Raw genomic sequence first — 70904 nt, 5'->3', positions numbered from 1 at the left:
AAGGAAAGAAGCCATCTCCATAACACACAAGTACAAGGTGAAGCAGCAAGTGCTGATGTAGAAGCTGCAGCGAGTTCTCCAGCAGATCTAGCTAAGGTCATTCATGAAGGTGGCTACGCTCAACAACAGACTTTCAATGTAGACAAAAAGTCTTCTGTTGGAAGAAGATGCCATCTAAGATTTTCATAGCTAGAGAGAAATCAATGCCTGGCTTCCAAGCTTAAAAGAACAGGCTGACTTTCTTATTAGGGACTAATGCATCTGGTGACTTTATGTTGAAGCCAGTGCTCACCATCATTCCGAAATTCATGGGGCTCTTTAGAATTATGCTACATCTCTTCTGCCTGTGCTCTATCAATGGAACAACAAAGCCTGGATGGCAGCACATCTGTTTATAGCATGGTTGACTAAATATTTCAAGCCCATTGCTGAGGCCTATTGCTCAGAAAAAAAAAAAAAAAAAAGATTCCTTTCAAAATATTACTTCTCATTGACAATGCACCTGGTCACCCAAGAGCTCTGATGGAGAGATACCAGATTAATGTTGTTTATGTGCCTGCTAACACAACATCCATTCTATAGCTCATTGGTCAAGGAGTAATTTTGACTTTCTTTTTCTTTTTCTTTTTCTTTTTTCAGACGGAGTCTTGCTCTGTCGCCCAGGCTGGAGTGCAGTGCCGTGATCTCAGCTCACTGCAACCTCTGCCACCCGGGTTCAAGTGATTCTCCTGACTCAGCCTCCCTTGTAGCTGGTATTACAGGCGCCCACCACTATGCCCAGCTAATTTTTGTATGTTTAGTAGAGACGGGGTTTCAGCATCTTGGCCAGGCTGGTTTTGAACTCCTGACCTCATGATCCACCTGCCTCAGCCTCCCAAAGTGCTGGGATTACTGGCCTGAACCACCGTGCCAGGCCTTAATTTTGACTTTCAAGTCTTGTTATTTAAGAAATGTATTTTGTAAGGCTATAGCTGTCATACATAGTGATTCCTCTCATGGACCTGGGCAAAGTAAATTGAAAACCTAATGGAAAGGAGTCACCATTCTAGATGCTATTAAGAGCATTTGTGATTCATGGGAGGAGGTCAAAATATCAACATTAACAGGTGTTTTGAAGAAATTGATTCCAATCCTTATGGATAAACGTGAGAGGTTCAAGACTTCAGTAGAGGAAGTCACTGCCAATGTGGTAGAAACAGCAAGAGAACAAGAATTACAAGTGGAGTCTGAAGATGTGACTGAGTTGCCGCCATCTCATAATGAAACTTGAATCGATGAGAAGTTGCTTCTTAAAAATGGGCGAAGAAAGTGGCAAAGAAAAATGGGCAAAGAAAGTAGTTTCTTGAGATGGAATCTATTCCTGGTGTGAATACTGTGAACATGGTTGACGTGACAGCAAAGGATTTAGAATATTCCATAAACTTAGTCGATAAAGCAGCAGCAGGGTTTAAGATTGACTCCAATTGTGAAAGAAGTTCTACCGTGGATAAAATGGTAAACAGCACCGCATGCTGCAGAGAAATATTTTATGAAAGGAAGAGTCCATTGATGTAGCAAACTTCATTGTTGTCTTATTTTAAGAAATTGCCACAGTCACCCCAGCCTTCAGCAACCACCACCCTGATCTGTCAGCAGCCGTCGACATCAAGGCAAGACTCTCCACGAGCAAAAAGATGAAGACTCACTAAAAACTCAGACGATTGTTAACATTTTTTAGCCATAAAGTATTATTTAATTGACATGGGTACATTGTTTTTTAGACAGAAGAGTGTGCACGTCACTGGGAGGCCAAAAAGTTTGTGTGACTCAAGTGTACTGTGATATTCACTTCATTGCAGTGTCTCCGAGGTATGCCTGTACTTTAACTCATCTCTAGATTACTTATAATACCTAACGCAATATGAATGTTGTGTAATTAGTTGCCATTGTGTATTGTTTAGGGACTAATCACAAGGAAAAAAGTCTGTACGTGTTCAGTACAGATGCAACCACCCATCTTTTTTTCGGAATATTTTCGGCCCATAGTCTGTTGAACCCACAGATGCAGCACCCATGGATATGGAAGACTGACTCTATGTTTGTTAACAGGCAAGCACGCAAACAATGAAAAAGTAGAGGCGAGTTGTGCAAAATTCTATTCCCCAGGAAAAACCACTGGTAATAGTGTATGGTGGCCAGGCATGTGGCTCACACCTGTAATCCCAGCATTTTGGGAGGCCGAGGTGGGTGGACACTTGAGGCCAGGCGTTTGAGGCCTGCCTGGCCAACATGACAAAGCCCCGTCTCTATTAAAAATACAAAAATTAGCCAGGCGTGGTGACACACACCTGTAATCCCAGCTACTCAGGAGGCTGAGGTATGAGAATCACTTGAACCGGGAGGCAGAGGTTGCAGTGAGCCGAGATGGTGCCACTGCACTCCAGCCTGGGCGACAGAGTGAGACCCTGTCTTAAAATAAATAAATAAATAAATAAAAGCTTTCCCAATAGGCTGTTGCATGTGTGTGAAGCCATCCTTCTAGATAATGGTGAAATTGTTTCGAGTGCTTCCCCGATCCCTCTAGGTCAGGATCTGAACCAGCTGCTCACCCTGGGGAAGATGGTTTCTGTAAGGAATCTTCTGGCCAAAGTCCTCCGCCTCCACAGTAGTTAACAGAGTGAGGACAGCTCCAAGTCCTGTCCTTCGAGATTCTGCCTCTTTGGGGGGCCCCTCACTGATCCCTGCTGTCTTGGGGAGGGGAGCACAGAGCTCCCTTTGGTGGTCCGCTTAAAGCACAGCCTCGGAGCTCTTGCCTTCATTCCCCATAGCACAGCTGAGCTTCTTTAAACAAAAGGTTGGCTGGGAACGGGGGCTCACACCTGTAATCCCAACCCTTTGGGAGGCTAATGCGGGAGTATTGCTTGAGCCCAGGAGTTTAAGACCAGCCTGGGCAACATAGCGAGACTCCGTCTCTACCAAAAATACAAAAAATACAGCCAGTGTGGTGGTACGCATCTGTAGTCTTGGCTACTGGGAGGCTGAGGTGAGAGGATCGCTGGAGCCCAGGAGATCAAGGTTGCAGTGAGCTATAATCACACCACTGCACTCCAGCCTGAGTGACAGAGTTGTCTCAAAAAAATAAAAATAAACAAGAAGTCACCAAGTCCCTGGGTGGAGGAAGGGAGATAGGAAGGAAATAAACACAGACGGTAGCACGAGACAAAGTTACCTGTATCACCTGCCACACCCGTCGGCCTCGGTTCAGCAGCCTCAGCAAGCGCTCAGCTCCCTGTCTACATCCATGTGCAGGAGGCCTCTCTCCATCCCCCAGAGCATCCCCCACCAGGACACCCAAGCTCCTCCAGGCCCAGATTACAGTGAGTGAGGCCCAGAAGGATGCAGAGGCACTTTCCTCTGCCGAAGCCCTGCCTTCCTGACTCAGGACCTGCCAGAGGATCAACTCCCTCTAGCCCCAAGGCGGGGATGGAAACAGCCTGCCGTACTCCTCTCGCACCCAGGCCAGGTGGCCCTGCTCATCACTGAGCCCACTTACAGCCTGGGAATCTTCAACACGGGCCTCGCTGAATTTACTGGGGTCCTTGGGTTCCATTAACCCTAACTGTTGTCCTTGACTTAAGGCCTGAGTAGGGCAACCAGCTCAGATGGTAGCCCCATAAACCCACATAGGAGAGGTATTATTTCTTCCCAAAATTCACCCTTTAAAGACACCAGTTGCCTAACAAAAATGGGATACCAAGGCCCCAGATATGGCCCTTCATTTCTGCTTCCACGTCGTGAGAAGGAAACCTCTATGGAAATGCAGGAGAGGAGAGAGTCAGGGAGACCAAGGATACAGTTCAGGGGAATTTGTCCCCAAGTGTAAAGGTCATCCCCAACGAGCCTAGGTCAGCCTCTGATGGCTTCAGAACAGCCACTTATGACTTCTATTCTGGGAGATGATCCCATCGCAGCCTCCCTGCAATCTCTCTGGAGGAACTTATGCACAACTTCCAGGGCTTCAGAGCTTGTGCTCTGTCTGGCACCTGTGGACCTGGGTGTAAATCCCAGCTCAGCCACTTGCAAGCTGTGTGACCTTGGACAACTCTCACCCTCTCTGAGCCTCAGTTCCCACATTTCTAACATTTTCTCAGCCGGGGCCAATTCTGTGCCAGAGGCATCTGGCAATTTTGGTTGTCATGACTGGGAGGTGGGGAATGCTACTGGCATCTGGTGGGCAGAGGTCAGGGATGCTGCTGAATTTCCTACAACACAAGGGACAGCCCCTCAAACAAGTCAACAGTGCCAAGGATTAGAAGCCATGCTCTATATTAAGAGGATAACAGTACCCATCTCATAGGGTGATTGTAAGATTAAGTGAAGACATGTACATAAAACATCTGGAATATATGAAGTCCTCAATAAATGAGAAATATTGCCAGAGTAGAAACCCCACCAGAACATTAAAAATGGGGCCCACAAACTCCAATCGTTTCAAATGCAATCTTGCATTAGCTTATGTATAGCCACCTGCGTAGCTAGCTGGTCTTGACTTCCAGGGACCTGGAGCCAAATTGCCAATGGCAGTTTACCGGATTTACACTATCATGGGGTTTTCTTGAATTTTTGTTATTCCTATTTTATGGCTATGAAGCCCAACTTCCTGCTGGAATTGGTTTTTTTTTTGTTTGTTTTGTCTTTTTGTTGTTGTTTTTGTTGTTGTTGTTGTTGTTTTGAGACAATGTCATGCTCTGTCGCCCAGACTGGAGTACAGTGGCACAATCATGGCTCACTGCATCGTTGACCTCCTGAGCTCAAACCATCCTCTCACCTCAGCCTCCCGAGTAGCTGGGACTACAGGCGATGCCACCACACCTGGCTAATTTTTGCATATTTTGTGGAGACAGGGTTTTGCCATGTTGCTCAGGCTGGTCTCGAATTCCTGGGCTCGAGCAGTCCTCCACCTCAGCCTCTCAAAGTGCTGGGATTTCAGGCGTGAGCAACCGTGCCCAACCTGGAATTGTTTCTGTACAAGTACTTCTCCAACTTGCTTCTTCTAGTCTAAGGTGGGCTTGAAAACCTTAATGAAAGTTGTTTGTAAGCCAAGAGTAACTAGGTTACAAATGAGAGTCAGAGGGTATTTCTAGGAAAGAAGTCATAGGTATTGGCACATGAACTTTATACTTTCGTGTGTTCAGAGGTCTTTTCTGCTTGCTTCCTGGTTCACAGATGAGGCTTCCTGATACTGGGTCTGAAGACTTGAGGTATTATCACCACCTGAATAAATTCTATCTACTTTGGAATGCAGTGTATGACTTTTGTGTGTGTGTGCCTGAAAACTTCCTTAAGTTGGACTTAGAAGAATTTTTTTCAGCAAATATATATTAGGTGACTACTCTGTTCCAGGCATAGTGAGTGCACAGAGCCAGCCAAACCAGCATGGGATTCAGATCTGCGTATACGGCTCAGAACGGTCAACAGTTATTCTTGTTCATTCATTCATTCATTCATTCATTCATAAGAAAAGTTTAGTAAGTACCAATGTGCGCTAAGCACTGTTCAAAGAACTTCACTTAATTAAATCCTCTATCTTAAAAATTGCCAAGCAAGGTAGGTCTAATTATCCCCACTTGAATTAGATGAAAAGACTGAGAGTAGGAACAGCGAAATCGCTTATTCAAGATCACACCTCCAGGAAGGGGTAGAGCTGGGCCTGAGCTGTCAACCCTGCTCCTCCCTCTTCCCACTCCCTGCCACCCCCACCCCCACCACAAGCCTTCTGACTCCCCTAAGAAAGGCTTTCTTAATTGCTCTCTAAGAACCTTGCATAGAGCACTTAGTTTTGCCTGGCTCTGAGAGCTGTGAAACGGGTATTTCATTAAGCTCTTTATAAACTTGCCTGGTTCCACCTTGAGAGATACCTAAGCGCCAGCCTCCCATGACAGAGGGGAAACCCAGCAGCTCGGTGGAGCTGGCGACGCTGGCCTGGTGCCAGCTGTCCCAGTCCCTGAGTAGAGCCAGACCTGGTCACAAGGACTGAGGGCTGGTGAAGACGGAAGGCATGGGGAGGGGTCCGTGATCAATGAGGACAGAGGGGGTCTGTGAACCTGCCAAGGAGAACAGTTTTGCCTCTGGGGAACACCTGTGTTCTTACCTGGTTTCGTGGGAAAAGTGGGGACTTTGGGGCCACAGACCCTACTCTGCCTACCTTTAGCTGAGGGACCTTCTAGCTGGAATGTGCTACATAATCTCTCTGTTTCTCAGTCTCTTCACTTATAAAATGAAGATGATAAGTCCGACCCATGAAGATTAAATAAAATCGGCCAGGCACATTGGCTCATGCCTGTAATCCCAGTACTTTGGGGGGCCAAGGTGGGTGGATCACTTGAGGTCAGAAGTTCGAGACCAGCCTGGCCAACATGGCGAAATCCTGTCTGTACTAAAAATACAAAATTTAGCCGGGTGTGGTAGTGTGCACCTGTAATCCCAGCTACTTGGGAGGCTGAGGCACAAGAACATCTTGAACCCAGGAGGCAGAGGTTGCAGTGAATTGAGATTATGCCACTGCACTCCAGCCTGGATGACAAAGCAAGACTCTGTCTTAAAAAAAAAAAATAAATTAAATTATGCCCTACTGTACTCGACATAGAATTTGCCAGGAATATGAAATGTGCAGCACAGCTAACTCCCCATCTCCCCTCCTCTGCTAATGGCAGACATCACTAACAGATCACAGAACCCTTCTTCACCAAAACAAACCCATCTCAGCTTCAGATGCCTGCCCGAGGGAGTGTCCCAGGCAGCCACCTCCCACAGATCAGAGTTGACATGTGTCCCAATAACCTATTACAGTTGTTGGTTTAAGACAGCATTTTATTATATCTTGTGATTTTGTGGGTTAGGAATTCAAGCAATTCTTTGGCTTCATGTAGCGTTGACTGAGGTTACTTGGAAATACTCAACTGAGCTCATCTGAAGGGTCCACCAGCTTTTCTCACAACCCGGACAGCTCGGTGGGGGCTGCTGCGAGGCTGGGCTCACCTGGGCCCCTCTTCATGTGCAGCAAGGTGGTCAGCCTTCTCACCTGGCCACTCAAGGCTCCAAATGACAGGGAGTGAAGTTGCAGTCTTTCAGGGTCTGAGCCAGGACCTGGCCCAGCATCACTTCTGCTGTTTTCTGTTGGTCAAAGCAGTTATAGGCCCCTTAGGTCCATGGGAGGCGTGTCAGAGAATTTGCAGCCATCTTTAATCCCTGCGGCATGAGAGATGAAGTGCGTTTCCCCCAAAACAAACAGCAAATGCTGGGGCTCTTTGCACTTCTTCCTGGGTACCCACTGCCCCTATCTGTATTTACTCCAAGCCTTCTCTATGGGTGTGAGCAAGTGCCATGTTCGGTGGGGATACAGGAATCAGCAGGACCTGGCCCTGCCCTCCAGGAGCTGACTGTGGGTCTGAGAAAATGGACCACATTCCGTAAGGAACTGACAACAGGGCCACAGGGCTTAGCCTAGGGAGAGAGAGACAGAGGCTTTGGTGGCTTCCATCTGGGGAGAGGCTGGGGGCAGGTGGCATCTGAGCTGCATTTCCAAAATGGTCAATACTTTACAGCTGGAGTCTTGCATTCCACTGAGCACTTATGAAGTGCCTGCTGTGTGCCAGGTACAGTTTTTGGCTCTGAGGGAGCAGCAGTAGACAGGATAGAGTCCCCTGCATGAGAAGCTGACCATTCTGGTTGGGGAAGACTATGAAGAGGCAAGGAAGTGAGTAAACAGAGAGCATAGTTTCTGATCACGATAAAGGCTGCGAAGAAAATAAAGTGAGATAAAGGAACGGAGCAACTTGCTGGGGGAGAAGGTCATAGGTGGGAAGTCTGGGGAGGCCCCTGAAAGGTGGTGCCTGTAATCCCAGCACTTTGGGAGGCCCAGGCGGGTGGATCACCTGAGGTCAGGAGTTCGAGGCCAGCCTGCCTAACATGGTGAAACCCCCTCTCTACTAAAAATACAAAAACTAGCTCGGCGTGGTGGCGGGCGCCTGTAATCCCAGCTACTCCAGAAGCTGAGGCAGGAGAATCGCTTGAACCCAGGAGGCTGAGGTTGCAGTGAGATGAGATGGCGCCACTGCACTCCAGCCTGGGTGACTGAGCAAGACTCCGTCTCAAAAAAAAAATAAAGTAAAATAAAAAATTATCCCTCCCCAAATGTCAGGAGTGCACTGAGATTGAGAATCTCTGACACAGAGCTTCCAAGAGAGGCAAAGAACCGCATGGTGGGGGCGGGGGGGATGGGAAGGAATTTTGCTGGCGGGGCTTGAATAAGCAAAGGCACCAGGGCCAGAAAGCCCAAGTGAGTGGAAAGGAGAAATCCAGGCTGGCCCTGGGAGTATGTGTGCCTGTTGAGAATGCACGCAAGAGGCACGTGGGGACCAGATCCCATATGGGCTGCAGGCCAGGCTGGGGAGCCTGGACTCCCCTCAGCAGGCGGCAGAAGTCCTGAGGGTCTAAGCAGAGGAGGGCAGGGCCTGGAGGGAGGGCATGCTTGCCCTTCCCATACCTGCTCTCAGAAAAACAGCTAACAAACTCCTTTACACTAGGGATAAATGACAGAAGACTGGATGGGTGACCCTTTTCTGGGCTCTCTGTATTTTAACCAGGACGAAGTCTTAAGCCAAAGAAGTGAAGCAATAATGGGGAATTTCAGGCACCGTCATGATGAATGTGGACTAAGCCTGACAGTCCCTCTCAGGCTGGACTGAGGTTGGAGGCCTGGACTGGATTTAGGGAGCCCAGGTAAGGAAGCACCACTGTTTTTCCATCAGCAACATCTACTGTGTACTCAGGCCTCTGTTCCAGGTACAGACCCGGTAGGCCCCACAATCCTGGGCGGGGGGTTCTGCTAGAGAGGACCTCCCCAACGCACTCAGGGATTGAGTGGTACGGGGTGGAGCTGGTCCTAGAACTCAGGCAGCACCCCTCTGGGACTGTGTTCTTTATCTTGTCCAAGCCCAGGGCAACCCTAAGAACTGCCAGAATTTATGGAGACCTCACTACTTGTCAGGTATTTTAAGCTTTGCATATAGCAGTTCATGCATTCCTCAGGCAAACCTATCAGGGAGAACCACTATCATCCCCATTTTACAGGATAGCAAACTGAGGCACAGAGCGGGAAGTAACTCGCCTGGGGTCACATGGCTTGTAGGTGTAGGAGGCAGCCAAGCCAGGACTCAGAGCTAGGCAGTCCCACTCGAGAGCCACCCTCTTTGCCCTCCCGAGCAGCTGGAAGCCCTGGGCTTTGTGGGAGGAAAGAGGAGGACCCGCCATTCCGGGCTTTCCCAGCACAGCCGCTCCGCTCTCACGCTGGCAGATGAGTGCCCTGGGGATCTCAGACACCAGGGATGGGGTGGGCGCTGGGGAGGGACCGAGGAAGAAAATACAGGACACATTCTTGGCTTGAGGCCAGTGCTGAAAGTTAAAGAAAAGGCCAAGAAAATTCTCCTTCGGGGGCCTGGAGCTGTTTTGCAAGGTGTTGCTTTTCTCCTGGACTGTGTTTACTTTGCCAAACTGGAACGCTTTTCTGACATCCAGCAGCCCAGGAGGCTCGGGGCTGTTTGCCAAGGGACCAGAGCCAGGGCAGAAGGGGAAAGCAGAAGGCAGGGCGCTGCATCTCCTCAGGGGCCCACCTGGCTGCCTGCTCCCGGGAGGATCTGCCTGGAGGGCTGCAGGAGTGAGAGAGAGGGAAGGAGCATCTGGCGGGGAGTCAGGAGGCGGGTGGCCTCCCTGTCCTGTTTCTATGTCAATGCCTCTCAAATGTGTGTCTCTCTGGACCTCTGCCCCAGCTGAGATTTACAGATCCGCCTGTCCACTCAGCTGGGCCGCTTGAGTGTCTCATTCACATCTCACCCTTAACAAGTCCCCAGGCAAAATCTGAGCCCCACCCCCTCGTACCTGCTCATCACCCCTCCCACCCCTCCACCCCCGCTCAGCTGTCCCCTCCCTCCAAGTGCTCAGATCAAAACCCCAGCAGGCACCCTGGATTCCTCTTCTTTCCCTCACGCCCCACATCCTGTCCATCAGCAATTCTCATGGGTCCACAGTTTATTTATGTATTTTGAGACAGTTTCGCTCTTGTTGCCCAGGCTGGAGTGCAGTGGCACGATCTCAGCTCACTGCAACCTCTGCCTCCCAAGTTCAAGCAATTCTCCTGCCTCAGCCTCCCAAGTAGCTGGGACTACAGGCATGCGACATCACACCTGGCTGATTTTGTATTTTTAGTAGAGATGGGGTTTCACATGTTGGTCAGGCTTGTGTCGAACTCCTGACCTTAAGTGATCCACCAACCTCAGCCTCCCAAAGTGTCGGGATTACAGGCGTGAGCCACCGTGCCCAGCCAGGTCCACTGTTAAAATACGTCCCGCATTGAACTCATCACTTCTACCACCTCCATCAGCCTGGTCCGTGCCACCAACCACTTCTAACTTGCCATTTTGTCCACCCTTGCCCCTCTACAGCCCTTCTGCACACAGCAGCCAGAGTGGTATTTTAGGCCTGGCACAGTGGCTCACGCTTTTAATCCCAGCACTTTGGGAGGCCGAGGCGGGCGAATCACAAGGTCAGGAGATCGAGACCATGGTGAAACCCCATCTCTACTAAAAATGCAAAAAATTAGCCGTCGTGGTGGCGGGCGCCTGTAGTCCCAGCTACTCGGAGAGGCTGAGGCAGGAGAATGGCGTGAACCCGGGAGGCGGAGCTTGCAGTGAGCCGAGATAGCGCCACTGCACTCCAGCCTGGGTGACAGAGCGAGACTCTGTCTCAGAAAAAAAAAAAAAAGAATGCAAATCAGATTGTATGACTCCCCTGCTCAGAACTGTCCACTGGCTTCATGTTACACTAGAGGAAAAGCCACTGTTCTCACCACGGCCTTGTCTGCTCTGGCCCCTGCCCTGCCCTCCTCTCCTTCTGCTTCAGCCCCCACTGTTAGCTTTGTTCACTCTGCACGAGGCACCTGGGGCTTCTGGCTGTGCCCCCTGCATTAATATTCTCTTTTCCCTAGAATGCTCTTCCTCCAGAACTTCCTGTGGCTCCCTCCTTCCCATCATTCATGTCTCATCTCAAATGTCAGCTTCTCAGAGAGGCCCCTTTGACCACTATGGTCAGTCACTCTGTATCCCTTTTTCCTTAAAAAAATAATTCTCCATAACACACGTTATATTCCGGAATTACTGAGTTTACGTGTTGTCTTTCCCCTGTGGAATGTCAGCTCCTTGAGATCAAGGACCGAGTGTCTCTTGTTTGTTGCTGTGTCCTCAGCGCTGAGAGCAGGGACCCGCACACAGTAGGTGCGCGGCATATTTTGTTCACTAGGTGCATGAACATGCTTTATGGGGGTCCCCATAAGCAGGTGATGGGCACTCTCTGCACCCTGGTTCTGTCGTGTGTAAGATGAGGCAGCTGAGCCTCATCTGCAAGGGGCCAACCCCCTCTAACACCTCTGTGAGTCTCTTATTGTTCAGAACCACAAAAGGCCAGATCGAAGACGTAGCAACAGAAGCAAAAGAAAAACTGAGAGAGGTGAGAATTTTCTGAAGATAGTAAAGGAGGGATTCGGAGCCCCACGTGAGTTCAGGTGTGAAAAGTGTCGGTGGAAGAGCTGGAATCAGGAGAGCTCTGTTTGAGTCCCGCGCCCTGGCCATTTACCTGCTGAATGATTTCAGATGAAGAAGTTTGCCTGTCAATGCCTCAGTTTCCCCCTCTATAAAATGGCAATGATACTCCAAGCCCTGCTTCCTTTGCAAGGTTGCAGAGAGGGTCAAACAAAAACTGATTTCATGGGTCAAAATTTAATGAACAATTATATGATAAAAAAAATTGTTCTGGAGAAATCTTTACTGAGTGTCTGGGAGCTAGACACTGCTCTGGGGCCTGGGGGTACTGTGGGGAGTGACCCTTTCCTTCAAGGAGGAGGATAATCATACAGACAAACGTATGCTCACCAATAGTGAAAGGTGTGTTGAAGGAGGGATGGATCCCCTGAGAGACTAGTCTGAGCTGCAGGTCAGGGAGGGCTTCCCTGAGGAGGTGCCCTTTGGACTAAGAGGTGAAGGATAAGCAGAAGTCAAATAGCAAAGGGCAGGATGAGGGCTGGAAAGGGTGTTCCAGGCAGCAGATACAGCTCAGGCAAAGGCCTTGAGGTGGGAAAGAACAGAGTGCAGGAGACTCGATAACTGGCATGGCTGCAGAGGTGGAGAAGAAGCCTGCATCAGAGAAGCTGGCCAGGTTAGCAGAGGCCAGGTCCCGTGGGGCCTCACAGGGCATGGGAAAGCTCCATTGTCATAAAGGCAGTGTGGCCCCCAAAGGTTTGGGTGGGGGGAAGTGGGAGGAAATGATGTAGTCAGGTTTGTATTTCAAAAAAGCAACTCTGACTGTTGTAAGGACAGAAGATGGAGGGGAGCAAGGTGAATGTGGGAAGGCTGTTCACAGGCTACTGCACCTGTCCTAGCAAAAGTGGATGAAGCTAAAATAGGATAAAGTAGGAACTTGCACATAGCATGTTCAAGAGGGCAATTTCTGAGGGACCAATTTGCAATCTGAGGCAAAATGGCAAATGTGTAGACACTTTAGTCAAGTAATTCTGCTTCTACAACTCAATCCTACAGAAATGCTGGCACAAAAGTTCAAAGACCTCTGTACAAGATGTTCATTATACCACTGGTTATAATAGTAAAAACTAGGAACAACTTGAGTGGGCATCAATTGACTTTGACAGAATTATGCAGGGGAATACTATGCAGCTGGTAAAAAGAATAAAACAAATCCATGTATACTGATGAGAAAAATAGACACGACATATGACCAGGTGAGAAAACAGTTTACAGACTGCATAAATATTATTAAACCATTGATTTTTAAGTATATATCTTCCTCATGTTTCTGTATACATAAAAAGGCCAGAAGGCTGGATGCAGTGGCTCAAGCCTGTAATCCCAACACTTTGGGAGGCCGAGGTGGGTGGATCACTTGAGGTCAGGAGTTCAAGACTAGCCTGGCCAACATGGTGAAACTCTGTCTCTACTAAAAACACAAAAATTAGCTGGGCATGGTGGCGGGCGCCTGTAATCCCAGCTACTCGGGAAGCTGACGCAGGAGGATCGCTTGAACCCAGGAGGGAGGTTGCAGTGAACTGAGATCACGCCACTGCACTCCAGCCTGGGCCACAGAGCAAGACTCTATCTCAAACAAACAAACAAGGCTGGAAGACTGCACTCCCTTGTAACTAGTGGCAAATGCCTGAAGTAAAAGAATAAAATAATACAGAGAAACTTTCACTTTCTCTGTATTGTTTGCATTTTTTTTACAGTAGACATGTATTTTTCAGCAAAACGTATTTCTTTTAAAATATTAGCTGCTATAATGAGATGTTTTAGTCTGTTCAGGATGCTATTACAAAATGCCAATAAACTGGGGGGCTTATAAACAACAGCAATTTGTACTTGACAGTTCTGGAGGCTAGAAGTCGAAGACCAAGGTGCCAGCAGATTCGGCATCTGGTGAGGACCTGTTTTCTGGTTCATAGATGATGGCTTTTCACAGCATCCCCACCTGAATGAAGGGGCAAGGGAATTCTCTGGGGCCTCTTTTATAAGGGCACTAATCCCATTCATGAGGGCCATGCCTTCTAATCACCCCCCAAGGCCCTCCTCCTAATATCCTCATATCCTCACACTGGTGTTCAGGTTTCAACATATAAATTTTGGGGGCACACAAACATTCAGACCATAGCAAGATGGCTTCATCTATCATCCATCCCCACTACCACTAACATCCCATCAACCTCACCACTATCACCACCTCTACCATCTCCTCCATCATCACCTGCATCACCATCACCACCTCTATCACCATCACCACCTCCATCACCATCACCAACTCCATCACCATCAACACTTCCATCACCACCTCCATCACCATCACCACCTCCATCACTACCTCCATCACCCTCACCACCTCCATCATCATCTCCATCACCCTCACCACCTCCATCACCACCTCTATCATTATCTCCGTCACCCTCACCACCATCATCATCACCACCACCATCACCACCTCCATCACCACCTCTATCACTACCTCCATCACCCTCACCACCTCCATCACCACCTCCTTCACCACCTTCATCACCAACCTCCATCACCCTCACCACCTCCATCACTACTTCTGTCACCCTCATCACCTCCATCACCACCTCCATCATCACCTCCATCACCACTTCCATCACTCTCACCACCTCCATCATCACCTCCATCACCACCTCTGTCACCCTCACCACTTCCATCACCACCTCTATCACCACCTCCATCACCCTCACTACAGCCATCACCACCTCCATCACCCTGACCACCTCCATCACCACCTCCATCACCACCTCTATCACCATCACCACCTCCACCACCACCTCCATCACCACCTCCATCACCACCTCTATCACCACCTCCATCACCACCTCCATCACCACCTCTATCACCCTCACCATCTCCATCACCACCTCCATCACCACCTCCATTACCACCTCTATCACCACCTCCATCACCACCTCTATCACCCTCACCACCTCCATCACCACCTCTATCACCCTCACCACCTCCATCACCACCTCCATCACCCTCACCACCTCCATCACCACCTCTATCACCCTCACCACCTCCATCACCACCTCTATCACCACCTCCATCACCCTCACTACAGCCATCACCACCTCCATCACCCTGACCACCTCCATCACCACCTCCATCACCACCTCTATCACCATCACCACCTCCACCACCACCTCCATCACCACCTCAATCACCACCTCTATCACCACCTCCATCACCACCTCTATCACCCTCACCATCTCCATCACCACCTCCATCACCACCTCCATTACCACCTCTAGCACCACCTCCATCACCACCTCTATCACCCTCACCACCTCCATCACCACCTCTATCACCCTCACCACCTCCATCACCACCTCCATCACCCTCACCACCTCCATCACCACCTCTATCACCCTCACCACCTCCATCATCACCTCTATCACCCTCACCACCTCCATCACCACCTCCATCACCACCTCTATCACCACCTCCATCACCCTCACCACCTCCATCACCACCTCTATCACCCTCATCATCTTCATCACCACCTCCATCACTACCTCTATCACCGTCACCACCCCCATCACCACTACCACCACCTTTACTCAAGAGACAGGCAGAGTGCTTATGAACACAGATTTTAGAACAGCACTGTCTATGTAATTATAACTACATAATTCTAACTATAATTTTTAACCAAATGATTTTAAATTTTCTTGTAGCCATATCAAAAAGTAAAGATAGGAGTGAAATTAGTGTTAACGATATATTTTATTTAACTCAATATATGGAAAATATGTCACCATGAAATCAATATAAAAATCTCAATGTGATATAGTACATTCTTTTTGTCACACCAACCATTCAAAACCTGGTGTCCATTACACACTCCCAGCATGTCTCAATTCACACCAGCCACATCTCTAGTGCTCAATGGTCACTCAGGGCTGGAGGCTGCCCTCCTGGGCAGCACAGTTCTGAAGCCAACTGCAGCCACCACATACTGGCTGTGTGTCTGCGGGCAAGTTGCTTAACCCCTCCGGACTCACTTTCTTCATTTGTAAATCGGGCATAAGAGCAGAGCTGTGAGGATGACATGCATTAACATGTGCCCGGTGTTTGCTCCAGTGCCTGGCACACAGGCAGTGCTATCTAGTATTGGCTGTTATTCTTCCAGAAACCTGGAAGAAGTTCAGAGATTCTGGCTTTGCATGTGGAACCACCCAGAGAGAGGGAGATTCATGAGCATTGGTGTAGCCAGAGGTGGCTTCAGACTTCCTGGAGAAGCGATTTAGTCAGATCTTGCAGCTTGGACAGAGCTTGCACAGGAGGAGGAAAGTGGAGAGGGCTTTGTGGAGGAGAGGAGGGGAGTAGGGTCAGGAGGATGCCTGTCTGATTAAGAAAGAGGGTGTAGGTTGAGGAGCAGAGGGAGAATTGGGCATGGGCAGACAAGGGGGATGAGGCAAGGACTGAGGGACCCTCGAAATCATGTCCTCCAGCGTCCCCATCTGACACATAGGAACACCGAGCCCAGGCATGGAGGTTACTTGCCCACAGAGCCGGCCACACATGCTGCCCTTTGTTCACTGACCAAACACCCCATCCGTCGGCGCTCTGCCCCTGAAGCTGGATCCTGCTGAGCTGAGCAGGCAAGTTTCTCTGCTGTGAAGAAGAAACTCTGTGGCTCCCGAGGCCCCATCCCAGGGTCTGGACACCCCTGGAGAATTGTAAGCCTTCCTTGAACTGAACGCAAATCCTTCTTTCTGTGGTTAATGGTGAATGTACCTCTTTGCAGGGTGGGCAAAAAAACTGGCCCCCAGGCTGCAAGGACCCCCTGGACTGTTTAGAGGCAACAGCTTATGGCCGGGGATTCAGTCGCCGCCGTTCTCTGGTCAGTAATTAACCAGGCCTCATCTGGGCACCGATAAGAATGCTGGGGCCGTTAGCTGGGAGTATGCTGTGTGTACATCTCCTCTGGGGATCACCCCCAACTGTTTGCTCCAGGAAGCGGGTGGCAAGTCTGCACAGCCTGGTCCCCATCTCCAGGTGACTGGCTTTGAGGTCGGTGCCACCCTGGACAGAGGACCCAAGCCACCCACGGACTGACCCATGGGCAATGGACAGGCAGCTCACTCACAAATAGCCAAGGCCGTTCCCACTGAAAAGGGCCTGATCGAGGCCACCCAGGGGTCAGAGGAAGTTCCTGGCTGTGAGGCCCTCTGCAAAGATCATCCATGAGGACTGTGGGCTGCTTTTGTTGTTTGAAATCAACTGTTCCCAATTTTCTATCCAGTGCGTGTCCTTTCCAGAGACCTTCTCACAATGGGCATAGGTCATTTTAAAAAGTGTTTTTGTCAAGGAAATAATAAAACAAATAATATTTGTTATAAACAACTCAAGTAATTTTATTATTAAGTATTAATATTAATTTGCTTTTTTTTAAGACAGGGTCTCACTCTGTTGCCCAGGCTGAGTGCAGTGATGCAATCACAGCTCACTGCAGCCTCGAACTCTAGGCTCAAGAGATCCTCCTACCTCAGCCTTCCGAGTAGCTGGTACTACAGGTGTGTCCCACCGCCCTCAGCTAATTTTTTTTTTTTTTTTTTTGAGACGGAGTCTCACTCTGTCAGCCAGGCTGGAGTACAGTGGTGCAATCTCGGCTCACAGCAACCCCCACCTCCCAAGTTCAAGCAATTCTCCTGCCTCAGCCACCCGAGTAGCTGGGACTACAGGCGCACACCACCATGCCTGGCTAATTTTTCGTATTATTAGTAGAGACGGGGTTTCACCATATTGGCCAGGCTGGTTTCGAACTCCTGACCTCGTGATCCACCCGCCTCAGCTTCCCAAACTGCTGAGATTACAGGCGTGAGCCACCACGCCCGGCCGGCTAATTTTTTTTTATTTTTTGTAGAGACAGGAGTCTCACTATGTTGCCCAGGCTGGTTTTGAACTCCTGGCCTCAAGCTATCCTCCTGCTTTGCCCTCCCAAAATGCTGGAATTACAGGTGTGAACCACGGACCCCGGCCTTAAAGAGCTCTCTTAACTCATGATGATAACTCAGCTCTGGCAGAGATCAAACCAGCAGCTCTGTGTGTGTGATTGACCAGCACACAACAGATCCAAGTGCTTATTGGGCAGCCTGCACAGGATCAGAACATGGCCAAGTTCTAATTGGATAAACAGCCGGGGACATTGCTGTACTTTAATTGGATGACCTATACAGGAACACTCCATTGCTAAATTCAGATTGGCTAAATGAACTTCTGTCCAAGTTCATGAGGTACCTGCGCAGGATGGCATGTTGCAGAAGCCAATCTAACAGCAACTTGAAGCTGCTCATGGTCGTATTTCTCGTGTTGCCTTCCAGTTTCATTGCTCAATCTACAGTCTGACAGTGTCTGGAAAGAAGGATTTGGCAGATGAAAAGTCCCAAACCTATGCTCTCTTCCCTAAAGAAAGGCTGAGCTGGGCGCAGTGGCTCATGCCTGTAATCCCAGCCCTTTGGGAGGCTGAGGGGGGTGGATCCTTTGAGGTCAAGAGTTCGAGACCAGCCTGGCCAACATGGTGAAACCCCGTCTCTACTAAAAATACAAAAAAATTAGTTGGGCATGGTGGCAGGCACCTGTAATCCCAGCAACCCGGGAGGCTGAGGCGGGAGAATTGCTTGAACCCAGGAGACAGAAGCTGCGGTGAGCCGGGATTGTGCCACTGCACTACAGACTGGGCAACAGAGCGAGGCTCCGTTTCGAAAAAACAAAACAACAACAACAAAAGGCTGAAACAGCTCACAATTTTGTTGACAATTAACGTCAACAGTCCTTATCGGTGAGAGCTCTCACTTGCAGGGCAATTAACATACGTCAGGTGCTGGGCTTCACAGGCAACACCTCATTTAATCCTCACAACAACCCAATGAGGTGAGCAACATGTTTCCCCACTTTACAGATAAAGAAACTGAGATTCAGAAAGGGCCAGAAGTTGTCCAAAGCAAAGCCATGTGCCTAGAAAGAATCTGAGTTGGGATTCACACACATATCTGCCTAATCTTTACCCTGGGCTGTTTCTCAGTTTGCAAATGAAACCAAAATGTGCTGCTGGACAGAAACCAGCATTCCGCTTCCTCCCAGTGGGCAGGAAGGGTGTTTATGGTGGTCCAGTCCAGGCCTACACTCAGCACCAGTACATCCACAAAATTGGCAAAATATTGAAACGCTTCCAAACTGGTTCATAAGCAGCTGCTATCCTGAGTCCCCCAAGGGTCTCTCAGCCTTCTTGATTCTCCGGGGACACCATCCCCTACCCTGAAGCCTTCCAGACCTCCCCACGATCCAGTGACTGAAGGGCTAATGCCCAACCCACCGGGGGATCCCAGTACATTCCCACCTCCAGTACATGGATCGGTGCCTGTGCTATATGGGTCAATAAATATTTGAAATATCACTCGGGTAATGCAAGATCCATAGCTTGGCAGCTTATGCTAAATTACCTCACCCAAATGACCTAGATATTCTTCCCTTCTTCCAGAATAATGCACGTCTCACCATCTGTTTTGAGAATGGGCTGATATCTAGCACATAAAGTCTGACATAGAGTAAGCCTCCAGTCCATGGAAGTATGTTGTGTTATCATAATTATTGCTAAGGTGGGTCTGCACTTTCTAGCATTTCTCAAAAGGTGCTCAATAGCATTCTAGACCCAAGAGATGCTCTACTATATTAAAATAAATAAATAAATAAATAGCCAGGTGCAGCGGCTCATGCCTGTAATCCCAGCACTTTGGGAGACCAAGGTGGGCGGATCACATGAGGTCAGGAGTTTGAGACCAGCCTGACCAACATGGAGAAACCCTGTCTCTAGTAAAAATACAAAATTAGCCGGGCATGGTGTCGCATGCCTGTAATCCCAGCTACTCAGGAGGCTGAGGCAGAAGAATCGATTGAACTTGAGAGGTGGAGGTTGCAGTGAGCCGGGATCACATCATTGCACTCCAGCCTGGACAACAAGGGCGAAACTCCGTATCAAAAAAAAATTAAAAAAATTATGAGGTCAAGCAAATTTGGGAAACTGCAGATGCTCACAGATTCACAATGTTCACTAAAGGATATAAAGGATCTGAGAAGGACTGCATTAGATAAATCGGATTTGTATCATTTAATCCTTAAATCGTGTGGTCCCAAATCTATCTGACTGCAGGACTCCCTTGTTCAGGTAGGACAGATAGGTGGGTGGGTAAAAATTTACGGACATCCTCTACAATTTAATTTGGAAACATCTGTTTCTAGGCAAAACCAACACAGGATTCCCAAGTAATGATAGGGGCGTGTGTGCATGGGCGTGTGTGCATGTGTGTGTGCGTGCTTGCGTGTGTGCATGTGTGTGTGCGTGTGTGTGCATGTGTGTGTGCGTGCTTGCGTGTGTGCGTGTGTGTGTGCATGTGCATGTGTGTGTGCACGTGTGTGTGCGTGCGTTTGCATGCCTGCGTGTGTGTGTGCGTGTGTGTGTGTATTTCATCTGCAAACTGAGACCATTTCCAGAAAGGTATCCAGCATTTTGAGCCTGGGCAGGAAGAAGGCATCTACGACGGGGAGGCTCACACCTGTGAGTTCTCACTGGGCTTGGTCTCAGCCTCACCTCCCTCCCTCCCAAGGGATGCAAAGTGATGCCAGGCAGTGTGGGGTGGGGTCCACCTGAGAAGGCTTCCTGCAGGGAGGGAGTGTGGAGCCAGCTAAAGGGGAGGGGTGGGGTCCAGATGAGCAGAGAGGAGGGTGGAGGTGAAAATGCCACTCCCCTGGGACACATGGCACCTTCTAAATCACACAATGCCCTGTCCAAGCCAGCTGTTGGCTTTCTGCCCTGGCCTCTAGCTCTCCTTCCTTCCCCTCCTCCCCTCCCAGGTCTAGAACCATCTCCTGAGTCAGCTCTGGGCTTCCTGCTAGGAGCTCAGACCCCTTCCTGCTCAGGGAAGGTAGGGCTACCTGAGGGACTGTACCTTGGGGGTGGGGACTGGACACTCGCCGACAGTGCACAGCCCAAAAAGAACACAGAGTGCAAGGCCAAGTCTGTTTGCTGAGCCCTGGGGTTAACCCTGAGACTCAACCCTCTCACCCACAACCACTTCTCTTATGGGGAAGGGGTAGGAACTGCCTGTGCCTGGGGCTGGGGAAGGGAGAGGGAGGCCCAGGGGTGGGAATCAAACTCAGGCTGGAGGTAGGACCGGCCTTTCTCTGGCCCCACGGGAGACCCAGAGCCAGCCTGGGAGTGAGAGGTGAGCCGGGAGGGGCAGGGGAGTGGGAGGGGCCGCATGAGCCCAGGCACCAGGCGGGTTCCTCCACCCCAGCCCAGGGGAGCGGTCTAGATCCCTCCCTCCCTCCCTCTCAGCTGACAGGGCAGGGCCAGGCAAGCATGCAGGGACCTGGAACCGAAACTCAGCAAAGAGTGTCACTCCAGGGACCCTCGCCCAGCAAGGCTCCAACCACCCTGGCGCCTGCCCTGCCCCAAGGTCATGCCTCCCAGAAAGGGGGCTAGTGGGAACCTCAGAGCAATGGCAGAAAGAGAAGCCTTTGGGGTCAGACAGACAGACAGACATGTTTCCTGAGCACCTGTCATGTTTCAGGCCCTGAGCTTGATTCTAGAAACACAGTGGGGACCAAAACCAGACATGGCTTCCTGCACCCTGTGTGGCCTTGGCCCGGTCACTCCACCTCTCTGAGCTTTAGCTGCCGCAGCTATACCACGGGGCTCCTAACTCTCTGTTGCCTGGGTTGCTTTGAAGATTAACTGAGCTAAGCCTAGCATGTGACACCCTGCAAACGGTAGGTGCTCAATAAGGAGTAATTACCAACGTGACAGGGGCTGTGTTGAATAAAGCTCCCTGCACAGAAGGCCAGCTTTGCCCAGGTTTGCCCTCTGCCTGTTTCTAGATCTTAATTCCAGTCCTCTCTGCGTGACCTCGGCAGGACCTGCCCTACCCTTCTCTGGTCCTCACTTCCCTCCCCTCTGAAATGGGGTCGCAGTCCCTATGCCAGCTGCTTCCTAGGATCAAGTGAAAGCCTTTGGCCCCAATAAGGAGGGTTCCCCTAGGGCACAGAGGGACAGGCTTAGCAATGATTTTCAAGCTACATGTCACAATCCATTATGAGTCTTGCAAGACATGTAGTGGCTGTCGCCAGAATTTTCTTTTAATTGATTAGAGGGCATCTTGCATAGTAAGGATATGTTTTCACTTTGGGAAATTTTTATTTCAGTTAAACATCGATATATATGTTTCCTAAGTCATAGGAACACACAGATCAAAATGTTTTTCTTCCTGTGGGGAGAGCAACGCTGCAAAGCAACTGGTTATGGTTAAGAACACAAGCTCAGAAAAGTTTGAGTTTGGGTCCTCACTCTGCCCCTATTAATGGAGTGACGCTGGGCAAGTTCCTTTAGCTCCTTGTGCCTCAGTTTCCTCTTGTGTACAAAGGGGATAGAAATAACACCTACCGGCCAGGTGCAGTGGCTCATGCCTGTAATCCCAGTGTTTTGGGAGGCCAAGGTGAGAGACTTGCTTGAGGCCAGGAGTTCAAGACCAACCTGGGCAACATAGCAAGACCCTGTTTCTACAAAAATAAAAAAAACTTAGCTGGGGCCAGGCGCAGTGGCTCACATCTGTAATCCCAGCACTTTGGGAGGCCAAGGAAGGCAGATCATTTGAGGTCAGGAGTTCAAGACTAGCCTGGCCAACATGGTAAAACCCCGCCTCTACTAAAAATACAAAAAGTAGCCAGGTGTGGTGGTGCTGGCCTGTCATCCCAGCTACTCGGGAGGCAGGAGAATCCCTTAAACTGGGAGGTGGAGGTTGCAGTGAGCAGAGACCATGCCACCACACTCCAGCCTGGGTGGCAGAGCAAGGTTCCATCTCAAAAAAAATCAGCTGAGCATGGTGCAGTCTGCATGTATTTTGAGCTACTCAGGAGGCCGAGGTGGAAGGATTACTTGAGCCCAGGAGGCTGAGCCTGCAGTGAGCTGTGACTGCACCACTGCACTCTAGCCTGGGCAACAGAGCAAGACCCACTCTCTAAAAAAATAAAAAAGAAAGAAAGAATACGTACCTCGTTAGTACTCAGAACAGTGCTTGGCATGAGGCTTAGTGAGAGTCAGACTCAGAATGAGGAGGAAGGCAGGCCTCAGAGGGGGTGGCCTCTGTAAGTGGGAGTGGGGTCTGCTGCCCCCTCCCCAGTGCAGAAGTCTGTTCTGGCCCAGCCGCAGCCCCCCTTACTTTACAGATGAGAAGCCCGAGGCCCTGAACCAGAGAGCGACTTGTCAGTCACTGAGAAGCTGGAGCCTTCAGCCTCCCAGGCCAGGGATTCCCATCTCTTACTGCCTCTTGGGCTCAACAGAGTACTTGACCCTTTGATGTCCTCTCTGTAAAATGGAGACAGTAAATAGTTGACCTCTTAGGGTTGACTAAATGACATCCTTGATGTACCAGCAAAGTGCTTGGCACAGGGTAGGCCCACAGTAAGTCTAATGAAATGTTAGCAGTTTTTACTCACAATGTATTGTTCAACAAAAAAGGCAGGTTATAAAACAGTATGTACAGTATGAGCTCATTCTGTGTAAGTGAAAAAAAAAAAAAAGGCGTGTGGTCTGCGTGTACCTGCGAAGCAACTCACAGTGATCATTTGTAGGTGCGTGAGTGGATGGGGGCCGGGGTCAGGGGGCGCGTTACAGGTACGCCTTTGGTTTTTGTTTGTTGTAGCTAAAGTTTCTAGTTCTAATTATTCTACAGCTAATGTGTATTGTTTTTATGTAAAGGAAAAAGAGAGGTATTTTTAATCACCATAAATAAGAAAGACTATCCACCTCAGCTGACTCATGGGACGTCCCCAGGCCAACACGTGGGCTGAACCCAGGCCGCCTTCCACCGAAAACCACCAGGTGTGCCATTGTGGTTTGGGGCACCGTCGCGCTGAGCAGCGGCCTGCTTTGCATTCTCTTTTTCTTGTTTGTTCACAGTGACAGCTGATGACCCACTGGTGGCATTCTGTATAACAAACACATGCCAAAGATTGCAGATTTCGTATGCAGGAGGGAGGGAAGGAGGGAGGAAGGAAGGGAGGGAGGGAGGGAGGCAAAGGCACGCTGGAGTTTATCAAGCAATAAGTCCTGGCATCTTCCTTACGCGAAACCCAGGCTGGGAGTGGACAGTGATAAGGGTTAGGGACAGATATTCTGTGGGCTGTGGATGCCACGCCAAGAGGAAGAATGAAGGGAGGGGTACATGGAAGGAGATGGTGGCTGAGGCAGGAGGGCACGGGGAAGAAAGGGAGATGGTTCAGAGGCTGCTCCCCCACCTGCTGGGCCCTTTCCAGGGCCTTCCCAGAAGTTCACCTGATGCTAAGCAGCAGGGGTGTGTGGGCAGCAGGGGTGTGTGGGCAGCAGGGGTGTGTGGGAGGTGGGGATGCATGCCCTGGGGGGATGGAGGAATCAGGAAGGAGATTCTATTTGGCCAAGAAAGGGATATCGAGGCCATAGAGGGCTGGGGAATCATGTTCGACAGTGAATGTGGGGAAAGATGGATCCAAGATGGACCCTTTTAAAAAGACACATGCTTTAGGGAGCCTATGGTTTCATGGGTCTCCACAAGCATCCAGAAATCTGTTCTCTGACAGCACCCTGGTTGCCCATTCCCTGTCGCAGGGTAGGTAGAACTGTCTATCTCCTATGATCCACAGCAGCCATCCCCAGCCGAGCCCCATCTCAGCCTCCTGAGGCTCAGCCCCCATCTCCCCCTCTCGAGGCCCAGCCCCCGTCTCAGCCTCCCGAGGCCCAGCACAGTCTCAGCCTCCCGAGGCTCAGCACACTCTCCCTCCATCTTGGTCAAGCCCTGTACCCAGCACAGCGCCGAAAGACAGAAGATGCCCAGTGAGCCCCCAGTGAACACCTGAGTCTGAAGATGAGTGTGGTCTGAGTGGCGAGTGACTCACCTGTGCCTGAGGCTTAGGAGACCCACCTCCCTGGTTCCCCTTTAGCTCGCTGTGATCTGAGCTTGGGAGCATTGTGGAACAGGTCCCTGCCTTTTATTCCACCTGCACAGCAGGGTTAGTCCTGCGCGGCTCCGTCTCTGAAGAGGAGGAATCGGAAAAAGGGATTTTACAGAGTTGAGGGGGAAGAGAGAGGGCACAGGAAGCCTGTTCCAAGCAGGCATGTCCTGCACGTGCCTGTTGGCTTTGGGGAAGTTGGCGGCCGCTGGGGGGCTGGACAAGAAGGAAAGGTTGGCCAGGGCCTGGGTTGCCAGATTCAGCAGCTTAGCTGGAGCCTGTAAGCAGGAGGAGGTGAGGAACTGGATCTGAGAAGAGAGGACCAGACCCAGGAAGAAAGCTGAGACACTGCTGTCTGGGAGGAGCCAAGAGCTTGGTTTATTGAACCAGGAAGAAAAGTCTAGGCCTCTACCAGGGCAATCATCAGAGGACACTGCTCCAGGGAAAACTGCCTCCCACTTCCTGGAACTCTGTGGGCAATAGAGAAGTACATGTCAGCAGTGCCTCCTGCTGGGCAGCCCCAACATTACACTATTTGTCTAATGTCAGAAACAGAATGTAAGACGGATGTATCTGGAATGTTCAAGCTGGAGTAACACCATCCAACAACTATTACTGCTGCTGCTGCCACTTTTATTGATAGCTGACTGTGTCCCAGGCACTATGCTAAATAATTTTATTGGATGATCTCATTCAATGTTAAGAACAGCCCTATGAGATAGGAACTAGTATTAATCCAATTTTTCAGATGAAGAAACTGAGAATCAGTTTTTTTCTGAGGTTTCAAGTTAGCTGGTAGCAAGATTAGCTGTGCAGCCCAGGCCTCTCTAGCCCAAAATCCATGCATGGTTTTTTTTTGTTTTTTTTTTTTTGAGACGGAGTCCTGCTCTGTTGCCCAGGCTGGATTGCAGTGCTGTGATCTAGGCTCACTGCAAGCTCCACCTCCCGGGTTCACACCATTCTCCTGCCTCAGCCTCCCAAGTAGCTGGGACTACAGGCACCCGCCACCACGCCAGGCTAATTTTTGGTATTTTTAGTAGAGACGGGGTTCTACCATGTTAGCCAGGATGGTCTCGATCTTCTGACCTTGTGATCTGCCCGCCTCAGCCTCCCAAAGTGCTGGGATTACAGGCGTGAGCCACCGCGCCTGGCCCAAGCCCATGGTTTTAACCGCATTCTTGGGTCCCTCAAGCAGTTCAGGATGATGGAGGGTTTTCATTTTTGTATCATCTCCACTTGGTTGGTAGAGGCTGCCTAGAGCTCTGGGTTGAGAGGATTCCTGAGTGCTGTGATGAATTTGTGGTATCTGCCAGTGGCACTGGAAGGGATGTGGCCGCATGTGTGTGAGTTATGTTTTCATCTCTGATCTAGTCCAATTTATTGTATACTGTGATCCTTATAGGACCCTGAGAAAAGGAATCAAGGCTAAATCTTTTTTTTTTGAGACAGGGTCTTGCCCTGTTGCCCAGGGTAGACTGCAGTGGTGTGATCACAGCTCACTGCAGCCTCAACCTCCCAGGCCCAAGTGATCCTCCTACCTCAGCCTCCCAAGTAGCTGGGACCACAGATGTGTGCCACCACACTTCATTAACTTTTTTTGTTTTTTGTAGAGATGGGGTCTCCCTATGCTGCCCAGGCTGGTCTTAAACTCCCGGGTGATCCTCCCACCTCGGTCTCCTAAGGTGTTAGGATTACAGGCGTGAGCCACCGAGCCCAGCCTAAGGCTCAGTTTTCGGACCTCTGTCTTTACTCAATCACTCGGTGACCTAAAAGGCATCTCAAATGAATCACGTCTAAATATGGAACTCTTGATTTGCACCTCCAAACCATCCCTCCACCATCTTCCCCACTAAGTAAAAGGCATCGCTAGTCTTTGTTGGCTCAAGACAAAAAGCCTTAGTATCACCCTTGACCCCCTTTTTCTCTCACTCCTGACATCAAATCTTTCAATACATCTCACTGGTTCTCCCCTTGAAATATATCCAGAATCCAACCACGTCTCACCACCTTCACAGCTGCCACCACCATTGTCTTCCCTGGACTAATGTAGTAACCAATCTTGCTCCACGTGTCCTTACCCCCGTATTAGTCTGTTTTCATGCTGCTAATAAAGACCAGAGACTGGGTAATTTACAAAGAAAAAGAGGTTTACTGGACTCACAGTTCCACGTGGCTGGGGAGGCCTCACAATCATGGCAGAAGGCAAAAGGCACATCTTACGTAGCAGCAGACAAGAGGGAATGAATGAGAGCCAAGCAAAAGGGGAAACCCCTTACAAAATCATCAGATCTTGTAAGACGTATTCACTACCATGAGAACAGTATGGGGGAAACTGCTCCCATGATTCAACTGGCTCCCACCAGGTCCCTCCCACAACACGTGGGAATTATGGGAGCTACAATTCAAGATGAGATTTGGGTGGAGACACAGCCAAACATATCACCCCTACACCTTAGTCTCAACTCAGAAGACATCCTTAGGACTGCTCGGTTTTTCTTTTTTTCTTTTTTTTTAATTATACTTTAAGTTTTAGGGTACGTGTGCACAACGTGCAGGTTACATATGTATACATGTGTATACAGTTACATATGTATACATGTGCCATGTTGGTGTGCTGCACCCATTAGGTGTACCTCCTAATGCTATCCCTCCCCCCTCCCACTTCGCGGTTTTCAAAGCACTTTGGCATAAGTTAAACACACACACACACACACACACAGTAAAGCGAGGCAGGAAATTGTCACTCCCATTTGACACATGAGAAAAACTGAGGCTTGGAAAGGTGATGCAAAGACATCAAAGACACGACGGGGAAGCTGCCCCAGCTCTTACTGTGACGCCATACACTGCCATTTCCCTTCTGGACATGACCCTCTGTCTCCCACAGCCTCCTATGGGCACATCCGAGAGTCTCCCAAGAGGCTGCAGAACGTCAGGTAAGGAGAATGTCAAGGAAGCCAGGAGAGTTGGTCTTCTCTCTGCCTTGGAGGGCCCCAGTCTAAGAAAAAAAACGTTATCTCTTGGTCTAATGTGCGGTCTCAAGTCTGGACCACTTTCCTTTGGTATGTGGTGCCCTCTGGTGCTCACTCTTAGGAAATGCAGCTGGTTATCTAAGCTTTAGGGGAGAGGGGTGAGCTTTCATGGTGGAGGTGATGCCTGGGGGCTCTTCTGACCACCCTCTCAGAGGAGCTCCCTCCCAGCACAACTGTTCCATGCCTTAGAAACCAGAGTGTGTGTCCAGGTTGATGAGGGCCACACTGCTCCTTTAAAAATTCACCAATCCACGTCTTCTAGTGGGAACCCAAATTGGTACAGCCTTTTTGAAAACAGTCATTTAAAATAATAATAATAAAATAAAATAGCTGGCTCATGCCGCAATCCCAGCATTTTGGAAGGCGGAGGTGGGTGGATCGCTTGAACTCAGGAGTTTGAGACCAGCGTGGGAAACATGGTGAAACCCTATCTCTACAAAAAAATGCCAAAAAATTGGCCAGTCGTGGTGCACGCCTGTGGTCCCGGCTACTCAGGAGGCTGAGGTGGGAGGGTTTCTTGAGCCTCGGAGGTCAAGACTGTGGTAAGCCAAGATCTCACTGCAGCCCAGATGACAGAGTGAGATCATGTCAAAAAAAAAAAAAAAAAAAAAAAAAACTAACGAGAGGCCAAAGTGGGAGGATCGCTTGACACCTGGAGTTTGAGACTAGTCTGGACAACATCGCAAGACTCCATCTCTTAAAAAATTAAAATACTTAGCCGGGCGTGAAGGTGCATGCCTGCAGTCCCAGCTACTTGGGAGGCCGAGGCAGGAGGATTGCCTGAGCCCCGTTCAAGGCTTCGGGCAGCCCTGATGGTTCTGCTGCACTCCAGCCTGGGTGACAGAGCGAGACCCCATCTCTAAAACAAATTTTTTTAGTTAAAACTTTAAAAAATATTTTAAATGACATACTCATGATATAATGTGAACTACTAAACATATCTATGAAATACTATCTATGTACTAAGCTCACAAATGGTAGCAATGAGTTTTTCTGCAGAGTGAGATTATATTTCATTTTTATTCTTTATAATTTTCTATACTTTCCCAATTTTTGGCATTGAGCACGTTTCACTTTTCTAAAGTATAGTTTTATCAAAGAAAAATTAATAATAAATCCCTTTCCATCTGGTTTCCTGTCCCTGTCATCTGCCTTATGCTGGTCAGAACATCTCTGGAGCACTGTTCAGTGAGTAACAGGAGAGTTAAAGATTTGTCCACCAGTGGGAACACGTGTGCATTGCAGTGGAGGAGCTTCTGAACGCCTTGCTTTACTCAGGGATTCCAGAGTCCCAGCAGGGGGCGGAGGAAGAGGAACAGACTCATAGAGGAGGAAGAAACTTTGACCTCAAAAATAAAGAAACAGAGGACCAAAAGGAAGCTCATGACCGAGATTCTTAGGCAGATGGAGACAGGGTTGGGTCTAGCATTGGTCACACAGCAGATGGAGACAGGGTTGGGTCTAGCGTTGGTCACACAGCAGATGGAGACAGGGTTGGGTCTAGCATTGGTCACACAGCAGATAGTCAGGTTGCCTGACCCCAATTCCTGAGTTCTTCCCCCCACACCAGCAACCTGGAACTTCTAGAAAAAGCCCATGAACACGCAAATGAACACAACAGTGAGAAACCTCTCTTGGCCACGCATTATAAGCTGGCTGAGATCTAGGATTGACTAGGATGTTAGGAAAAGGAGAGCCTCATATATCCTACCGCTAGGAAGTTGGTTCAGCCACCATGAAGAGCAACTTGCAGTATCTGTAGTACCAGTTAAATTTTAAAATGCACACACCCCGCCAGGAGCAGTGGTTCAGGCCTGTAATCCCAGCACTTTGGGAGGCCAAGGCAGGCGGATCACCTGAGGTCAGGGGTTTGAGACCAGCCTGACCAACATGGTGAAACCCCGTCTCTACTAAAAATATAAAAATTAGCTGGGTGTGGTGGCAGACACGCCTGTAGTTCCAGCTACTCGGGAGGCTGAGGCAGCAGAATCGCTTGAACCCAGGAGGCAGAGGTTGCAGTGGGCTGAAATTGCACCACTGCACTCCAGCCTGGGCAACAGAGCAAGACTCTGTCTCAAAATAAATAAATAAATAAATAAATAAATAAATAAATAAAATAATAAAATAAAATGCACACACCCTATGGCCCAGCAGACTCATGTTTCCTTATTATCTACCTCAGAAAAACAAACATTCAAGTGCACATGGGGCCAATTACAAAAGTAATTGGAGCGTTTTATCGCTAAAAGCTGGAAATAGTCTAAATATCCATACACCCACTGAGAAACAGTTTATAAAATAAGGCACACATGAACCATGGAATGTACCTTGAGCAGTGAAGCAGGCAGTCTCCATGTACTCTTGTGGGAAGTTCTCCAGGAAGTTCTGTTGAGTAAAATACCGGAAGCAGGCGGCATAATAACTGAGTATGACACAATTCATATAAAAACCACCCACAGGGCCGGGGCGAGTTGGCTCACGCCTGTAATCCCAACACTTTGGGAGGCCAAGGCAGGTGGATCACGAGGTCAGGAGTTTGAGACCAGCCTGGCCAAGATGGTGAAACCCCGTCTCTAATAAAATGCAAAAATTAGCTGGGTGTGGTGGTGGGCATCCCAGCTACTCAGGAGGCTGAGGCAGGAGAATCGCTTGAACCTGGGAGGTGGAGGCTGCAGTGAGCTGAGATCATGCCACTGCACTCCAGCCTGGGTGACAGGGTGAGACTCAGTATCAAAAAAAAAAACACACACACACACACAGGGATGTACAGTATCATGTATTTTCTATGGGTCTATAGAAAAAGATTTGAAAATATTGCTCCGAAACTGATAATAATAATGATTACTTTTGAGAGGGAGGGGAGAAAGGATATGGGGAATGATGAATCAGTGCTATTTTAATGTGTTGAAAGGAAAATGAATTCATCTATTGCCTGTGTAATTTAAAATTTATTATTAGAAACACAGAGATAAGAAGAAAAGTAATTTTTTTTTTTTTTAAACTGGGTCTCACACTCTGGTCCAGGCTAGAGAGCAGTGGCGCAGTCCTGGCTCACTGCATCCTCGATCTCCCTGGCTCAACAAACCCTCCCACCTCAGCCTCCCAAGTAGCTGGGACAACAGCTGCACGCCCCCACACCTGGCTAATTTATTATTTTTTTTTGTAGAGACAGGGGTCTCTGTGGCCGGAACACAGAGAACTGGTGGGGAACTTCAAAAGGTGGATGGAGGCCACATTGTAAAAACCTTTAACAGCTGCATAAGAGATTTTGAGCCTTAAGCCGTGGACCAGAGACTTTTAACATGAGCCCCATAGGCCCTTAGGGGTTGGGATATGGTTTGTTCTAAACATAGAAAAGCTCAGCTGTGGTGCCACAGATGGTGGGTCCTCCAACAGGGAGGGAAACTGGCTTCTTCCACCCAGTGGTGTGCTGGAGCTGGCTCGGACAGCCTCTGGAGCCAATTGTGCACATTTCTTCTGTTTTTTTGTTTTTGTTTTTGTTTTTGTTTTGAGATGGAATCTCTCTCTGCAGCCCAGGCTGGAGTGCAGTGGTGTGATCTCGGCTCACTGCAAGCTCCGCCTCCCGGGTTCACGCCATTCTCCTGCCTCAGCCTCCCGAGTAGCTGGGACTACAGGCGCCCGCCACCACGCCCGGCTAATTTTTTTGTATTTTTAGTAGAGACGGGGTTTCACCGTGTTAGCTAGGATGGTCTCCATCTCCTGACCTCGTGATCCGCCCGCCTCGGCCTCCCAAAGTGCTGGGATTACAGGTGTGAGCCACCGCGCCCGGCCACATTTCTTCTTATCTCTGTGTTCAGTGACCTCACATTTGCTAGCTTAAAGTCAGACACAGTGGGGATATTCACACCACGAAGGTTGGCAAACACAAGAAAGCAGGACTTTTACCCCATCCCCTAAAACCCCAACCAGTTGTGAAACATTTATCAGCACCACTGCTTCATACCTAATATTCCAACCCAAACAGGAAGCTGGCTCTCCAGCGCCCACCATTCCACTCATGAGAGTTGAGAGGTTAGCGCCGTGATCTCTGCAAATCAGGAAGTGATTAAGACTGGGGAGGTTTGTTCTTGTTTGCCCTTAAGCAAGCAAGAGGCTGGGTAGCAGAAGTTTTAAAACCACAAGCTTTGAGGACAGACAGACTGAGTTCCAAATCGCAGCCCTGTCACTATAATTAGCTGTGTGACTTAAGCAAGGAATGTAACCTCTCCGAGTTTCATCTGTTAAAAGGGGATATTAATAATATCCACCTCATAGGGTTGTTGTGAAGATTAAATACTATATGTAAACTGCAGTGCCACTATATAACAAAGACTCAATAAAGATTCATGCAACTGGCTGTTTGGGATAAAGAGATATCAATAGAGATATATTCATTTTATTCCAGAATGGATGGATTGTATTTGAGATACCTGAAAGAAATTGAAGCAGTATCTTTAGGACCTAAGTAGAGGCAAGGTCGTGGTAAGTGGCTGAGATTTTCTGACCGGCATCTATAGATGATTTTTTTTTTTTTTTTTTTTTTTGAGACGGAGTCTCGCTCTGTCGCCCAGGCTGGAGTGTGCAGTGACGCAATCTCTGCTCAATGCAAGCTCCGCCTCCCGGGTTCACGCAATTCTCCTGCCTCAGCCTCTCCGAGTAGCTGGGACTACAGGCGCCCGCCACCACGCCCGGCTAATTTTTTGTATTTTTAGTAGAGACAGGGTTTCACCGTGGTCTCAATCTCCTGACCTCGTGATCCGCCCGCCTCGGCCTCCCAAAGTGCTGGGATTACAAGCGTGAGCCACCGCGCCCAGCCTATAGATGATTTTTTTTTAAGGTTTTGAAAGATCCAACTTGGCCAAGCTCGTAGTCACAAAATGCCTCTTGAAGGATCAAGGCATCTGAACACACAATTTCCTAACTCAAAAGTATGGGTGGGCAGGAGGTGGGGGAAGAGGAACAAGAGAACAAACATGTGACAAACAAATTGTCAGAAAAGAGCAAGTGCCAGTTTCAGACGCATAGCACAGGAGCCCATGGGTGGAGCAGGTGGCAAATGAAGATATTTCTGTCCCTGCTGTTGAACCGCTGCAAGCGCAGTGGGATTCCAGGTCTGAAAGAGTTGCAGTTGCTGGGTGGAAATGAAAGTCAACATTTCAGGGCCGAGTGCGTGGCTCATGCCTATAATCCCAGCACTTTGGAAGGCCGAGGTGGGCAGATCACTTGAGGCCAGGAGTTCGAGATTAGCCTGGCCAACGTGGCAAAACTCCGTCTCTACTAAAAATACAAAAATTAGCTGGGCGTGGTGGCTCACGCCTGTAGTCCCAGCTACTTGGCAGGCTGAGGCATGAGAATCGCTTGAACCAGTAGGTAGAGGTTGCAGTGAGGCATGATCACGCTACTGCACTCCAGCCTGGGTGACAGAGTGAGACTCTGTCAAAAAAAAAGAAAAAAAAAAGAAAGTGAGAAAGAAGGAAAGAGAGAGAAAGAAAGAGAGAAAAAAGAAAGAAAAGGAAGGAAGGAAGGAAGGAGAGAGGGAGGGAGGGAGGGGGGAGGGAGGGAGGGAGGGAAGGAAGGAAGGCAGACAGAGAAAGGAAAGAAAGAAAGAGAGAGAGAGAGAGAGAGAAAGAGAAAGGAAGGAAGGAGAAAAGAAAGTCAACAGCCAACATTTCAGAGATCCCAAGATCCCGACACTGACTGTGCCTGCTGCTCTTCCATCCTCCTCCACCGTATGCCTTTGAAGTGGGATTGCATCATCTGTGAGCAGGGCTTTGTTAAGAGGTCCTAACTAAGGCCAGGCACAGTGGCTCATGCCTATAATCCCAGCACTCTGGGAGGCCGAGGCCACCTGAGGTCGGGAGTTCAAGACCAGCCTGCCCAACATGGTGAAACCCCATCTCTACAAAAATTAGCTGGGCATGATGGCAGGTGCCTGTAATCCCAGCTACTTGGGAGGCTGAAGTGGGAAAATAGCTTGAACCCGGGAGGCGGGGTTGCAGTGCGCCAAGATCGCACCATTGCATTCCAGCCTGGGCGACAGAGCTTCTGTCTCAAAAAAAAAAGCAAAAAAATCCTGATTAAGAAGAAGCCTTGATGCTAGTCCCAGAAGCATCCTGAAATTTCCAAAAGAAATTTCCCCCGTGGTTAAACTCAGAGCAACTTTTGGACCCACCAAGCTCTGTGAAAATCATTTTCTCTTCCAAAAACTGATGGTACCAAAGCTGATCCCAGTTTCAAATAATTATCAAAAAATTGGAAATGAAATATGATCAGAAAAGAAAAAGTTGAAGAAGAAAATCCTCATCACCCAAAGACGACAACAACCATTAATATTTTGGTAGTTATTATTCCAAATCTCTTTCTATGCAGACAGACAGACACACACACACTTTTTTTTTTTTTTTTTTTTTGAGACTGAGTTTCACTCTGTCGCCCAGGCTGGAGTGCAGTGGTGCAATCTCGGCTCACTACAACCTCTGCCTCCTGGGTTCAAGCGATTCTCCTGCCTCAGCCTCCCTGATAGCTGGGATTACAGGTGCCTGCCACCACGCCCGACTGATTTTTTGTATTTTTAGTAGAGACGGGGTTTCGCCATGTTGGCCAGGCTTGTCTCCAACTCCTGATCTCAGGCGATCCACCCGCCTCAACCTCCCAAAGTGCTGGGATTACAGACGTGAGCCACCGCGTCCGGCTACACACACACTTTTTTAATGGGCCTATGTTTTATTTAGCACTCGCTTTTCTGTTTCTCAGTGTGTTGCAAACGCCTCGGTGTCGATACAAGCCATTCGGCAACGTCCGCCTAAAGGGCCGCAGAATATTGCGCGTCGTGGCGTGTGCCTTGTTGGGAAGCTAGTACTGTCCAGGTGAACGCCACAGGCTTCGGGGTCAGAAAGACAGCTTTCCCCAGAACAAGCACCTGAAGCTCTGGGGCCTGCCGCTCCCCGGGAGAGAAGTACGTGGAGAAGGGGCAGCACGGACCCGCCGGGATCCTCGGGGGCATTAAAGGGAATCGCGTGTGTGAGGCGCTGAGCTCAGCATCCGGCTCAGAAACATGCTCGGATCCCGCCAATGACATCTGAGGCCGCGTAGCCAAACCGGCCTTGAACTCTCCCTAGTCCTGCCAAAATGGCCCATCCTGGAGCACTGGATTGGCCGTGGGTTATTGATCATCAGCCGGTTTCCTCCCCTCCCCTGCCCTTCCCCCGTGCACGGATTGACTGATTTTTTTTTTTTTTTCCGGGAATTGAGTAAAACAAAACTAAGTGCAGATGAAGCAGAGGTAAGGGCGAGTTTCGAGCGCGGGGGCCGGCGCGCTCCCTCCCCGCGGCGGGGATGTCCCCAGGGACCTTCTCAGTGAATCCTGGGCGGCAGGGACGGGCCCGCGACTCTGCGGGCCATTGGCTGCCGACTGCGTCACCTGCCCGCGGTGGGCTAGGACACGGGAAGCGGGAGGCGGGAGGCGGGGACCTGGGCCCGGGCGGGGACGCCGCGGCGGGGAGGCCATGGCGGGGCCCGAGCGCTGGGGCCCCCTGCTCCTGTGCCTGCTGCAGGCAGCTCCAGGTAAGGGCGCGGGGCCGCGGGAGGGAGGGGGAAGAGGGCTCCCCGGGCAGGGCCGCGCCCACCCTCGGACCCGGAGCTCCTGGGACAGGCACGGGGTCCGCAGCCACCCCAGCCGGGTGCGAATCGGCCCTGCCTGCGCGCCCCCAGTTTGCTTCTTCCCAGGACTGAACAGAACCGGGTCTTTGATATTCCTCTCCCGCAGGAAACGAATCCAGTTTCCTAATGCTTCCAGCTTCAGGAGAACTGGAAAAAAGACAGCGGCAGTTTTATACTGCATTTTTTTTTTTAATAAAGTGCTTTTTAATGTTTCCTAAAGAAAGCACTGATCCCTGCGTGAAAACCACACTTGACCCTAAAGTGTGGACAGTAGGGAAAGTGGGACCGATTGATGTCCCTTCCCGTTCCTGCCAGGCCTCCGGTGGGACGGAGATCTAGTCGCCTGTGCCCTGCTTTCTAACAAGACACCTTTCTTTTGGGGTGTGTGTGTGTGTGTGTGTGTGTGTGTGTGTTTCCACCTCTACTGATAAGTAAGGTGTCAGGTACAAAATTCCTCGTCGTAGGACCCAACGACCAAACCTCACCGCCCCCCACTCCAAGCAAAGCAGGGAAGAGAAGGTCCAGAAATTGCCCCCAGGATATTCTCCTAGTCTTGGACTCACAGTTTAAAGAGCTGTAAAGGTCCTTGGGCATAATCCAATCATCATAAAAGCCAATATTTATTCAGCAACTTCTTTGTGCCAGGCACCGCATTATTCTAGAAGCCTCACGACCCAGCCATCCTAGGAGGTAGATATTATTCTCACTTTTCCGATGGAAAAACTGAGGCTTGGAGCAATTCAGGGAATTGCTCAAGAAGGACGGCAGAGGTGAGGCACACAGAAGAGAGAAGACGGGCTGAAGCAAGCCTGGCTAGCTTTGGCCTCCAGGGTAGGCACCTGGGACAGGCTGTCCATCCACTGGATCACTAGGCCAGCCAGGGATGCTCCAGCCCCCAGTGCCCATAGCAGCGTTCTCTGTGGCTGATGAGGGACAGTGTGCCTGTGTGTGGAGGGAGGGTGAGGTCTTCTGTTTCCCTTCACTATCAAGCCCAGACCTTCTTGTACTTTCACCTGATAAGCATTTAATATACACAACACTAACTATGGTGTGATGATTTAGGAGTAAGTACAGCCAGATCTAAGTTCAAATACTGGCTCCCACACAAACTGGCTGTGTAGCCTCAGGCAAGTTAGTTAGCATCTGTCTCTGAGCCTAGCGCCCTCTCCATGAAGCAGGATGAATGACACCTACCCCATGGAGTGGTCTGTCCCAAGGATGATTGAGGTTTTATATGTAAAGAGCCAAACTAGTGCCTGGCATCCTTTGAAGGTTTCATAGAGGAAAGTTGCTCTAGCTGCTGTTTTTCTCATGTGACCTAGCTCGAATCTGGGGACTGTCCTGCCCATAGGATACCTTACAAGTGGCTTGCAGACAGCCTGGTCTCCTGCTGGTCACCCGTTAGGAAGTCCAGAAGCTGGGAGTAATAGCACTAGCCGCGTAGTGATACAGTCCCAGCTAGAGGACACAGGATGAGGTGGAAGCAGGCACCCACTTTTGGGTCTAGAAGGTCATGGGTAGGCAGCCCAGGCTGGGGACAGCCATCCACAGAACTGGACCCTCCCTCCCTGATGCCATTTTGCAACCTGTATGGATTTCCATCATGGCACACGGGACACTTCAGGACCCTGAATTCTCCATGGGACCATGAGCTCCTACAGGGCAGGAATGAAGTTGTTTTCTTCTTGGAAACCCCTGGCACACCGTGGTCAACAGATCTTGTTTGACTAGTGGTGGTCAATAGATGGAATAGTTGGAATCATAAAGCTCAATAGACCCCATGAGAACCTAGAGGACAAAGTACAGTCAAGAGCTCAGACTTTGGAGTTGGCTAGGCCTGGACTGAATCTGATTCTACAACTTAATAGCTGAGAGGGCCTTGGTTTTCCCATCTGTAATGATTATAATTATTATAATGAATACCTACCTCCTAGGGATGTAATGAGGATTAAAAGAGAAAGTGCAGGTAAACTGTTTAGCACAGAACCTGGCTCACAGAACACAATACACATTAGCTGCTATTATTATTATTATTATTATTATTTTATTTATTTATTGTGAGACGGAGTCTCACTTTGTCACCCAGGCTGGAGTGCAGTGGCACAATCTCGGCTCACTGCAACCTCCACCTATCGGGTTCAAGCAATTCTCGTGTCTCAGCCTCCCAAGTAGCTGAGATGACAGGCATGTGCCACCATGCCCAACTAATTTTTGTATTTTTAGAAGAGACGTGGTTTCACCATGTTGGCCAGGCTGGTCTCAAACTCCTGACCTCAGGTGATTTGCCCATCTCTGCCTCCCAAAGTGCTGGGATTACAGGCGTGAGTTACCACGCCCGGCCTTAGCTGCTATTATTATCATCATCATTGTTATCATCATCATCATCACCTCGTAGATATGTCAAGGAAGATTCCCTGGAGGAAGTGACATTTGAATCAAATATTTCAAAGACTAGATGGTGAATACCAGGCAGTCAAAGACACCTGGGTTTAAAAACATCTGGAAGAATGCAGTGGCTTGGCAACATCGAGAAGGAAGATTGCCTGGTGAGCCTGTAGGGTAGCTGTTGGGGAGAGAGCAGCAAGACAGCCTGGCCAGGCCAGGCCACGTCAGGCAGGGCCCCACACACCTCAGTAAGAAATGTGGACTTTATTCTGAGGCCAAGGAAAGGGCATGAAACTGGGGAGTGGTGTAATCAGATGCGTATTTCAGAAGATGAGGATTAACAGTGAGAAGGAAAATGTGCCGTGGAGGGGAATAGAGGTCAGTTAAAGGTAGTCAGGGAAAGTGTCCTCGAGACAGTGACATCAAAGGAATGTGAAAACAGCAAAGGAGTGAGCCAGGTGGATATCCAGGGGCAGAACTGTTAAGGCAGAGGGAACAGCATGAGGGAACAGCGTGTGCAAAGGCCTGGAGTTGGGAGTGTGGCTGGGGTGCTCCAGGAAGGGCAAAAAGTCCTGTGTGGATGGAGATAGGGGAGCAAGGGAGGAGTGGTGGGTCAGATTGGGTGGGGCCTTGGTGGTGATTGTAAGACTTTGGAGCTTAGACCAGGCACAGTGGCTCAGGCCTCTAATCCCAACACTTTGAGAGGCCAAGGTGGGTGGATCACCTGAGGTCAGGAGTTCGAGACCAGCCTGGCCAACATGGTAAAACCTCATCTCTACTAAAAATACAAAAATTAGCCAGGTGTGGTGGCACATGCCTGTAATCCCAGCTACTCTGGAGGCTGAGGCAGGAGAATCGCTTGAACCCGGGAGGTGGAGGTTGCAGTGAGCTGAGATTGTGCCACTGCACTCCAGCCTGGGTGGCAGAGTGAGACTCTGCCTCAAAATAAAATAAAAATAATAACGACTTTTGAGTTTACCTGGAGTGAGATGGAAGCCTTTAGAGGGCTTAAGCAGAAGAGGAACATGATCTGATTTTCATTTTTAATCCTTCCTGCTATGTGGAGAATGGACTGAAGGCAAGGTGTTTTGTATATTTGCCTGTTTTTTAGAGACAGGGTCTTGCTCTGTTGGCCAGACTGAGGTGCAGTGGCGCAATCACGGCAGCCTTGAACTCCTGGGCTCAGGCGAAACTCCCACCTCAGCCTCCTTACTCTCACCATTGTGCCCTGCTAATTTTTTGAAAAATTTATTTTGTAGAGATGTGGTCTCACTATGTTGCCCAGGCAACTCTTAAATTCCTGGTCTCAAATGATTCTCCTGCCTCGATCTCCCAAAGTGCTGGGATTACAGGTGTCAGCCACCATGCCCGACCTGTTTTTTTTTTTTTTTTAAATGGAGAAAAAGCCTTTTAATAGTATGAGGTGTTTTCTGGTGTTTCTACCATAAAACTCTTCTGTAAATCAAAATGAGAATGTAATTATTGATAGAGCAATGACCTTAGACTACAGTGCAGACTTTTCATCTTACATTTGGGCTCATTAATTTTAGTATAACTGATTATGACAGTGTTTTTTACATGGTTATGATCTAGAGCAGAACTGAAAACAAAATAACACATACTCTACATCAATATATTCTTTCAGTAATATCTGGGCTTGGATGAACCTGCAGAAGTGGGTAAAGCTGTCAGATATTTTCTTAAACCAACAGAAAAGAAATGTATATGACAGATGCTGTGTTTACTTATTTATTTATTTATTTATTTGAGACAGAGTCTCACTGTGTCGTCAGGCTGGAGTGCAGTGGTGTAATCTCTGCTCACTGCAACCTCCACCTCCCAGGTTCAAACGATTCTCCTGCCTCAGCCTCCTGAGTAGCTGGGATTACAGGCGTGCACCACCACGCCTGGCTAATTTTTGTGTATTTAGTAGAGACAGGCTTTCACCATGTTGGTCAGGCTGGTCTCGACCTCCCGACCTCAGGAGCCGCCCACCTCAGCCTCCCAAAGTGCTGGGATTACAGGCATGAGCTACCACGCCCGGCCTGTATTTATCTTTTTACGACTATGGAGTCCAATATGAAATTCTCACAACTATGCAAATACATTATTAACATGTAGGCACACCTAGGTATAAATATGCACACAGTCCATTAATTACATCAGGGGAATTAAAAACATACTTTCAAGTTAAAATGAATTTTCAGGAAAAAAAACTGCATTCACAAATCTGAAATGTGAATACAAAAATGAAATTGTGAAATAAATAATGAATATAGGTGTCACCTAAACTTCCATAGTAACATGCCACCAAATGTGGATTTAGTGATCATCCACCTTGGGACAAGGGCTTTTGAGAGCCTCCAGCTAAATTAGGGTTCCAGTAGCAGAGTGGCTGGCAAGCCTGCCCTAATGAATAATGCCAGCGAGCCGGGCGTGGGTACTTACACTGTAGTGTGCCCTTCATGGAATACTTTTTTTTTTGAGACAGAGTCTCGCCCTGTTGCCCAGGCTGGAATGCAGTGGCACAATCTCAGCTCACTGCAACCTTGTCCTCCTGGGTTCAAGCAATTCTCGTGCCTCAGCCTCCCAGGTAGCTGAGATTACAGCCCTGTGCCATCACGTTCTGCTAATTTTTGCATTTTTAGTAGAGACGAGGTCTCACCAAGTTGGCCAAGACCGGTCTTGAACTCCTGACCTCAGGTGATCTGCCCACCTTGACCTCCCAAAGTGCTGGGATTACAGGCATGAGCCACTGCGCCTGGCCAATGAAATACTTCTTACCTGGCGGACAGCCTAATGGCCTAGCTGTCTAACCCATGGCTGGGGGTCCTTCACACTTGTTTATACTGGCAGACGTCCCTGTGACTCTTGTCTGATCCATGTCCAAGTTTATGCCTGTCTGACCATTGCTCTGGCGCTGGGAGCCAGCCTGTGTTCCCAGCAACCCAGGGAAAACCAGGCCTGGGCTGGGCCTGGGTTCCTGAGATGGAAGGTGCAAATTCAGTACACCACCTCAATGGGAAACAAGTTCAAAGGCTTATTACTTACAGACCCTGAGCAGGGAGGGTGCAATGAGTAGGGAGGGTCATCCTCCATCCTGGGCTACATGACGCAGGAATGAAGAGTCAGGCAAAAAGAAAGTGAGAGCCTGTGGCAATGAGAAGTATATTATATAAGGGACTAGGGTGTGGGTCAGGTTAAGTTTGAGGGCAAATGCTTGAACGATCCCTTTAAAGGAATGGGTGGGAAGTGGGGAGCCCAGTTTGCCAGGAGGGAGAGATGCCTCGAAGTTCTTATCTCTGGCCACTGGCTTGGGCCATCTGAGTGTGGCATCTACTTCTAATGCCTAGGCAGCAACCTTTGCTGTGTCATCTCCCTTACACAAGGTTGGAAGCAGGGAGACCGGTCAGGAAGCCTTTGGTGTAACCCACGTTATTGTAATATTCATTCATTTACTCAACAGACGTTTATTGTGCACCTACTATGTGCTGAGGCCATGGCAGGCAGGCTCTGGGGACGTGGCTGAGAACAGGACAGAGCCCCTGGTCCTTGATAGCCTCAAGGCTGCTCCCTCCTGGAGGCCATTAGGTTCCTGTTCCGTGGTGTTCTGCTGGAACCGTCCGGTCCCAGAGTGTGCAGGAGCCTCCCCTCCTGGGAAAGGGTCTTCTCTCATGGCACAAGGGCTGCAGTACAGCCAGTCAGTGGCTCCTGGTTCCTCAAACTCAGTGAGCACCGCCTGCCCTTCGTGCTGCCCCTCAGCTTGGGATGGCCTGAGTCAAGACCAGCCAGGAGCTCCAGGCTTCATGACCCCTTTCTTTCCCCCAGGGAGGCCCCGTCTGGCCCCTCCCCAGAATGTGACACTGCTCTCCCAGAACTTCAGCGTGTACCTGACGTGGCTCCCAGGGCTTGGCAACCCCCAGGATGTGACCTATTTTGTGGCCTATCAGAGGTAGAGGGGACTTTCTCGGCTGGTGGATGGGAAGACTGACAGGGTGGGTGGGGGCTGGAGGGGCTTCTCTGGGACAGCTGCACCCAGTGTGGGCAGCATTGGCGAGCTCTCTGGGCCCTACGGGAGATGGCATGTGGCCGGCATTTGGAGAGGGGCTTTTGATTAAGGTCTGGAGATGGGGAAGATGTTGAATGAAGAGCAGCGTACAGGTGACCAGTCTGCCAGGGCGGGGGTAAGTCTTTGAGGAAAGTTGGTGTGGGGCATGGATGTAGCTGTGGGGGCCAGAGGGTGAAATTCTCAAGTGGCTGGATGAGGTGCTTGGAGCTGTCCCAGCTGATCAGTGAGGCAACTAGATACACGGCAGAGGAGCTGTTACCTGGGCAATTAGGCATCCCTGAATGATCACACTTTTTTTTCTCTTTTTTTTTTTTTGAGACAGTCTTGCTCTGTCACCCAGGCTGGAGTGCAGTAGCTTCATCTCAGCTCACTGCAACCTCCGCCTCCTGGGTTCAAGTGATTCTCCTGCCTCAGCCTCCAGAGTAGCTGGGATTACAGGCATATGCCACCACATCTGGCTAATTTTTGTATTTTTAGTAGAGACGAGGTTTCTCCATGTTGCCCAGGCTGGTCTCGAACTCCTGAGCTCAGGTGATCCACCCACCTCAGCCTCCCAAAGTGTTGGGATTACAGGCATGAGCCACCGTGCCTGGCCAAATGGTCACAATTTTCCCGATGAGATCATTCTCAATTTGGAAGCCCAGGCAGCCACAGCGAATCCAGAGAAATCTGACAATGGAAGCAGATCCACCATCTTCGAACACAGATGGGAATTGTTCAAAGTTCTTTAGCAGGACAGTGAGATGATAGAAGCAGAAGCTCGGGAGGATTCACCTGGAGTTGGTGAGGAGGGGAAAGCAGGAAGAGGAGGGGTCCACTGTGTCCTCAGGACCTGTCCTGTGCCAGGCCAAGGGCTAAGGGCCCTACGTGAATATTTCACTTCCTTCTCCTAATGTGACCAGGCAGGCTCTGTGTTTTCCCCATTCTAGAGGTGAGGGGATTGAGTTCAGAGGGTGCTGTGTCTTGTCTGAGGAAGGACGTCATGGAACCAGAAGGGGAACTCAGGTCTGACTCCAACATTTGTGCCCTTCCTGTTCCATCACGTTGTCCCTCCATGTGTGGAATCCACATGAGTGATGGGGGCCTGGCTTGAGCAGGGACAGACTGCAAGAGAGCTTTCACAAGCAAGAGCGCTATCAGGTGCCAGAAAACACCTAATATTTACTGTGTGTCTGGCACTGTGTCAACACATGTAATGAATGTAATCTCACAACAGCTCTATGAGGACAAGTTCAGCCCGCCTCTTTACAGAGGAGGAGACTCACTCACCAAGGGTGCATTTTGCTCAAAGTCACACAGCTGGGCGTAGTATGGCTGGAATAAATTTCTTAAGGAGTTGAAAGTCTATCCTCTAGGACCAAGCATGGTGGCTTAGGTCTGTAATCCCAGCACTTTGGGAGGCCAAGGTGGGCGGGCAGATTGCTTGAGTCCAAGAGTTCGAGACCAGCCTGGGTAACATGGTGAAGCCCTGTCTTTACAAAAAAAAAAAAAAAAAATACAAAAAATTAGTGAGGTGTAGTGGCATGTGCCTGTGTTCCCAGCTACTTGGGAGGCTGAGGTGGGGAGGATCACTTGAGCCCAGGAGATGGAGGTTGCAGTGAGCTGAGATCACACCACTGCACTTCAACCTGGTCAACCTGGGCAACACCAGAGCAAGATCCTAAAAAGAAAGAAAATCTATCCTCTGAACTTCTATGATATTTTTCATGTCTTTTATACTTTTTAAACAACTGTGGGGGTTGTAAAATGGTGATATTCTAATTGTATAATATTTTTCATTTGTTAGTTGGAATTATTTTATAAAGAGATGTATCCTGTCTTCTGGTATTTGATATCCAGTCATACTATTCAAATTGGCAAAAGAGGATAAATGCTTAATTTTTTTCCTTTATCAATTTTCAAGATAATGAATTGGTTCCTCATCATCTCCCAAAGGTGATCGCTAGTTTATTATTATCGTTATGAACTCAAGCATTTAAACATATTTGGTGGTTTCAGGCTATTGCGACGTACTCTGCTCATTGAAGCTTGAATTGCCCCATCTTTGTCCAGTGGGAGTCTCATCAAGCTTGCTCCTGTGTCCTTTTAACTTGACCCTAGTGGTCAAGTTAAATCTTTCCAGATTTAACAGATACCTTTCCAGCTGTCCGTTACGACAAGATGTTCCAGGTCCCTCTGGTACAATTCCTAACCTAAAACCTGCAGTCAGCCATTTCTCCATTTAGTAAGAAATGGTTATAAAGACTGTAATCTGCATGCTAGCTATGCTGATCACTACTTAGCTATTGCTTTTGGTCTTTTCAGTGAACAGAGTGATGTGTGCATACCACATAGACACACACATGTACATACTTTTTTTTTTTTTTTTTTTTAGACAGAGCTTCACTCTGTCACCCAGGCTGGAGTGCAGTGGCATGATCTCGGCTCACTGCAACCTCCGCCTTCTGGGTTCAAGAGATTATCCTGCCTCAGCCTCCTAAGTAGTTGGGATTACAGGTGCCCGCCACCACGCCCGGCTAATTTTTGCATTTTTAGTAGAGATGGGGTTTCACCATGTTGGCCAGGCTGGTGTCGAACTCCTGACCTCAAGTGATCTGCCCTCCTTGGCCTCCCAAAATGCTAGGATTACAGGCATGAGCCATCGCACCCGGCCTACATGTACATAATTTTTAAGATAAAATGCCTAATGAGTTGTACTGGTGCTTCCCATCTAAATTTAGTTCCTTAGCATTTTTACCTGACTTCTATGGCACATCTATATTTTCTTTCTTTCACACTGAGAATCCTGTTTCTCAAGGATAGGGGAGATGATAGAACTAGAATGACCCATAATTACTCATTTTCTTTATCCCAAAACATACATACTTCCCTCTTAGTAGTTTCTTGCTCTGTTTGCCCAAAGGGTTTGTGATGGTTAATATTAGGTGTCAACTTAATTGGGTTGAAGGATGTTAAAGTTTTGTTTCTGGGTGTGTCTGTGAGGGTGTTGCCAGAGGAGACTGACATTTGAGTCAGTGGACTGGGAACAGAAGACCCATCCTCACTCAGCGTGGGTGGGCACAGCCCAACTGGCTGCCAGGCTGGCTGGAAAGCAGGTGGAGGATGGTGGGATAGCTTCCCTTGCTGGGTCTTCCAGCTTCCTGCTTTCTGCCGTGCGGGATGCTTCCTTCTGCTCCTCTTGCCCGTGAACATCACACTCCGTGTTCTTTAGCCTTTAGACTCTCGGACTTAAGTTAGTGGTTTGCTGGGGGGCTCTCGGGCCTTTGGTCTCAGACTGAAGGCTGCACTGTCAGCTTCCCTGGTTTTGAGGGTTTCAGATTCGGACTGAGTCACTATGGCTTCTTTCTTTCCCACCTTGCTGACGGCCTATCGTGGGACTTCGCCTTGTGATCGTGTGAGCCAATTCTCCTTAATAAACTCCCTTTCATAGATACATATAACCTATTAATTCTGTTCCTCTGGAGAAACCTGACTAATAAAGGGTTGTTGCTTTTTCTTTAAAATCTAGTAATTTTATTTGACTGTGTGTTGGTATTGCTCATTCATTCTGAGTTGATATTTTTAGGCACTCAATATTCTCACTTAATACATGGTTCCAAGTCATTTTTATTTTAGGAAGGTTTTCTTAAATTATAGTTTTAGTATTTGTTCTATTCTGTTGTTTTGATTTTCTTCTTCAGGGACTCATATCACTTGTATGTTGGATCTTCTTTTTCTGTGTTCAGTATTTGTCTTTTGGTCACAGAGACTCACACCTATAATTCCAAGACTTTGTGAGGCATAGATAGGAGGGTCGCTTGAGCCCAGGAGTTTGAGACCAGCCTGGGCAACATGGTGAGACACTGTCTCAAATTAAAGAAAAAGGAGAGAATATTTGTCTTTCTCTTTCAAATGCCTTTTATCTGTCTATCTATCTACTGTTCTGCTCTCTAAATGAAATAGGTTTCACTCTTGAGTTTTTAAAAAAAACTGTGTGCTTTCATGTGTGAGATTATTCAACATCTCATTTGTAACCTTTCTCTTGGTTACATTTATTTTTCCTGAAACTCTAGTCTGCTTTTAGCTGACATGTTTGTAACTAAGAATGCACATTTCTTATCATAGCCTGCCTTCTGAATTAATTCCAATGTTCTTTTAAAACCAACATTATTGAGTTAAAATGTATATAGAATAAAATATTCCCATTTTAAAGTATACAATTGGATGAGTTTTGACAAGAGTGTGCACCCACGTACCCACCACCACAATCAAGCTGTAAGACGCCTCTATCACCCCAGAAAGTTCCCTCATCCACTTTGCACTCAGGCCTCCTCCATCCAGATCTAGGCAACCACAGATCCGCTTTCTGACACTGTGGGTGACACTTTGCATGTTCCAGAATTTCATATAAATGGATGTGTGTAGCATGTACCCTTTTGTGTCTGGCTCCTTTCCCTCAGCACAATGTTTCTGAAATTCACCCACATTGTTACATGTATTAGTAGTTAATTCCTTTGTATTGCTGAGTAGTAATGCCACTGTATGACTATGTATGACATTTGTTAATCCATTTTCCCATCAGTGGATATTTGGGTTGCTTCCAGTTCTGGGCAGGTATTCATTTGCTAGGGCTGCCATATGCTTGCCCTCTAGACTCCCAAAATTTGTGTCCTTTTCAAATGCAAAATACATTCACCCCATCCCAACAGCCCCAAAACTCTTTTTTTTTTTTTTTTTGAAACAGAGTTTTGCTCTTGTTGCCCAAGCTAGAGTGCAATGGTGTGATCTCGGCTCACTGCAACCTCCGCTTCCTGGCTTCAAGAGATTCTCCTGCCTCAGCCTCCTGAGTAGCTGGGATTACAGGCACGCGCCACCACACTCGGCTAATTTTTTATATTTTTAGTAGAAATGGGGTTTCACCATGTTAGCCAGGCTGGTCTTGAACTCCTGACCTCAGGTGAGCCACCTGCCTTGGCCTCCCAAAGTGCTGGGATTACAGGCATGAGCTAGCGTGTCTGGCTAGCCCCAAAACTCTTAACCCATTTCAGCATCTACTCTAAGTCCTAAGTCTCATCTAAATCAGGTATGGGTGTGACTGGAGGTGTTACTCATCCTGAGGCCAAATTCCTCTCCACCTATGAACCTGTGAACCCAGATAGGTTATGTGCTTTGAAAATAAAATGATGGGACAGGCATGGGATAGACTTTCCCATTCCAAAAGAGAAAAATAGGAAAGAAGGAAAGAGTGACAGGTCCCAAGAAAGTCTAAAACCTCGCAGGGCAAATTCCATTAGATTTTAAATTTCAAGAATAGCCCTCTTTGGCTCAGTGCTCTGCCCTTTGGGCCCACTGGGGCGGCAGCCCTACCCCCTTTGCCCTGGGTGGTGACTCTACCCTCGAGTCACTGGTTAGCAGCAGCCTAGCCTGCTGAAACTAAGGAGGGGACAGTGTTGCCTCCAGGTCTTTGGTGGCAGTGACAACCCTGCTGATCTCTGAATCATCTTCCAGGTAATTTTTCTCTATACTTGAAGGATATTGCGTGTTCACAGCCAAAGAGCTCCAGCTCTTGTCCCTTTCTTTAGAATCCCAGAAGTCCAACAGCCTTCCTTCATTCTGTCCCATCTCCGTCCCCTTTAGTCAAAGCTGGCAGTGCCTCTGCTGGTATAATCCCATCAGTATTTCTAATTTCTGCTTAATGGCTGATTAAGTCTATGAGTTGCATCTCTGATCTCTTTATCAAAAGGTTAGCCACAACCTTAGCGTCCTCCCCAGCACATGCTTTCTCATTTTTTTTGCAATGTGGATAGGCTGAAAATTTTCCAAAGCTTCAAGTTCTAGTTCCCTTTTGCTTACCAATTCCTTTCATATATCTCTTCTCTCACGTTTTGCTGTAAGCAGTAAGAAGAAACCAGGTTGTACCTTCAGCACTTTGCTTAGAAATCTCTTCTGCTAAGCATCCAAGTTTATGTCTTTTAAATTATCTTTTTGTTATTTATTTTATATTATAATTTTTGAGATGGCTAGCCAATGAGCTTTTAACTTCTAATTTCTGCAAAACACTAGAAGACAATTCAACCAGTTCTTTGCCACTTTATAACAAGGATCACCTTTCCTCCAGTTTCCAATAACACATTCCTCTTTTCCACCTGAGACCTCAGCGGAATCATCTGTAATGTCTATATTCCTACCAATAGTCTTTTTAAGGCAATATAGGCTTTCTCTAACATGCACTTCAAACTTCGAGATTCTACCCATTATGCAATTCCAAAGCCACTTCCACATTTTTAGGTATTGGTTACCTCAGCACCTCATTTCTGGTGCCCAAATCTGCACTGGTTTGCTAGGGCTGCCATAACAAAGTGCCACAGTCTGGGTAAACAACAGAATTTTATTTTCTCAAAATTCTGGAGGTTGGAAGTCCAAGGTCAAGGCATTGCTAGGTTTAGTTTCTCCTGAAGCCTCTCTCCTTGGCTAGCAGATGGCTGCCTTCTTGCTGTGTCCTCACGTGGCTTTTTCTCTGTGTGTGTTCACTCTGGTGTCTCTTCCTCTTCTTACAAGGACACCAGTCCTACTGGATTAGGGCCCCAGCTTTATTACTTCCTTTAACCATAATTACCTCTTTAAAGCTCTTATCTCAAAATACAATACCACTGGGGAAGAGGTCTTCAACATATGAATTTTGGGGGAACGCAATTCGTCCATAATAGGGCTATTATGAATTAAGCTGCTGTGAACATTCATGTACAAGTCTTTGTGTGGCTATGTTTTCATTTCTCTTAGATAAAGATCTAGGAGTATCAGCCTGGGCAACATAGTGAGACCCCAACTTTACAAAAAATTTTCAAAATTAGCCAGGCATGGTGGTGTACACCTGTAGCCCTGGCATCTCAGGAGGCTGAGGTGGGAGGATCCCTTGAGCCCAGGGGTTTTACACTGCAGTGAACTATGATTGCACCACTGCACCCCAGCCTGGGTGACAGAGTGAGACTCTGTCTCTAAAAAAAGAGAGAGAGGGGAGGAAGGAAAAAAGAAAGAGAGGGAGGGAGGGAGGGAGGGAGGGAGAAGGAAAATGGATCTAGGAATAAGATTTAGGAGATTAGGTAACGAATGTGTACTATTACAGGGAACTGTCAAGCTGTTTCCAAAGTGATTGTACCATTGTTCATTGCCACCAACAACACATGAGAGTTCCAGTTACTCCATGTGCTTGTTACACTTAGTATTATCTTTTTCATTTTAACCATTCTAGTGAGTATGTAGCAGGATTTTATTATGGCTTTAATTTACAACTCCCTAATGACAAATGATATTGAACATCTTTTCATGTGCATATTGGCCGTTCATATATCTTCTGTGAAGTGACTATTCAAATATTTCGTCCACTTTTTATTAGGTCATTTGTTTTCTTATTATCGAGTTATCTATGAATACAAATCCTTTATCAGTGTATGTATTGTGATTTTTTTTCCCCCAGTGGCTGGCCTTTTCATTTTCTTTAGGCTTTTTTGATGGGGTTTTTTTTTTTTTGGAAGTGAAAAATATTTTAATTTGATAAAATCCAGTTTATCAGGTGTTACAGACTGAATTATACCCTACCCCACAAATTCATATGTTGAAGCCCTAACCTCTAAGTGACTATTTGGAGATGAGCCTTTAAGGAGGTAATTAAAGTAAAATGAGATCATAAAGGTGGGCCCTAATCTAAGAGGACTGATGTCTTTGTAAGAAGAGGAAGACATCAAGAGTGCACGCACACAGAAGAATGGCCTTGTGAGGACACAGCAAGATGATGGCCATCTGCAAGCCAAGGAAAGAGGCCTCAGTAGAAACCAAACCTGCTGATGCCTTGATCTTGGACTTCCAGCCTCCAGATTTCTGTTGCTGAAGCCACCCTGCCTGTGGTGTTTCACCATGGCAGGCCTCACAGACTAATATATCAGATTTTTTTCCTTCAAGAGTTAACGCTTTTGGTGTCCTAAGGAATATTCGCCTGACCCAGGTCATGAAGATTTTTCTTCTATGCTTTCTTCTGGAAGTTTTATAATTTTAGCTTTTATATATTTTTTTAACTTTCCTTCTTCTTGCCTTCTGTTTCTTTTAAGGCATCATCTATTGTGTTAATTTGTTCTTGTATTCCTTCTGATTTATTCTTCACTTCTGAAATGAATTTTGCTTTTTAAAAATATATATAATTCTTTTCTGTGTCTGAGTTTTTCTAATTAGGTTTTATGTTGTTCTTTCATGTCTTGCATCACTTTTTACTGTCTTTTAGCCCATTTTGAAGTATCAGGTTCCAGTTTTGATCTGTTCGTGGATGTGTTTTTGTGACATGTTTCTTCTGGCTTCTTATCATCTATTGCTTAGCTTATTAATTTCTATTCTTTCTTATTTTCTATTATAAGTATTTAAAGCTATATGTTTTCCTCTAAGTATTACTTAGCTATCTTATATGTTTTTATTTGTATTATTTGGTGATCATTCACTTTCAGCTATTTATTAATTTCCATTATAATTCTTTATTTCATCTATGGGTTGTTTTAAAAAATATTTTTAAGTCCAGGTGTGGTGACACACATCTGAAATCCCAGCACTTAGGGAGGCTGAGGTGGGAGGATTGCTTGAGGCCAGAAGTTTGAGACCAGCCTAGGCAACAAAGTGAGACTCCCCTCTCTACAGAACATTTTTTAAAAATTAGCTGGGCCAGGCGTGGTGGCTCATCCCAGCACCTGTAATACCAGCACTTTGGGAGGCCAAGGCAGATGGATCACCTGAGGTCAGGAGTTCGAGACCAGCCTGGGCAACATGGTAAAACCCCATCTCTACTAAAATATAAAAATTAGCCAGGTGTGGTGATAGGTGCCTGTAATCCCAGCTACTTGGGAGGCTGAGGCAGGAGAATTCTTTGAGCCCAGGAGGAGGAGTTTGCAGTGAGCCGAGATTGTACCACTGCACTCCCGCCTGGGTGACAGAGCGAGACTCTGTCTCAAAAAAAAAAAAAAAAGAAAGAAAAGAAAATTAGCTGGGTGTAGTGGCATGTACCTGTGGTCCCAGTGACTCAGAAGCTGGGGCAGGAGGATCACCTGAGCCCAGGAGTAGAGGCTGCAGTGAGCTATGTTTGTGCCACTGCACTCCAGCCTGTGCAACAGAGCAAGACGCTGTCTCAAAAAATATATATTTTTTAAAATTTTCAAACTTCCTTTAGTTCTCTTTCTGTTATTAACTTTTAACTGGATTTTTTGTAGTCGGAAGAAATACTTTATGAGATACCTATTCTTTAAAATTTCTTAAGAATTGCTTTGTGTTAATATTTTGTTAATAGTTCACATGTGGTTCAACCAATTTGTTTAGTTAGTTCTGTATATGTTCATTAGACCAACTTGATAACTGTGTTGTTCTTTATTTATTTATGTATTTATTTTTCTTTGTCTATTCATCAGTTGCTAGGTGAGATGTATTAAAATTTCTTGTTGTAAGTGTGGCTGTTCACTTTCTACCTGTAGTTTGTCTGTTTGCTTTATAGAGGGTGAAGTTGTTTAGTGGGCACATATAAGTTAGAATTTTTCTGTCTTTCTGATGAGTGGAATCATTTATCATTATCTAATATTCTTTTCATCTTCAGTATTGCTTTGGACTTGGAAGTCTGTATTTTGTCTCCTGTTAATATAACTACACTGGTTCCTTTGGTGTGAATATTTGAATAGTATAACATTTTCCATGAAGATACAAAACAGAGGAATTTGTTCTTTCTCAAAATCTGTTCTTTGTGCCAGCCCCCATCCCAGCCTTCTCCATTCACCCTTGGTCGCCCCCCAAACCCAGGAGCAGTCCTTGATTCTCCTTTTCCTCACATTCTACATCCAATCCATTAGCAAGTTCTATCAGTTCTATTATTACCTCCAAAATAGATACTGAATCCAGCCCTTTCTCACTGTCTCCACCATCATCCTGTCTCACACCCCTGCTGTGGCCTCCTTGCTGGTTGACCAGAGTGATGTTGTAAAAACATGTTAGGCCAGGTGCAGTGGCTCATGCCTGTAATCCCAACACTTTCGGAGGCCAAGTGGGTGGGTCATCTGAGGTCAGGAGTTGGAGACCAGCCTGGCCAACATGGTGAAACCCTGCCTCTACTAAAAATACAAAATTAGCCAGGTGTGGTGACGCTGGCCTGTAATCCCAGCTACTCGGGAGGCTGAGGCGGGAGAATCATTTGAACCCGGGAGGCGGAGGTTGCAGTGAGCCAAGATCGTGCCACTGCACTCCAGCCTGGGCAACAGAACAAGATTCCATCTCAAAAAATAAAAAATAAAATAAAATGTTAGGCTCCCTGGGTCTCTGGCTTAGTCCATTTGTACTGCTTTAACAAAATACCTTAGAATGGGGTAATTCTAATAATTGCTATTAATAAATAATAGCAATTTACTTCTCACAGTTCTAGAGGCTGGGAAGTTCAGGGTCAAGGTGGCACCTGACTCCGTTCTGTAAGGGCTGCTCTCTGCTTCCAAGATGGTGCCTTCTCGCTGCGTCTTCACATAGTGGAAGGGAAAACGCTGTGTCCTCACGTGACAGAAGAGAGAGAAGGGCCAGGCAGCTCTCTGAAGCATCCAGGTTGGAGTCATGGACCTGCATGTTCCCCTCTGACATCCACAGAGTACCTATCATGGTCCTTGGCATGCAGCAGGTGGCCCATAAACGCCTGAATGAACAAACATATAGCAAAGGCCGCTAGTACTAGGAATAGCAGCCACCGCAACAGCCCTGTGAGGGAGGCATTACAGATGAGGAAACTGAGGCTTAGGGGCAAGGACCTGCCCATGGTCCCAAAGCTAGGGAGGGACAGGGCTGGGATTCCCACTCCCATCCATCTGGCTCCAGAACCTAAGCTCCTGACCAGGCTGTTCTTATCCTGTCTCAGCCAGTGGCTGCCTGTCTGGACGGATGGACCTAAAGTCAGTCCAGCCAAATAGAGGGACGCATGATCAACTGTTCTCTAAGTTCCCTGACCCTGAGAGGCTGAGCCCATGGCCCAAGCTCTCCCGCCTCCTCCCCCAGCTCTCCCACCCATAGACGGTGGCGCGAAGTGGAAGAGTGTGCAGGAACCAAGGAGCTGCTGTGTTCTATGATGTGCCTGAAGAAACAGGACCTGTACAACAAGTTCAAGGGGCGCGTGCGGACGGTTTCTCCCAGCTCCAGGTCCCCCTGGGTGGAGTCCGAATACCTGGATTACCTTTTTGAAGGTAGGTCTGTGGGTAAGGGACTGAGTGGAAGGCTCTCCATCCCATCTGGAGCTGTGATCAGTGCTCAGTGGTTCTGTTCTGCTGACCATCTGTCTCCCACTTCCCCAAAGCAGAGGGCAGCTCCCTTGGCCAGCCCCTTTGAGATGGCGTGTGGGACCAGCAACAGCGAGGGACCACGTCTGGTAGCCTGTCAGGGAGTTAGGGGAGCTCCAGCCAGCACCAGCAATCTCACGTGCACCCTCTGCCAACAATGTTCATTATTTTCAGTTGAGCACTATTTTGGTCATGGACTACACAAGGCACTTTATACGCTTATTCCTATTTTTTATGTTCAACTTCTCTCCTTAAAAACAATGTTTAAAACAAATTCCGGGCCGGGCGTGGTGGCTTACGCCTGTAATCCCAGCACTTTGGGAGGCCGAGGTGGGTGGATTACCTGAGGTCAGGAGTTTGAGACCACCCTGGCCAATGTGGCGAAACCCCATCTTTACTAAAAATACAAAAATCAGCTGGGCTTGGTGGCAGGCACCTGTAATCCCAGCTACTCGGGAGGCTGAGGCAGGAGAATCGCTTGAACCCAGGAGGCGGAGGTTGCAGTGAGCCAAGATCACGCCACTGCACTCCAGCCTGGGCGACAAAGCGTCTCAAAAGAAAAAAATTAATAAACAAAGAAAAAAACCCAAATTCTGTTTGCAAAAGTATTTTCTATACACTGTAGAAATATGTGGGGGCTGGGGGGTAAAGATGATAGAAAAAACTGTCCCATTCTTGCTGGCAGAAATCGCGTATTGACATTGGGTGAGGAGAGCACTTTTTTTTTTGCAGTCTATTTTTTAATCTTCACAGCAAACTTGTGAGGTTCATTTCCATCAACCTGAGACTCACAGAAGCTAAGAAACTTGATACTGCTGGTAACCGGTGGACTTGACACTGCTAGTAACCGGTGGACTTGACACTGCTAGTAACCGGTGGACTTGACACTGCTAGTAACCGGTGGACTTGACACTGCTAGTAACCGGTGGACTTGACACTGCTAGTAACCGGTGGACTTGATACTGCTAGTAACCGGTGGACTTGACACTGCTAGTAACTGGTGGATGTAGATATGAACTGGATCTTTCTGACCTTGGGCAGGGCCGGGTAACAAGGGGAGGATAAATGCCCAGTGTCCTCAGAGAGCTGAGAGCTGTAACTTGCTGCCCAGGCTTCTCACGATGTTCAAGGACAAAATAAGGCTTTAAGAGAGAAGAGGGACGGAGTGATTGCAGGGCAGCAGGAAGAGATGGTAGAGAAGGAAGAAGAGATGATTCATGTGGAAAGAAGCTGGCTTGGTGGATGGATAAAAGGAGGGAAGGACAGGTGGGTAAGAAGAAAGGGAGGATGGAGGTGATGGAGGAGGAAGCAATGGAAAAACGGGAAGGAAGGAGGTTGGATGGAAGGATAGATGCCTATTAGGAAAGAAATATGTGTGGACAGAGAGATGGAGAATAGGAAGTAAGTTAGTCAAGGTTATCCAGAGACACTGAACCAATAGAATATACATAGATACAATAAGAGGAGGCCAGCTGGGCGCGGTGGCTCAAGCCTGTAAATCCCAGCACTGTGGGAGGCCGAGGCAGGCGGATCACAAGGTCAGGAGATCGAGACCATCCTGGCTAACACGGTGAAACTCCGTCTCTACTAAAAATATAAAAAAAAAATTAGCTGGGCGTGGTGGTGGGCGCCTGTAGTCCCGGCTGGTCAGGAGACTGAGGCAGCAGAATGGCGTGAACCCGGGAGGCGGAGCTTGCAGTGAGCCAAGATCATGCCACTGCACTCCAGCCTGGGTGACAAAGCAAGACTCTGTCTCAAAAAATAAATAAATAAAATAAATAAAAATAAATAAGAGGAGGCCAGCCATGGTGACTCACACCTGTAATCTGAGCACTTTGGGAGGCCAAGGCGGATGGATCATTTGAGATCAGGAGTTCAAGACCAGCCTGGCCAACATGGTGAAACCCCGTCTCTACTAAAAATACAAAAATTACCCGGGTGTGGTGGCACACACCTGTAGTCCCAGCTACTCAGGAGGCTGAGGCAGGAGAATCGCTTGAACCTGGGAGGCAGAGGTTGCAGTGAGCTGAGATCACGACACTGCACTCCAGCCTGGGTGACAGAGGAAGACTTTGTCTCAAAAAAAAAAAATGTATAATAAGAGGAGACTTATTATGGGAATTGGCTCATGCAATCACAGACACAAAAACATCCCCCAGTATGTGGTCATGGGCTGGACAACCAGGAAAGCTTGTAGTGTGATTCTCTCTGAGTCTGAAGGCCCAAGCCCAGGGGAGCAGTGGTGTAACCCCCAGTCCGAGGCCACAGGCCCAACAATCGGAGGGGCCACTGGTATAAGTCCCAGAGTCCAAATGCCTGAGAACAGGAAGCTCCGATGTCCAAGACAGGAGAAGTTGATGTGCCAGCTCAGGAAGAGAGAACGTGAATGTGCCGTTCCTCCTCCATTTTTTGTTCTCTTTGGGCCGGCAGTGGATTGGATGATGCCTGCCCACACTGGTGAGGACAGATCTTCACCAAATCTACTGATTAAAATGTTCATCTCTTCTGGAAAAATCCTCACAGATGGGCCCACAAATAATGTTTTACTATCTACCTGGTATCCTTTAGTGCAGCTAAATTGACACATAAAATTAACCGTCATAGGCCAGGCACTGTGGCTCATATCTGTAATCCCATCACTTTGGGAGGCCAAGGTGGGAAGTTCCCTTGAGGATGAGGTAGGCAGATCACTTGAGCCTAGGAGTTCAAGACCAGCCTGGGCAACATAGGGAGACCTCATCTCTAAAAAAAAAAAAAAAAAAAAATTAAATTCGCTGGGTATGGTAGTGTGCACTTGTGGTCCCAGCTATTTGGGAGGCCAAGGTGGGAGGATGACTTGAGCCCAGGAGGTCAAGGCTGCAGTGAGCCATGATTGTTCCATTGCACTCCAGCCTCGGTGACAGACCAACACCCTGTCTTAAAGAAAGAAAAAATTTAACCATCACAGAAGGCAGAAGAAAAGGCAGATGGGTGGATGAGATGGGTGGGTAGACAGTATAGAAGAAAAGCAGGACATCCAGGCAGGGAAGGAAGGGCTGGAGCGAAGGAGAAGCAAGGAAGGAAGGAAGGAGACACAAGAAGGAAGGATGTGTAGACAGGTAGAAGAGAAAAGAAGAATGGATGTATGGGAAGAATGGATGAGTAGGTTAGAAGGCTCACCAGCTAGATAAAAGGTGGGAAGTATAAATGAATAATAAGAAAGGAGGCATAGGAAGAGAAAAATATTGGTTAGAAAGGATGTTTGAGAAGAAAGGAAGGGTGGTTGGGAAGGAAGGATGGTTGGATGGATGGATGGATGGATGGGTGGATGGATGGATGGATGGGGATGGATGGATGGATGGATGGATGGATGGATGGATGGATGGATGGGTGGATGGATGGATGGATGGATGGATGGGATGGATGGATGGATGGGTGGATGGATGGGTGGGAGGGAAGGAAAGGAAGAATAAGGCAGACAGGAAGGCGGTCTGGCTAGAAGAATGGTAGACAAAGCACAATAATCTCTGAATGGGTAGGAATAAGACATTAGAAGAATAAAGGGAAAGACACTAAGAGATTTAAAATGTTTTCATTAATTTTTTGCCTCCTCCCTGAATTTCTCGATTCTTCAGCCCCACATCCCAAGCCAAGGTGACCCTTCCCGCCTTTACACTCCCTCCACACTTTTTCTGCTCTCATCTGTGGCCCTGGTCACTTTCTTTTGGTAGTTTGCATATTTCATTTACCCCAAACTTTCAGCTCCTGGAGGTCAGGATACAAGGAGGCCTCATCTCCCCATTCCCCTCAGCTCCCTTCCTGAAGCTTGATACCTAGTCAGTACCCAGTGGATGTTTCCTAAACATGTAAGTGATGGCATCATGAAGAAGCCACATGTTTACCTTGACCACAAACACAAGGCAAAGGTGACTAGTGTGGTCAGAGATCCCTGGTGCCTGGGAATCAGGGAAGGCTGCATGGAAGAAGTGGCATTTTAGTTAGAACTTGAAAGGTGGTGTATTTAGTTTTGTCTGGCTGCCATATTCCTTGTCACATTGCCCTCTCCATCTTCAAGCCACTGGGCAAGGCTAGAAGGCCCTCAACAGACTATCAGTAGGAATGTGGAAGTTGAAGACTCAGAGTGCAGAAAGAAACAAGCAGCATTTTAGAGAAAAGCTAAATCCCCTCCAAGAATACCTCAATCATCGTGATGAGCCTGTTAGTAGACACGCGGACACTCAAGGCATTGCTTCACAAGGTAAGGAACGTGTTATTGAAAACTTGAGAAAGGAAGAACCTTGTTCTGTACTGACAGAGAAAGCTTAGCAGAATTGTGTCCTGCAGTCATGTGGGAAGCAGAGCTTGTAAATGATGAATTTGAATGCTTATCGGAGAAGGTCTCCAAATAAAATGTGGAAGGCATGGCCTGGTTTCTTCCTGCTGCTTATAGTAAAATGCAAGAGGAGAGAGAGAAAATGAGGGAAGAACTTAAACAGAAAGGAACCAGGATTTGATGATTTGGGAAGTTCTCAACCTATGCAAAAAACAATAAAATTAAGAGATTGTAGCCAGGCACGGTGGCTCATGCCTGTAATCCCAGCACTTTGGGAGTCCGAGGAGAGCAGATCACCTGAGGTCAGGAGTTTGAGACCAGCCTGACCAATGTGGGGAAGCCCCATCTCTACTAAAAATACAAAAATTAGCTGGGTGTGGTGGTGGACACCTGTGATCCCAGCTACTCAGGAGGCTGAGGTGGGAGGATCACTTGAACCCAAGAGGCGGAGGTTGCAGTGAGCCAAGATCGTGCCACTGCACTCCAGCCTGGGTGACAGAGCGAGACTCCATCTCAAAAAAAAAAAAAAAAAAAAAAGAGATTGCTCCCAAAAGTGTGACATAGAGAAACAGCCAAGTATGTGACTGTACCAAACTTCAAGAATATAAAAGATGAAAGTACCCAGTCACTCAAAAGGCTCTTTGAAGAGATTAAGATTATAACTCACAGTCCCCTTCAATCAAACCAGGGGACTCTAGGAAGCTGAACAGCATTGTCCCTCAGCCATCTCAGCCGGAGCCAAAAGTAGAGAAGGGCTTATCTGAAAAAGAGATTTGTGGACCTGGCTTTTGTCTAATAATGCAGTGGATTCCCCCATGACATCCATAGGAGACCCGTAAAGTTCCTGAGAAGTTTACATCCACAGAAACACTGTTAGCTGGGGTGAAATGGAACACAGAGAGTGTGAAATCAAAGAAGGCTGTTGGACTCTCCGGTTTCTACTGGTGAGATACAGACTGCTAAAATTACTTAGCTGCAAACACCTGCTACCTTTAGTGAAAAGGAAGGATGACTCAGACGGTGAGACCAGAAGCTCAAAAGGTAGTGCTAAGAGCGAAAGAGAATTCCTCCCAGGCCTTGAAACCTAATGGAGTTTTCTTGGCTGGATTTTCAAACTGCATTGGACCATGACCTGATTGTCCCTTTCATGTCCCCATGCTCGAGCCAGATTGTCTGCAACTGTTATCCTGTGCCTGTCCCACATTTTATGTTGGGAGCAGATCACTTTAGTTTTGCTGGCCCACAGATAGAAACTGTACCCCGGGAGTTGTACTGACTGGACTATGCCCAGAGTCTATTTGACTCTGACTTAGATACTGTTGATTCGGGAACTTGAGTTGATGCTGTAATGAGATGAGACCTTGGGGGACATTGGGATGGAGTGAATGGATTTTGCATTTGAAAGAGATGTGGGCTGGGTAATCCCAGCCCATGCCTGTAATCCCAGTACTTTGGGAGGCCGAGGCAGGCAGATCACCTGAGGTCGGGAGTTCGAGACCAGCCTGACCACCATGGAGAAACCCCATCTCTACTAAAAATACAAAATTAGCCAAGCGTGGTGGCACATGCCTGTAATCCCAGCTACTCAGGAGGCTGAGGCAGTAGAATCGCTTGAACTCGGGAGGCGGAGGTTGCGGTGAGCCGAGATCACGCCATTGCACTCCAGCCTGGGCAACAAGAGTGAAACTCCATCTAAAAAAAAAAAAAAAAGAAAGAGATGTGGATTTTGGGTAGGGGACAGAGGGAAGACCATGGTAGGCAGAATGATCCTCTAAAGGTGCTCTGCCCTAATCCCCAGAAGCTAAGAATATGTTAGATGTCAGTATTGCATGGCAGTAGGAATCTTAATTAAGGTTATAGACTGTTATGGTTTGAATGTCCCCTCTAAAACTCCTGTTGACATTTAATCATCATTGTGATTGCATTAAGAAGTGGCCCTGTTAAAAGGTGATTTAGTCCTTAAGAACTCCGCCCCCGTGAATAGATTAATGTCAGTCTTGCGGGAGTGTGTTTATCACGAATGGATTGTTAAAAAGTGAGTTCTGGCCAGGGGCAGTGGCTTATGCCACTCAGCACTTTGAGGGGCCAAGACTTGAAGTCAGTTGTTTGAGACCAGCCTGGCCAACATGGTGAAAGTCTGTCTCTACTAAAAAATACAAAAAGTATCCGGGAGTGGTGGCGGGTGCCTGTAATCCCAGCTGCTCAGGAGGCCGAAGCAAGAGGATCGCATGAATCCAAGAGGCAGAGGTTGCAGTGAGCTGAGATGGCCCCATTGCACTCCAGCCTGGGTGATAGAGCAAGACTCTGTCTCAAACAAAAAAAAAGAGGAAAGAAAGAACGAAAAAGAAAGAGAGAGAGAGAGACAGAAAGAGAAAGAAAGAAAGAGAGAAAGAGAGAAAGAAGAAAGAAAGAAAGAAAGAAAGAAAAAAGAAAAAAGAAAGAAAGAAAGAAAGAAAGAAAGAAAGGGAAAGAAGAAAGAAAGAAAGAAAGAAAGAAAGAAAGAAAGAAAGAAAGAAAGAAGAAAGAAAGAAAGAAAGAAGAAAGAAAGGAAGAAAGAAAGGAAGAAAGAAAGAAAGAAGGAAAGAAAGAAGAAAGAAAGAAAGAAGAAAGAAAGAAGAAAGAAAGAAAGAAGAAAGAAAGAAAGAAAGAAAGAAAGAAGAAAGAAAGAAAGAAGGAAAGAAAGAAAAAAGTGAGTTCTGCCCTCTCTTACTGGCTCACTCTCACCCTCTCTTGCCCTTCCACCTGCCACCATGGGATAACACAGCACAAAGGCCCTCGCCAGATGCCAGTGCCATGCTCTTGGACTTCCAAGACTCCAGAAACATGAGCCAAATACATTTCTGTTCATTATAAATTACCCAGCCTGTGATATTCTGTAATAACAACACAAAATGGACTGAGACATAGATCTTCAAATAGTGAGGTTATCCTGGATAATCCAGATGGGCCCAATCTAATCCCATGAGCCTTTAAAACTTTCTCCAGATGGAGGCAGAAGAGAAGTGGCAGAAGGGGAAGTCAGAGAGATTTGAAGCATAAACAGGACTCCATGGTGCCATTTCTGGTTTGACCATGGAGTGGTAACATGATGAAAAATGTGGGTGCCTTCCGGAGCTGAGAGGCTACCACTAACAACTGGCCAGGAAACAGGGACCACAGCCCTACAGCCACAAAGAACTAAGTTTTGCTGACAACCCAAGGGGGCTTGGAAGTGCCTTCTCCCCCATCGGTTCCAGATGTGAGACCCAGAGCGGAGGAACCAGCTGAGCCCACCTGGACTTCTGACCTAGAGAACTGTGAGATAATAAGTTTGTATCATTTTTAAGGCACTGTATGTGTGGTAATTTGTTATGACAGCAATAGGAAATGAATCCAGATGGGCAGGATCTGCCAGGCCAGTGACATGTGGAGGGCACCCAGGCGGACGGGATGGCATGAGAGAAGGCAAGTCAGCAATGAGCTTGCCCGGGTCACCTCTCCTCTCTAAGCCTCAGTTTTCCTCTCTATGAAATGAGAATAGTGATATCTCCCTCCCAGGGTCAGTGCAAGGCTGAAATAACAGATTATAAGGTGCTAGATGCACAAGAAGTGTTTGAAACATGCTAGTTGCTTTTCCATTTCCAAGAGAGCTCTCTGGTTTTGGGGGATGGAGGCAGTGCGGCCCCTCGGGATTACTGACAGGTTCTGCTCTGTTTCTGCAGTGGAGCCAGCCCCACCTGTCCTGGTGCTCACCCAGACGGAGGAGATCCTGAGTGCCAATGCCACGTACCAGCTGCCCCCCTGCATGCCCCCACTGGATCTGAAGTATGAGGTGGCATTCTGGAAGGAGGGGGCCGGAAACAAGGTGGGAAGCTCCTTTCCTGCCCCCAGGCTAGGCCCCCTCCTCCACCCCTTCTTACTCAGGTTCTTCTCACCCTCCCAGCCTGCTCCTGCACCCCTCCTCCAGGAAGTCTTCCCTGTACACTCCTGACTTCCGGCAGTCAGCCCTAATAAAATCTGATCAAAGTATGATGACCTACAGGAGGCCTGCTTGCCGAGTCAACAAATTCAGTACAGAAAAACTGAAAAATACAGAGAAGCTCGAAGAAGCAAACCAAAAGTACCCAGAGATGACCACACATCACTCTGGTGTATATCCAATTTCAGATTTGTTTTCTGTGAATGCGTGTGTGTATAGCTGCATTTATTTACTGCAAGGCTGGCAAACTTTCCTGAAGAAGGCCAGATAGTCGATATGTCTGGCTTCGTGGGCCATATGTTCGCTCAGGACTACTCAACGCTGCAGTTATAACACAAAAGGAGCCGTAGCCTATACGTAAATGAATGGGCATCGCTGGGTTCCAGTAAAACTGTTTACAGGCCAGATGCGGTGGCTCATGCCTGTAATCTCAGTACTTTGGGAGGCCGAGGTGGTGGGAGGATTACCTTAGCCCAGGAGTTCAAGGCCAGCCTGGGGAACATGGTGAAACACAGTCCCTACCAAAAAAAACCAAAAAAACTGGGTGTGGTGACGCATGCTTGTGGTCCCAGCTGCTCAGGATGCTGAGGCAGGAGGATCTCTTGAGCCCAGGAAGCGAGGCCACAGTGAGCCATGATCGCACCACTGCACTTTAGTCTGGGCGACAGAGCGAGACCTTGTCTCAAAAAAACAAAAAATAAAACCTTTTACATAAACAAGTGGCCGGCCAGACAGACGATCCCTGGGCCCCTGCTCTTGAATGTTCTTGCTTCCACTAAAGTGTCATTCACACTCCCGATTTTTGCATACTCCGGGTTCTGGGGAATATAGATCTGAATCCAGCGTGGTTCGGGCCTTCAAGAACCTCACAAATATTCTAGACCAGCACTACCCAATAGAAAGAAATATAATGCAAGCCACATGTGCAGTTTTAAGTGTTCCATGTTAAATTAAGTAAAAAGAGACAGGTAAATCGAATTTTAATAACAGATTTTACTTCATCCAATTGAATGGTATCATTTCAATGAGCAATTCTGATAAAAGTGATTGAGATCTTTTACATTCTTTTTCACTACTTCTTTGAAATCTGATGTGTATTTTGTACTTGGAACACCTCTCAGTGTGGATCAGATGCATTTCACATACTCAGTAGTCACATGTGGCCAGTGCCTTCCGTACCAGACAGTGCAGCATCTGTAGAGGTTTCCTCCACTGCTGATAGACTAGGAGACCCCAAGATGGAAAGCCTGAAGAATCTGCTCCTCGAAGTAGGGACCTTAATGGGGTGCACACCAGGGCAACCCCAAGTGGTAGGCTGCTTTTGAACTATGGCTATCCCTACCTCGAGACTCAGCTGAAAAGAACTCGGGTAGTCTTGGGAAGTGCTTCCTCAATGCTTAAACTTTAATGCAGGAAAAGAATAGAAGGTTCAGGCAAGGAGGGAGCATCACTTGAGGCTGGGAGTTCGAGACCAGCCTGGGCAACAGCAAGACCTTGCCTGTACAAAAAATAATTTTAAAAAATTACCCAGGTATGGTGGTGTGAGTCTGTAGTCCCTAGTTACTTGGAGAGCTGAGGTAGGAGGATCGCTTGAGCCCAGGAGTTTGAGGCTGCAGTGAGCTGTGATCACACCACTGCATTTTGGCCTGGGTGACAGAGCCAGACCCTATCCCCTACAAAAAAAAAAAAAAAAAAAAAAAAAAAAAACACACCCTACCGTGTCTGCCAACCCCACTCTGTCCTGGCTGTGTGAAACCAGTCCCCACAGCAGCTCTGCCACTCTCTGCTTCTTTTCCAAACAGACCCTATTTCCAGTCACTCCCCATGGCCAGCCAGTCCAGATCACCCTCCAGCCAGCTGCCAGCGAACACCACTGCCTCAGTGCCAGAACCATCTACACCTTCAGTGTCCCGAAATACAGCAAGTTCTCTAAGCCCACCTGCTTCTTGCTGGAGGTCCCAGGTGGGTACCAAGTGGTGCAGAAGGGGTAACTTTCCCTCTGGGCCTTGGGAGCTTCATGACACAGTGGTTAAGAGCATGAGCCTAGAGATAGACTCGCCTGGATTAAAACCACACTCATTGTGTGTCTTCGGGCAGCTTACATAACGCCCCGAACCTTGGTTTGCATAGTCTGCAGGATGAGTTTATTCTTGTGAGGATTAAATAGGGTCATGTATGTGAAGCACTCAGCACAGGTGCAGTTGTAGACAAGAGCCACTGTTTCTTTCTCTCATTGTTATTTTTCCTTCCTTAGAAGCCAACTGGGCTTTCCTGGTGCTGCCATCACTTCTGATACTGCTGTTAGTAATTGCCGCAGGGGGTGTGATCTGGAAGAGCCTCATGGGGAACCCCTGGTTTCAGCGGGCAAAGATGCCACGGGCCCTGGTATAGCAAATCTGGGGGTGTGCGGCAGGTGGGGAGGGGTTGAGAGTAAGGGAGTGGGGCTGGAGCTATGAGTCGTTCAGATAGACTATCAAGATGGTCCAGACTCTTGGACCAAAACATCTATCTTTGTGTCTGAATTTCCACCATTAGTAATGCATTCATTTAGTTCTGAATAAAATGGCAAATAGGCCCAGGAGGGAGAAGTGCCTTAAGTTCCTTTGAGATAAATAACTTCACCTCTGCTAAGGATGTGTCAGCTGCTGAGAGCAGAGCCCCTGGCCTTGGACCTCAGGAGAGATACTCAAAAGAGGAGGAGGAGAGGAGGCACCAAAGGGGACATCTTAAAAGAGTCCCAATTTTTAGTTCACACTTTAACCCAGGATGAGCTGTGTCCTGGCTGACCTTGGAGTTTCTTCCCTGGTCTGCTGGGTCTCTCCCTTAGAATCTAGGGGCCAGCTGGGGCAGGGGAAGCCCAGGAGGTGATATGGGTCGGCCCTGTTCAGATGAGGGCTGGCAGGGGCAGCTTGGGCATAGGCGAGGCTCAGATGGGCGTGGGGGCTTTGAGGATGGGTTCTGAGTGTCCCTGCATCATGGCAGGGTGGCAAAGGGAGCATTTCCCAATTTCCTGGCTCCAGGATCTGTGGGAGAATCCCACTAACTGTCAGGGTGACAACCCGTGCCCTCAGCCTTCCTGTTAAGAGCACACCAGCTGGACTTGCAACTCCCAGCGCCTGCACCCAGTGGGCTTTCTCTGGCCTCTGGAGCCCACACTGCCCCTGCATGTGGTAGGCTGCAAGTGCCACAGCCACCAGCTCTTCCATTCCTCAACAATGACTGTGGGTAAATAGCCCAGGAGCCCCCGCTTCTGGGATCGCTCTGAGGTGCGTGTGCCCAGTGGCTCCCTGGGTTCCCAGCAGGATTAAGTGCCAGTAGCCTTAGTGGTCAGCTGCTTGATAGCACCCCGCTTCCTGGCTGCTCCCCCAGTCCCATCTGGTGTGTCCTGGGATCACCTCCCACAGAAACTGCTTACACTTGAAGCCTTGTCTCAGGTCTGTTTCTAGGGGAATTCAGATGAAGATAATTGTGCTTCAGGAAAGCCTAAATTTTCTGCTGTTCTCTCCCCTACCCAAATCAGGACTTTTCTGGACACGCGCACCCTGTGGCAACCTTTCAGCCCAGCAGACCAGAGTCCGTGAATGACTTGTTCCTCTGTCCCCAGAAGGAACTGACCAGAGGGGTCAGGCCGACGCCTAGAGTCAGGGCCCCAGCCACCCAACAGGCAGGATGGAAGAAGGACCTTGCAGGGGAGGGGGATGAGGATGAGGATGAGGAGGACACAGAAGATGGCGTCAGATTCCAGCCCTACATTCAACCACCTTCTTTCCTGGGGCAAGAGCACCAGGTTCCAGGGCACTCGGAGGCTGGTGGGGTGGACTCAGGGAGGCCCAGGGCTTCTCTGGTCCCGAGCGAAGGCTCCTCTGCTTGGGATTCTTCAGACAGAAGCTGGGCCAGCACTGTGGACTCCTCCTGGGACAGGGCTGGGTCCTCTGACTATTTGGCTGAGAAGGGGCCAGGCCAAGGGGACGGGCACCAAGAATCTCTCCCACCACCTGAATTCTCCAAGGACTCGGGTTTCCTGGAAGAGCCCTCAAAAGATGACCTCTCCTCCTGGGCCACCTGGGGCACCTTACCACCGGAGACGAATCTGGTCCCTGGGGGACCCCTAGTTTCTCTTCGGACACTGACCTTCTGCTGGGAAAGCAGCCCTGAGGAGGAAGAGGAGGAAGAGGAGGCGAGGGAATCAGAAACTGAGGACAGCGATGCAGGCAGCTGGGGGGCTGAGAGCACCCAGAGGACCGAGGAGAGGGGCCGGACACTGGGGCATTACATGGCCAGGTGAGCTGTCCCCCGGCTTCCCACCGAATCTGATGCTGCTGCTGCCTTTGCAAGGACTACTGGGCTTCCCAAGAAACTCAAGAGCCTCCATACCTCCCCTGGGCGGCGGAGGGGCATTGCACTTCCCGGAAGCCCACCTAGCGGCTGTTTGCCCATCGGGCTGAGCAATAAGATGCCCCTCCCTCCTGTGACCCATCCCCTTTAGGCTGAGCTACAAGAGGGGTGGATATAGGGTGGGCTGAGGTCAGAGGTTAGTGGGGTGTCATCACCCCCATTATCCCTAGGGTGACAGGCCAGGGGGAAAAATTATCCCCGGACAACATGAAACAGGTGAGGTCAGGCCACTGCGGACATCAAGGGCGGACACCACCAAGGGGCCCTCTGGAACTTGAGACCACTGGAGGCACACCTGCTATACCTCATGCCTTTCCCAGCAGCCACTGAGCTCCCCCATCCCAGGGCTCAGCCTCCTGATTCATGGGTCCCCTAGGTTAGGCCCAGATAAAAATCCAGTTGGCTGAGGGTTTTGGATGGGAAGGGAAGGGTGGCTGTCCTCAAATCCTGGTCTTTGGAGTCATGGCACTGTACGGTTTTAGTGTCAGACAGACCGGGGTTCAAATCCCAGCTCTGCTGTTCACTGGTTGTGTGATCTTGGGAAAGACACCTTCCTTCTCTGCCTCGGCTTCCTCATCTGCAGCTACGCCTGGGTGTGGTGAGGTTCTAGGGGATCTCAGATGTGTGCAGCACAGAGCCTGCTGTGTCCTTGGTGCTGTCTACATGGTGGCCGGTAGAATTTTCCATCTATCCAGGCTCCAGGAGACCCCTGGGCGTCTCCCACCTGTGGTCCCTAAACCCAGAGTGACTGAGAGCACTTACCATTCAGCTTGTCTCATCCCCAGTCTACCTCCTTCCTTCTACCCTCGCTGCCTCCCAGTCAGGAGAGTGAGCTCTCAGAAGCCAGAGCCCCACCCAAGGGGACCCTGGTCTCTCCGCCTTCACCCAGCAATGGGAAACCTGCTTCCCAGGGGAGGAACCAAGTGCTCCACCTTCTAGGGACCCAGTTTGTTGGAGCAGGACAGTAACGTGGCAGGAATCGGACTTCTGGGCCTGTAATCCCTGTGTGGACAGCACGTTAGACCCTTGGTTGACTATTGTGGTCCTTAGAAGTCCCATTCTCCCTTCCAGTTATGAGAAACCAATGCCTTCTAGATTCAGGTGACTATCCTTACCTGGGGATGCTGATGCATCCTCAGTTAACCTACACCCACCTGAATATAGATGAGCGTAGCTGAGTTTTCACCCATAGGACCGAAGTGTTTTGTGGTGGAGGATCTGAACAATCTTGGCTCTGTGGCCATTCAAACTGCCAGGACTAACGTTTCTGGATTTGTGAAGAAGGGATCTTCAAAGCCATTGAATCCACAGAGCTGTGTTGTTTTAAAGCCACCACAAGGGTACAGCATTAAATGGCAGAACTGGGAAAGCTTCTTAGGGCATCTCATCCAGGGGTTTTCAAACCGTGTCCTCCAAAGGCCTTGGGTTGCAGTTGCAGGGGGCGCTGTGGGGCTATAGGAACCTCCCACTTTCACCAGAGCAGCCTCACTGTGCCCTGATTTACATACTGTGGCTTTCCACGTGAGGTTTTGTTTAGAGGGGTTCCACTACTCAAGAAAAAGTTAGCAAACCACTCCTTTTGTTGCAAAGGAGCTGAGGTCCAGGGTGGCAAAGGCACTTGCCCAAGGTCGCCCAGCAGTGCTGTTCTGATGACCTGTTGTGCACATCCCCAAGGGTGAGAGCTTCAATCTCTGCACAGCCGGGCCAACCTCTGACCCCTTGTCCATGTCAGTAAAATATGAAGGTCACAGCCAGGATTTCTAAGGGTCAGGAGGCCTTCACCGCTGCTGGGACACACACACACGCATACACACATACGACACACACCTGTGTCTCCCCAGGGGTTTTCCCTGCAGTGAGGCTTGTCCAGATGACTGAGCCCAGAAGAGGAAGAACAAACAAACCACGGAACTGGGGAGGGCTGTGGCTTGGGGCCAGCTCCCAGGGAAATTCCCAGACCTGTACCGATGTTCTCTCTGGAACCAGCCGAGCTGCTTCATGGAGGTAATTTCAAAAAAGTAAAAGCTATCATCAGCATCATCTTAGGCTTGTATGAAATAACCACTCCGTTTCTATTCTTAAATCTTGCTATTTTTGTTTTGTTTTGTTTTTTTGAGCTGGAGTTTTGTTCTTGTTGCCTCGGCTGGAGTGCAGTGGTGCGATCTCGGCTCACTGCAACCTCCACCTCCCCGGTTCAAGTGGTTCTCCTGCCTCAGCCTCCCAAGTAGCTGGGATTACAGGCACCTGCCACCACACCTGGCTAATTTTTTTGTATTTTTAGTAGAGACGGGGTTTCACCATGTTGGCCAGGCTGGTCTCGAACTCCTGACCTCAGGTGATCCACCTGCCTCGGCCTCCCAAAGTGATGGGATTACAGGCGTGAGCCACCACGCCCAGCCAAACCTTGCTATTTTTTTTAAAGAATTTTTTCCAGAGTTTAATTTCTGACATAGCTTAAGTTTTCCAGTAACTCTGAACTCCATCTCCTTTATCGTCATTAAGTCATTCACAAAAAGCTGGGAGACGCATTAGGAAAGGGCATGATAATCAGTATAATAATTTGCCTTGTGTGGTCAGCACTTAACTGTTTACAAAGCCCTTTCACATGCACAGCAGGTGGGAGCTGCGCGGTGTGGGCTGGGCCTGCGCTGGAAGCACATCCCGTGAAAAGTGTTAGTGCCTTAGGTGAAAGCAACATGTATCACTTTAGAGTACTAACAGTATATGTTGTTCTTATGTATTTGTATTTATTTCTTTTTTTTTCTATGTTTATGTCATATTTAAATGATATCCTACTGCTTGTTGGTATTACCCTAAACTGTTTAAATAAAGAGCTCTATTTTTAAAGGAAAAAGGTCTAATTGAATGGAAAAGCGTATGCTCTTATCTTTTTTTTTTGAGACAGGCTATCACTCTGTCACGCACGCATGCACCACCAGGCCTGGTTAATTTTTTTGTTTTTGTAGAGATGGAATCTCCTATGTTGCCCAGGCTGGTCTCAAACTCCTGGGCTCAAGCAATCCTTCCTGCCTTGGCCTCCCAAAGTGTTGGTTGGGATTATAGGTGTGAGTGACCGTTTCTGGCCTATGCTGTTATTTTTCAAAGGCTCGTCACCTCTCCTCTGGGAAACCTAGCTGTTAAGACTACAAGGGTCGGCCAGGTGGGGTGGCTCATACCTGTAATCCCAGCACTTTGGGAGGCCGAGGCGGGCGGATCACGAGGTCAGGAGATCGAGACCGTCCTGGCTAACACGGTGAAACCCTGTCTCTACTAAAAATGCAAAAAATTAGCCAAGCGTGGTGGCGGGCGCCTGTAGTCCCAGCTACCTGGGAGGCTGAAGCAGGAGAATGGCATGAACCTGGGAGGTGGAGCTTGCAGTGAGCCAAGATCACACCACTGCACTCCAGCCTGGGAGACAGAGTGAGACTCCGTCTCAACAACAGCAACAACAACAAGACTACAAGGGTCTTGAGTCGGGTCCCCAGAAGCAAACCCAGAGAAAAGGTAGAAAGGTAGAAAGCAGTGCAGTGATCCAGGTAACGCCAGGAGGGGAGTGTGGAGGCAAGATGGGGCGGGGGGCGGGGCGGGGAGATGGCAGCCAGGCAAAGTGTGTCATCAGCAGGTCCCTGCTGTGGACAGCTGAACCTCAATGCCCCTGGAGAGCTCTGGAAGTCAATGTAGGATGCACTGCAAATTTGGTCCCCCTGCCAGGGGCAGGAGCAAGGGAGTCTAGCTACTCCCTCCCATCAGTCCAGTGTGGAAGCCATTCCCTGAGGCACAGTTGCAGATACTTGCAGTTGGAATCCACCAAGCTGAGTGCACAAGAAAGGGGAGTGCTATGGGGCTGAGGGCAGGGTCCCCAGCCAATATCACTTGTTGCAGTGAGGCTGGAGCTGACAGCTCACCCAGCTGCAACTATGGTCCATGGAAGGATATGGAACAGCACCTGTGCGCCTAGCCTTGCACTGCCAAACTCATTCCAGCGGCTCTCCATTAGCGAGGGTCTCCCAGTTTCCAGCGACTCTCTCAAGGCCACCTGGTGACTGTCTAGCACTGTGCCCACAGTTGTCACCACTTATTGGTGCCAGGGCAGGCACTAGACCCAAGCCTAGCTGGTCCGACAAGTCCCTGTCCCTGAAATTCAGTAGTCTCCCTGGCTGGCTGGGCCTAGAGCAGGTACCTTCCAATCTGCCATGGCCGCATTTCCCAGTCTGAGGAACAATCTGCAGACAAGACAAGAAGGCAGCCACTGCCACGTGGGCTGCCGAGACAAGAAACGGTAACCCCTGCTTCTGGTCCCTTCCCCCAGGTGCAGCTGCACCCTGGCCTCAGCTTCCTCCCACTTTTAAAAATCTTTTTTTCTAGACAGAGTCTCTGTCACCCAGGCTAGAGTGCAGTGGCGTGATTTCAGCATCTCAGCTCACTGCAACCTCCACCCCCCCAGGTTCAAGTGATTCTTGTGCCTCAGCCACCCAAGAAGCTGGGATTACAGGTGTGCGCCACCACGTTCTACTAATTTTGGTTTGTTTTTTGTTTGTTTTTGTTGTTTTGTTTTGCTTTGTTTTTTTGAGATGGAGTCTCGCTCTGTCTCCAGGCTGGAGTGCAATGGTGTGATCTTGGCTCACTGCAACCTCCTCCCGGGTTCAAGCAATTCTCCTGCCTCAGCCTCCTGAGTAGCTGGGATTACAGATGCTCGCCACCATGCCCAGCTAATTTTTGTATTTTTAGTGGAGACGGAGTTTTGCCATGTTGGCATTTTTTTTTTTTTTTTTTCAGTAGAGACAGGGTTTCGCCATGTTGCCCAGGCTGGTCTCGAACTCCTGGCCTCAAGTGATCTGCCTGCCTCGGCCTCTGAAAGTGCTAGGATTACAGGAGTGAGCCACTGTGCCCAGCTAGTTTTTGTATTTTTAGTAGAGACAGGTTTTCGCCATGTTGGCCAGGCTGGTCACTCCCCTCCCAAAATGCTGGGATTACAGACATGAGGGACCACGCCTGGCCCCTTGCATCCTCCCTACAAGTCCATGAAAGAAACCAGAACATGTTACCCCCAAATATGCCTCTTTGACACGATATTTTTGAATATTTTTTAGCTAAGGTAGTTAAAAAGCAGCAAACAGAGGAAGGGCTCCCCTCTTTCTGCCGAAAGACAGGTTATAAAT

At 48.5% G+C, this 70904-nt stretch overlaps 1 protein-coding gene and 1 long non-coding RNA gene across 4 annotated transcripts; one reads left to right on the top strand and one right to left on the bottom strand.

Moving 5' to 3' along the window:
- Positions 1-15358: 15358 nt before the first annotated feature.
- LOC105738043 lies at positions 15359-26942 on the bottom strand. Its single transcript, XR_001113762.2, has 3 exons — positions 26791-26942; positions 24576-24712; positions 15359-16916 (listed from the first exon to the last, which is right to left on the bottom strand). It is a non-coding gene; the product is annotated as an uncharacterized LOC105738043 (long non-coding RNA).
- Positions 26943-35159: 8217 nt separating this feature from the next.
- Positions 35160-68593, top strand: IFNLR1 (interferon lambda receptor 1). Of its 3 annotated transcripts, none has more exons than XM_004092214.2 (7): positions 35160-35224; positions 41534-41657; positions 52803-52987; positions 61094-61236; positions 63153-63312; positions 63605-63735; positions 64871-68593. In XM_004092214.2, the coding sequence occupies exons 1-7, from the start codon at positions 35167-35169 to the stop codon at positions 65633-65635; spliced, it is 1566 nt and encodes a 521-aa protein (XP_004092262.2). In that variant the 5' UTR covers positions 35160-35166; the 3' UTR covers positions 65636-68593. The 3 variants fall into 3 exon arrangements, with proteins under 3 accessions (XP_004092262.2, XP_003271660.1, XP_003271661.2); XM_003271613.2 differs by having other exon boundaries at positions 35167-35224; positions 64958-65847; XM_003271612.2 differs by lacking the exon at positions 63605-63735 and having other exon boundaries at positions 64871-65847.
- Positions 68594-70904: the final 2311 nt, after the last annotated feature.

Source organism: Nomascus leucogenys, chromosome 24 (genome assembly GCF_006542625.1).
Source record: "Nomascus leucogenys isolate Asia chromosome 24, Asia_NLE_v1, whole genome shotgun sequence".
Lineage (NCBI taxonomy): Eukaryota > Metazoa > Chordata > Mammalia > Primates > Hylobatidae > Nomascus > Nomascus leucogenys.
Note: the sequence above shows the minus strand (reverse complement) of the source record. Positions and strands in the feature narration are given on the sequence as shown.

What these genes read in the sequence shown, in the direction of transcription:
- IFNLR1 (XM_004092214.2), top strand. Translation starts at nt 35,167, where the DNA reads ATGGCGGGGCCCGAGCGCTGGGGCCCCCTGCTCCTGTGCCTGCTGCAG. An exon ending in CCTGCTGCAGGCAGCTCCAG is followed by an intron (nt 35,225 to 41,533) that starts GTAAGGGCGCGG and finishes TCTTTCCCCCAG; the next exon opens with GGAGGCCCCGTCTGGCCCCT. An exon ending in CCTGGATTACCTTTTTGAAG is followed by an intron (nt 52,988 to 61,093) that starts GTAGGTCTGTGG and finishes CTGTTTCTGCAG; the next exon opens with TGGAGCCAGCCCCACCTGTC.